Source organism: Centroberyx affinis, unplaced genomic scaffold, assembly GCF_046629955.1.
Source record: "Centroberyx affinis isolate AG114_WGS23_722 - 3 ecotype Tasmania unplaced genomic scaffold, CSIRO-AGI_Caff_v1 ptg003561l_1, whole genome shotgun sequence".
NCBI lineage: Eukaryota > Metazoa > Chordata > Actinopteri > Beryciformes > Berycidae > Centroberyx > Centroberyx affinis.
In genome coordinates this window covers 111,422-175,000 of record NW_027281493.1, presented here as the reverse complement: position 1 = coordinate 175,000, position 63,579 = coordinate 111,422, and the positions used below count along the sequence as shown (strand labels likewise).

The following is a 63,579-nucleotide window of genomic DNA, read 5'->3' as shown; positions in this document are numbered from 1 at the left end:
GACTGCTGCGTTTTCAGCCATCGTTGGTGAGTCCAGCTTTCTAGTTTGGATTTCACTCTGAAGTTTTGATGCGTCACTTGCTGTGTGGAGAAGATTTCCCGCCAGTGAGCAAACAGACAACAGAAATTAATTTGGGCAAATAGAGTGAATCTGCAGCTTCTCAGTTAGTGAGGATGGGACGCTCTTCTCTGCTGCAGCCCCACTTTGTGATTCAGGCTGATTAGACGGGTGTGCAGTATATTTACATAAAAATCATATCTATCCAGCGAATACTGACTGATAGTACTTCCAGATTTTCAATGGAAGCAACTTTTTCAACTTTTTTCCACGCTCTGATGATGCGGTGAAGCGTGAACCAATCAGAGTAGATGGAAGGAATGGTAAGGTACTTATAGTTATGTTATTATGATTAACTTGATGAATTATTTTATCAACCATTATTTGCCAAATAAAATAAAAACGAGACAACTGCATCAAATTGGGAGATTGATCAGAAATTACTTTTAAATGCAACGAATGGCACTTTTTATGTAATACAAGATGTAAACAGCCCGGGTGTAGACTGTAGTGTAGGCCCGGTATTTAGGCTGGTGCGTGTGTGTGTGTGTGTGTGTGTGTGTGTGTGTGTGTGGTGTAATTCTGAGAAAACATTTGTCTCTGTGGTCTTGAGTTCCACGCTGAGGCAGATTTACTGAGTTTGTGTCTGCAACAAGTCCATGCTAGTAAGCCAAGGCCAAGCGTTCAACTTGACCCCTGCACACACACACACACACACACACGCACACACACACGCACACACACACATGCACACGTGAAATTATACTCGGCGTGCAGATAATAGTAATTTTCACACAAACCTATCCTCTTCCTTCAGTCCCTTTCACACCTGCAGCAGTAATCATAGAAATGTACTCAGTGTGTCTTATTTCCATTATTTTAACTAGTGCTGGGCGATAGGTTGAAATCAATATCACGATTTTTTCGACACTGATATATATGATAATGCAGGTGTGACGTCAACCAAAACTGAAAATTTCAAATAAATCATGTCCTTAAAATGTTTCATCCCTCACTTGAGTTTTTAAATAAAATCTGAGTGTTAGACAGCAGAATTGTGTGTCATAATATCCCAAAATCACCATATGATTCCACTGAAAGACAATAAACGATAATATTGAATTATCGCCCAGCTCTCCTTTGAACCATGCTCTTATTACCCCGTTTCCCCCCTGTTTTGCAAATCCCTGTTTTGTAAAGCACTTTAGCACAAAATGTTTTTTGCGTTTCAAAGCCTTATACAAATAAAGTTTGACTTCAGTAACCGGGTAAATAAGGGAATTCTCCATGCATATAAATGAAACCTTTAAGAAAAAAAACGAATGCTTTCCTGAAAATATAATTGCTTTTTGCTTATATTAGTTGTTGTTTGCCTTATGGTGACAGCACTGGTTTTGTAGCTTTAGTTTTTCTTTTTCTTTTTCTAGGGTGAAACATTTTTTAAGCCCCTCAGTCTTTCTTGTCGTCTTTATTTTTTTCCCAGTGTTTTTATCGTCTGTTCAAATGACTCTAACTTATTGAGAGTGATGGATGTTTGAGGGTTTTTGAAGGGAGGGAAAAGGTTTTTTTTTTTGCAGCACATCACCTTTCCCCCACTTAGTGTCCGCACAGCGCTGTACTGTCAGAGCTCAGTGGAGCGAGTCAGAGCAAACACACTTTATCACCGCCGGGCTCGTATAGATCTGAATGACGCAACACTTCAGAGACTGAGAACTGCTTACTGTTCAAGTAATTACACTCGCTCATGTTACTGTAATTGAGTCGCTTTTTTTTTGTGTAGTTTTTTGAGTCATTTTACTTTTACTTAAGTGTGTTTTCACTGCAGTTTTGTCCTTCAGTCCGTTTTAAATCCCATCCATCACAGAACAGATTGTGTGTCTCTCCATCAGCAGCAGAAACTGGATCAACAGTAAACTGACAAACTGTGGATCCATTCACAGTGAGAAGAGGAATCTGACTTTACTTTGTTTCTGCACTTTATTTTGTCGTTTCTAATGTTTCCAGTGAAAAGAATCTAGTTTGTCCTCTCTCCTTTTAGAATCACATGGAAAAGATCACAGCTACAACGGTCTCTTTTCTACCGTATTTCCTCTAATAGTGGCCGGTAGTCAATTAAAAGCCGGGTCTCCGATAATGGCCGGGGCCGTGGTCGACACGAACAAATGAAGGCCGGCCCCAAATACAGGCCGGGGAAAAAAACAAAGGAAACAAGCGTGAATTCGCAATAGCTGCGACCACGTACACACACGGTGTGGCTATAGGCCGCCAAAGGGTGGAGCGAGCTATAGAGCTGTTGGTCGCAGCTAAAAACAACGGTGGATCCCGGTAAACTCCTGGTGCCTGGCGGAAGTCTCCGGAGCGTGCCGTCGTCGATTACCGTAATTATCGTTAATGCGTTGCAGTAACAAAAAAACGTCTATCTAACGAACCCCAACAGAAGCAGATCAGAAAACAAGGAGGCTTCGTACTAAAATATGAGCAAATATGCTCATCAAACAGAGGGAATTAGAAATAAAGGCCTGCCTCTAATATACGCCTGCTTCCAATAAAGGCCTGGTACCCTCTGCAGTTGAGGTAAATAAAGGCCCGGGCCAATATTAGAGGAAATACAGTATTTCTAAATTTCTATTTTAAATCAGACACTTTTTACTTTTACTGAAGGAGATTTTTACACTGGTACTTTTACCTCTAGTTAAGTAAAACATCAGCAATTTAACAGTACTTCTGCTTGAGTAGGACATTCGAGTGCTCTGTCCACCACTGGTTAAAACCCATTTAGGAAAGTGAGAAACAAAGTGATCAGGTATTGATCTACAATGCGCTACAAGGCACAGGCAACAGTGTGAGTCAGTGCAGATGAAAGCAGTGATACCTCAGATCTTTTGTGATATTCAGTCATGTGACCGTCAACTGTACCGAAATAGCAGATTGAAGTTTTAGTTCCAGAAACGTTTCTCAGACGCAGAGCTGCTCTGGAGGCAGAAATGATCTGATTGGTTGACTTAAACCTCAATGGGCGGAGCCAAATGCCTCCTTCATGTCATATCGGATTTACCGTAAATACGACCTGTCGACTGGGAAAAAACCTCCTCCGATGTCGGCAGTGGAAGATGATTAAAAACAAACTTATTGGTCATTTTCACATTAATACAATCAAGTCTACTTACAAAAAAGTGAGTAATGACTGCCTCACTTCATTTACGGTTGATTTTAAATTCACAAATATAAATAATTTTGAATGTGGACGTCACTCTCACGCTTCTTCCCATTTGACATGAAGCGAAAGAACCACAGTTTTTCTGGCTAAGTAACATCAGACTGAAGCTCAGTGAAAAAAAACAAGAGGTAAGAGAGGAGGAAGCTGATATTATGAAGCCTAGCTGCTCTGCTGCTGCTAACTGATGTCGGGACCCAGCAGAAGTCGTCCACTGACCCCATTTTGGTTGCTGACCCACAGCTTGAGAAGCCACGGGTCACGCCGCGTTTATATTCCCAGTGTGTTTTATTGGAGGGCTTTACTGTCCCGACACGCAGCAGCTGCCAGTCAGAGCAAACACTCCAGACCAGAGGGTTTATATCAGAGAGTCACAGGTAGAGCGGTCTGCCTGCAGCGGGTGATGTCATCTAAACCACCAGCAGTCCCCAACGTGAAATAAACCAAGATGCTGTGTGTAGCGTTTTTTAAAAATCAATATATCATTGTTAAATTAATTGTGATTCCTTGGTCTACTGACTGTAAACCAGTGAGTCCATGTTGGAGTCGATCGGTCTACTCTATCTCACTCCAGTAGCATTGTTAGTTCTAGTGTTTCTCCACATTAGGACTACATTTCCCACAAGCCCCGTTGCTTCCTTGAAATTAATGTGGAAATGATTTGTTGATGTTAAAATGCTTCATGTAGCACCTTTAAGAGTTTTGGCTAATATTGTTTGGCAACAAAACTTATTTCTGGGCCTCTCTCTCTCTCTCTCTCTCTCTCTCTGTCTCTCTCTCTCACTCTTTCTCTCTCTCTGTCTCTCTCTTTCTCTCTCTCTTTCTCTCTCTCTGTCTCACTCTCTTTCTCTGTCTCTCTCTCTCTGTCTCACTCTTTCTCTCTTTCTCTGTCTCTCTGTCTCTGTCTCTGTCTCTCTCTCTCTGTCTCCATCTCACTCTTTCTCTTTCTCTCTCTGTCTCTCTCTCTCTCTCTGTCTCTCACTCTTTCTCTCTCTCCCTCACTCTTCCTCTGTCTCTCTCTCTCTGTCTCACTCTTTCTCTGTCTGTTTCTCTGTCTCTGTCTCTGTCTCTGTCTCTGTCTCTGTCTCTGTCTCTGTCTCTGTCTCTCCGTCTCTCTCTCTCTCTCTCTCTCTCCCTCTCTCTCTCTCTCTCTCTCCAGTCGTTATCCGGATGCGAAGGTGATAAACTTCGGCACCTGGTTCATCTTCAGCTTCCCCATCGCCATCATCATGCTGGTGCTCACCTGGCTGTGGCTGCACTTCCTCTTCCTCGGCTGCAAGTGAGTGTGTGTGTGTGTGTGTGTGTGTGTGTGTGTATGTTGGTGTGTGTGTGTGTGACTAACAGATGTGGGCCAAAAAGTAACTGCATATATACCTTAATGGTTTGTTTATCCTACTTTGGTGCAGGATGGCTGGTGAGAGAGAAATATCACTGAATCTATTCTAAAAATCTAAAGAATAGAACTTGACTCAAATATAGTGTGTGTGTATGTGTGTGTGTGTGTGTGTGTGTGTGTGTGTGTGTTGCATCCTCCTGTATGTGTGTCAGCTCATGCTCATAACCAGGTGTTTGTGTGTTGGTGTGTGTACATGTGTGTGTGTGTGTGTGTGTTTTCTACTTTTAACCTGGCTTATTATCAACCACCCCTCACATCATAATCACAGGTTATCACAGTGACTCACAGGATAATTGCCTTGCCAGCCACAGGTTGGGAAACGGCGAATGAGTGTGGTTTTTGTTTTCTCTGTTTTTGTTGTTGATGTTGTTGTTGTTGTTGTTGTTGTTGTGCGTTCAGCTTCAGGGAAACGTGTTCGCTGAGCAAGAAACGCAAAACCAGGAGAGAGATGCTGTCAGAGAGGAGGATCCATGAGGAGTACGCCAAACTGGGACCCATCAGGTGTGTGTGTGTGTGTGTTTTCTGTGTGTGTGTGTGTGTGTGTGTGTGTGTGTGTGTGTGTTACTTTTCTCTTTCATAGCTTTCCTGACCATGGTTCCAACCGGACATGAAATTTCTGGAATATCATGGAATTTTGAGCGGTGTATTCCAGACAGGGAACGATCAAGGGCCACAAAATGCTAACTGGCTAACCAAGGCTAATGGTAGTTTCTGTGCTGTTAGCATTTTGTGACCCTCAATCAAATCAAATTTATAGTTTTGCAGTCGTCTGACAACAGAAACAGAAAGATATGTCAGTGCACACTATGTTGAAACACACTATGAATCCAAACACTCTTAATTTTATCCCTGAAATGTCTGAAATTTCTCCATTACATGAACATTAATTATCCATTAAAAATAACATAGTTTTAAAATAGTAAGGTTAGTATCATGGGTTTATAAGGGATTTATTCATGGGTTGATTCATGAAGACACTAGAAGTGAGTTATTAATGGAAAGTTCCTGTCTCCCTCAATTTTACATTAAATTAGATATTACATTACATTAAGGGGTGTTTAAGGTGGTTTTAATGGGGTCTCCTCCATTAATAACTCATTTTAAGGTGATTTTTGCCTGAATTAATTTTAAGGTGATTTTTGGGTGAATTAATGTAAATATAAGGTTATTTTAAGGGATTACTGGTTTGTAGAGGAATAAGTGACCAGACAGAGTCCAAGGAGACAGAAAGTTTTGTTCTAGTATCTAGAATTTTTTTTTTTTTTTTTCCTAGGAATTTCTTAAAACAAGTTGATTTGCATTGAAAACACACAAAATTATTTCACCTGATTATCCGATTTGTTCACTTAAGACATTTTAAGACCCAATACATAACTTAAGATGGATAGTTTTTGCAGTGTGTGTGTGTGTGTGTGTGTGTGTGTGTGTGTGTGTGTGTGTGTGTCTGGTTTTCTCTTTCTTACCCATCCAACGTGAAGCACAAACACGTTATCACTCATATAATTGTTGCTCATGGGATTCTGTGGTTGTCTGTGTGTGTGTGTGTGTGTGTGTGTGTGTGTGTGTGTGTGTGTGTGTGTGTGTGTCTCAGTTATCCGGAGGTGGTGACGGGGGTTTTCTTCGTCCTGATGACTCTGCTGTGGTTCACCAGAGAGCCCGGCTTCGTCCCCGGCTGGACGTCGCTCTTTGAGAAGTACGTACCCAGAGCGCTTGCGACACACCGCCGCAACGCAAGGCCTTCTGGGTAACCAGATAACGGCTGTTTGCGATCAAATGCTCAGGCGGCAACCGCAGCCAGCGATCAGCAGCTTTAGGCATAAACACTCAGTCACACAGACAGGCACACACACACACACACACACACACACACACCTTTGACTAAAACCTCTGTCTCTGTCTGTGATTTTCTTGGTCTGATAAAAAAAATAATAATATAATAATCAATAATCTTTATCTGTCAAAAACAAGATTACAAAGAGCTTTACATGCTGTGGATTTATATTAGATTTACATACTGTCGATTTACATACTATAGATTTACATTTAGATTAGATTTACATACAGTAGATTTACATTTAGATTAGCCTAGTTGTCTGTATTTTTCCCCTTTATTTCTGTTTTGTGATTTTAATGTTTGGCTTGACAGTATTTATTGTATTTCTGTTTCTGATGTCATTATCTTTTATGTTAGTATTTTTATTTTTTCCTGCTAAGTTTCTTTTATTGTTGCTGCTCCTTTTGTTCTGGGAAGCAGTTTGTAACAGTCCAATATAAATTAAGATTTACTTATTTTACTTACATACTGTAGATGTAACAGAGACAGTTGAAAGACACAAAAACAAGGAAAAAGCAAGAAGAAAATTCACATCTTGGTACTAAGCAGACCTGAAAGAACACTTAATGTTGAACTTTATGACAGTTAGATTAACATGAAGTGTGCAGCATCTTTTCGTCTCCTCCCATGTTCCCTCTCTTCCTCTGTATCTTTTATTCTTGTGTTTTCCTCTCTCAGGAAAGGCTACAGGACCGACGCGACGGTGTCTGTCCTGCTGGGCTTCCTGCTCTTCCTCATCCCTGCCAGACGACCCTTCTCCTCTTCCTCCTCTTCCTCCAGCTGTAGAAACAAAGGTCAGGACCCTGCACTCGCAACAACTAGCAGTATTTGATGCATAAATGTTTGTTTTATCCTCCGTGGAGCACCAGGTGAGCGGAGTTTACCACCTCAGGACAATGCAGACAACTCAGTGACGCAGTTAAGCAGAGAAACGGAACCTGAACTGACTTTAAGCTGTTTTTCTGTGATCATCTAAACTTTCTTTTACTTGTTATATTGCCCATCATGGCAAAACCGACCCAACTGGCACCCAAAGGAGCTTAATACAAACATTACTTGCAGATACTATTTGATGGGGGTCTGTTAATTTTAAAAAATAAATAAATAAGATGAAATTTTAATGATCTCTGTGGGGAAATTGGGTTGTCGCAGCAGCAAAAGTGAGAGGATCCAGGAAAGAAAGGAGGAAAAAATAGAATATAAGTATAAAAATTGAACATAAACACAAAATAAAATTGAAGGAGGCTGTTTCTGTCAAGAGGAAAAATGTTTCAGCTTCCTGATGCAGTGCAGAATCACCAACCTGCAAATCAAAGTTGCATGTCGGAGAAAATCTTTCATTATTCAAAACGAGAAAATCCTATAAGCATTAGCACCGCCTCGAAATGAATGAATGTGGAGAAAGCTGTGTGTTCATGAGCACCACAATTCATAACTCAGCCACATCAGCCATAATGATCTTAATCCCCAAACTTGTGACAAAGTTAGAAAATCATAAGACGGTGATTTCCCTGTGTTAATATTGTGTAGTCTGCTCAGCAGCCGGTGTTCACAGCAGAGTGGGAACGATGGGACCAGCCATATATATGTTTTATATTCATATATATTTAGTAACGCGGCTCCGCTCAGGCTGATTTCCTGCCTGTATGGTGCAGGTTCACTGGGTCACAGCAGTCACTGGTTCATGTGCAAAACAGCAACAGCAAAACAGCAAAACAGACGCTGGTGTTTTCCAGGCCAAACATTGTGCAACGTTTTGAAGAAACCTGGAAAACTGTGACATCTGACATCTGTAATCTAGTTTATAGAGCGGCACAAAACCTGAGAGTCTTCACACTGACACTGTGTGGTCGACCCTGCAGCGGAGTTCAGACAGGCTGCTTTCTATAATGTAATGCAACAACACAACACAACACAATACAACACAACACAACACAACACAACAACACAACACAACACAATGCTACGTTACAACATAACATAACAAAATAATGTTACATAAAGAAACGTAACAGCATAGCATTGAATAACACAACAAAACATTACATTACAACATAACAAAATAACATGACGTAACATGATGTAACATAACGTAATGTAACATAACATAAAATAACATAACAAAATAACATAACGTAACGTAACATAACAGCATAGCATAGCATAACACAACACAACAACATTACAATACAACATAACGTAACATAACATTACAACAAATAACAAAATAACATAACGTAACTTAATAGCATAGCATAGAATAACATAACACAACACAACATGACAAAATAACATAATGCAACATAACAAAATAACGTAACATAACGTAACATAACATTATAACGTAACAAAATAACATAACGTAACGTAACATAACAGCATAGCATAACACAACACAACACAACACAACACAACCCAACACAACACAACACAACAACACAACACAACACAACACAACACAACAACACAACACAACACAACACAACACAACACAACAACACAACACAACACAACACAACACAACACAACATTACAATACAACATAACGTAACATAACATTACAACAAATAACAAAATGACAGAACATAACGTAATGTAACGTAACAGCATGGCATAGAATAACATAACACAACACAACATGACAAAATAACATAATGCAACATAACACAATAACATAACATAACGTAACATAACATTATAACATAACAAAATAACGTAATATAACGTAACATAACGTAACATAACATTATAACATAACAAAATAACGTAATATAACGTAACATAACGTAACATAACATTATAACATAACAAAATAACATAACGTAACGTAACATAACAGCATAGCATAACACAACACAACACAACACAACCCAACACAACACAACACAACACAACACAACACAACACAACACAACACAACAACACAACACAACACAACACAACACAACATTACAATACAACATAACGTAACATAACATTACAACAAATAACAAAATGACAGAACATAACGTAATGTAACGTAACAGCATGGCATAGAATAACATAACACAACACAACACAACATGACAAAATAACATAACGTAACATAACAAAATAACGTAACATAACGTAACATAACATACAAATAACAACATATAACAAAACATAGCATAACAGAAATGACATAACATAACATAGAAATAACATAATAACATAACATAAGAACATAGAATAACATATAATAACATAACATAAAATAAAATAACATAACATGACATAGCATTGCATAGCATAGCATGACATAATATAACATAATGTTATGTAACATAGCACAACCTATTGTATTTATTATGCTATAATGCTTAAAAAAACAAAATATTTGATTTTCTAACTTTGTCACAAGTTTGGGGTCTTACTGTGGTGACGGTTATTCTTTGTGGGATCCATAACAAACATGAACACCATTACAACTCACAGAGTCCAAATAAAGATGAAGACTTCAACATAATACAGTACATAATTTACAGAATACAGTCGTCTTACATCTTACATGCCTGTTTATTCAACCTCACTAGTGTTTCAGTGCTGCCCCCTGCTGACTATGGGTGGTAACTGCAGCTCAATTCACTCACTGAAATGAACTGACTCGGGGATTATAAAAGTTGAACAGAGAAATGAAGAGGGATGAAGAGGCAAAATGTTATGTGATCGGAAAAACACAGAAAATGTGGGAACAAAGAAAAAGTCGCCTCCATTCGGTGATGAACATGAAACAAAAATCCATTCTACATTCAACAAAGCATCGATTTATGCTTTCCCCCTTACTTTTATACTATTACTACTATACTACTACTAGGATTTATACTGTGAATAAACACAGTAAAGATTTATGTCAGCTCTAAAAAGGTTATGATTACATATATCACTGATTTCACTCACTCCCTATAAACCTACACACACTCTCTGCTCACAGGATCCTTTTTATTCCCTACAGCTGAAAGAAATCTCTTTACCTTTGTGACAATCCTGTTTGCTAAAACCTCCCTATAAATAAACCTGACAGTTACTGTGGCTCCTGTTAGAGCTGAATACGAGTGGTTTGTTCTCAAAATAATGAAAATACCTGAAATACCTGCAGTACATTGTGTGGTTTAATTGGATGTGACAGCAGTGTTGATGTGTTTTCTGTGTTTTCTAACTCTCAGATGATGATTCGGAGTCCGACCCGCTGGCTCCCATGATCACCTGGAAGGACTTCCAGAGGCTGATGCCATGGGAGATCGTCATCCTGGTGGGAGGAGGCTACGCCCTGGCTGCCGGCTGCAAGGTATGTGGGTGTGTGTGTGTGTGTGTGTGTGTGTGTGTGTGTGTCTCATGATGCACCTATACACTTGTTTTTATCCTATTAAAACCACATTGCATTGAAAAGTCCTACATATTTAGTTTCCTTTATATATAAGATATTAAATTGATACTGGACTCTTGATTTGTTCTGACTACATTTAGACTTGGGACTTGACTTGAGATTTGTGCTTCAAGACTTGAGACTGATTTGGGACTGGAGCAAAGTTGACTTAGTCTCACCTCTGTCTGTCAAAACCTCCTCCACTGGAACGAATGACTTCCGATCTACCCCAAACCAGCGAAGCGTAACCAATGAAGATCCCCATGCGTATCGTAATACCAGCATGTGTGTGTGTGTGTGTGTGTGTGTGTGTGTGTGTGTGCAGGTGTCGGGTCTGTCGGTGTGGATCGGCAGGCAGCTGGAGCCTATGAGCGGTCTCCCTCCCTGGGCCGTCACCCTGCTGGCCTGCCTGCTGGTGTCGGCCGTCACCGAGTTCGCCTCCAACCCGGCGACTCTCACCGTCTTCCTGCCCATCCTGTCCGCTCTGGTACCACACACACGCACACACACACACACACACACACACTCCCTCACACTCTTATTCTCTCACTATTTACCCGCTTCTTATTATTAATGATCTTGAGAAATAGTTAATGAAAGGGAGAAGGAGAGGAGCGAGGGGGAGGAGAGATGGAAGAGAGACCAACTGGTGTATTAACATTGAATACAGTGAATTATGATCTACTGTGCGATGTTGAACCATTTGATTATTTAAGTACATAATAAGTAAGTAATTTGATTATTTAAAGTCCCCATGAAATTAACTCCCATTACTTTCACTACTTGGATCTTTAACGGCGACCTCATGCTGCACCAGGAGGCATAAATTAAAAACTCCAACCAATAAAACATCACCGTGTTTTGAACAGTCCCGCCCCTCCGCCCCTCCCATCCAATAAATCTGCCTCTCTCTCTCTCCCAGACTGATCTCCCATTGGTTTAGACTTTTGAATGATCCCTCACTGTGTTATGTCCCGGCCCAACATCCTTTTCCAACAGGAAATACATCAAATCAAGGAAGTAAAGATGCTGTTTCATGGGGTCTTTAAGTAATAATTTGCGACATTTTCACATAAATAAATGTGTTGCTCCTCTCTCTCTCTCTGCTCTAACACAACAGTGATCCAACCTATATCTAGTTGATGAAAGCTTTTCCATTGTCTGTTCTAAACAGCCGGTGTCTGGTAGCTCTTTCCTGGGAAAGAGTTTGGAAATAAGAGTTTGTTTGGAATCAACAGAAGAAGAAGAACTGGGTAGTTAGCATGAGCAGTGATAGCTACCATGGCTGAACAGACAAAGAAAAGAGAAACTCAAACTGCATCAACATTCCCTCTTTTCCTAACCTCGCTCTACCTCTGCTTCTCCCTCTCTCTCTCTCTCTCCCTCTCTCTCTCTCTCTCTCTCTCCCTCCCTCCTCCAGTCAGAGACGCTTCACATCAACCCCCTCCACACTCTCATTCCCTCCACCATGTGTGTGTCGTTTGGGGTCATGCTTCCAGTGGGGAACCCCCCCAACGCCATCGTCTTCAGTTACGGCCACGTGCAGATCAGCGACATGGTGCGACACACACGCACACACACACACACACACACACACACACACACACACAGACAAAGAGTCATCCTAACACAACACACACTTTCTCCCTGCACCTGCAGCATCAAAGGGCTTGTGGGTACAGTGTGTCAAAGATCTGTTGTGTAATAGCGAACGCAGAATAGACAGTTTTCATTTCTTAACTCTTGACATTCAGACTTAAAGCTGCAAGATTTTATGTGAAAATTGTTACCAGTGTAAATCACAAAGTGGAAGAAGTGGAAGAAGAGAGTCCCATCCTCTCCAATTGTGACGCCGTACATTCGCCATGTTTGCCCAAATTATTATTATTATTAGCCCATTGTTTGGGTGTCAGCTATGGTCAGGGTGGGAAGTGGAAGTGGCAAATTGAAAGTTGAAGGAACTTAAACTTAAACTTATAGGAACCTAAACTTAAAAGGAACGTAAATGTAAATTACCAAGTTTTGGAAGATTGTCCCGTTGGGTCAACCTTCCCATTAAGTGATGAGAGCATAGACGCCAAAATCATCCAAGTGTCCCCAGAAGATCATTTGCTCTGGTGCTCCATGCTAACAATTTGGCATACACTATGTTGAGTGATAGTAGGCTCCATGCTAACACGCTCCATGCTAGTTACCAAGTACCATGTGTGTTTGTGTGACTTGTGTGACTTTAACCCGAGGTCTCTACAGAACACCTGACCATATTTCCATTTGTCTATTCTGATGAATTTACATCAATCTATCCCGCTCTTACCCCTGCTCCTCTCCGGTGTTGTCGTCTCCAGGTGAAAGCCGGTTTCGGGGTGAACCTGATTGGCGTGGCGGTGGTGATGTTGGCCATCACCACGTGGGGTGTCCCGCTCTTCAACCTCACCGAATTCCCTGCCTGGGCGCTGGCCAGGAACGCCACCGGGAGCTTATAACCACCGAGAGGCCAGCAGCACGAAGAGAGGGGAATAATCACTGAGAGAGAGAGAGAGAGAGAGAGAGAGAGAGAGAGAGAGAGAGAGAGAGGAATAGATGGATGGGGGAGTTTGTGTGTGTGGAAAGACAGCAAAAAACAACAAACGGCATCTCAAGAGGGAGACTTTGCTCAGAAATCAGCCCTTATGTAGACCGATTACCTGTAGACTGGACCTGATGGAGGAAGAGGGATGGAGGGAAGGATGGGAGGAGGAGGAGGGAGAAGAGAGAGAGAGGGAGCAGGGGAGACCCACTACCTGCTGCATAAATATGAGTTAGAGTTGTATTTTCATCTGCCACAAGGAGGCGCTGCTGCGTATCCGATGTAGCCAGCCCAGCGCTGCCCCGGTGCTCAGACCGTTTGGTTCATTTTGCTTCCTTGGTAAAAGTTAATTCTCACTAGGAGGGATGCAAAATGCCTTCCTCAAAATGTCCACAGGGGGCGCTCTGACCTCAAACAAAAGCATATTTAAGCATATTTAAAAGCATATTTTCTTTGCATTCCTGTTTGTCTGTAAGATATCTGAAAGAGTCACAAACAGATTTGTCTGAAACTGACGGACAGATCGCTCTCAGCCCAAAGATCTGTTGATTAGATTTTGGTTATGATCTGGATCTGGATTTCTGCCGTTAGAGGACTATGATTTTGCCTTAACTATTATGCTGCGTTCATGTGCTCGTGGGAAAGTCCAACATCAAAGCATCCAAGTCAGCTGCTAAACAGCGCTGCTTTCACGTGCTATTTTGTCAGAAAATCAAACCCGGAAGAGAAATGATAAACAAAAATAAACTGTTACAGAGGCTGCAGCTTTGAATTTGGAGAATTGTTCGCTCTACTGAGTGACTTCTATGAAATGAGTCGTATCTATCCAATACTTTGAGAATCACCCAATCAAAGGTGCTGATATGACAGGATTTATGATAAATTATGAAGTTTTTATAAGCTGCTTGAAATCGGTGATATCGACCCAGTCGGTGCTTTCAGAGCGACATCATGCCTTCCTAAGCTAATGAGCGTATGTGGCTGCTGGCACATAACATGTTACTGCATGCTTGCTAAACTAAAGCTGCAGTTATGCTATGTAACTAGTTGGTTGAGAGACTTCAGAGATTTGTTTATTTAATATAGTACTACAGTTCCACTGTGCAATGTTCAGGAAATAATTGATTGCTGTATTAATGCAGGATAGATCCATGAATACAACGGCTGCTAATGTACTGTAGACATAAACGCTGCTACCTATCCAATGCTTTCTGACCTGCTGGTTTAGGAGTCTGTCTCTCGACAGAGTAAACACTAATCTCTTACTGAAAATACCAAACAGAAAGAGACTGAGGTCTTTCTTGTTGTCTTGTAGGCTATATATATGAATGTATATGTACTCTATATTGTTAAGTGTTGGTGGAGGGTTGAGCTCTACTGAGTGACTTCTAGTTTGATGGACTATCAGTGAAATGAGTTGTAGCTATCCAATACTTAGAGAATTGGCCTATCAAAGGTGCTGATATGACAGGATAGAGAAGACTGGATGTTATAGAAAGCAGTTCGAACCAGGGAGGGGCGATACACAGAAGGCAACAAATTATAAAATCACCTAATGGCCTAACGGCAAACGTTGACGATGATGTCAATACGACGGCTGCATCAACGTTGAAAATCTGTGTAAATGCAGCACCAAAATCAAAGCTGAGATGACGTCGAGCTGCGATCTGCATCGTAAATCAGGAGCTAAATATCTCTGTCAGTTCAGAACAGTTTCCAAAGCTGATTTAATATGAATTTTTACCAGTGATACTGTGCCATAATATACTGTGAGAACGTTGTGCTTGCTTAGGTTCGGTTGCCATCACTCAAATTCTTGCGGGCCATTTCTATCCAAAGCACCTTGCAGTACCATGAGTGCCTATTTTTTAGCATAGGAGGTCCTAGTGGGAATTGAACCCCCAACCCTGGCAGTGTTAGTGCCTTGCTGTACCTGTTGAGCAGTGCAGGATGTTTCACCACAAAACTCCCTGAGTGACTGGACTCTCAAAATCAACAGATTATATAATGGATTCAATGCTGTGTTGTAACTGGAAACGATGCCTCTGTGTTTTGTATTATATATCTATATTTTTTTTGCTGTTTCTCTTCCACGTCCTTGTACCCCAGACTCAATTAGCAAATCAAGAATGTAAACTGTACTGTAAGATGAAGTACTGTACAATGTGCAATGTATAGAAAGTCCCAGGTTTAAGCCTGATAACCACACACATAGTATGTTTTTTTTTACTCAAAGGATGCTCATATCCGCTGTATTTTGGCTGAAGCTAAACTTTCATGCTCATTTTTTTTCATCTGTTTTATGGTAACCGGAATTCTGAGGTCAAAAGCTGTTCTCACATCATCTAAAATGCTTTGTTTTCTTGTAGCCTTTTTTTTCATCAACTTTGACTTTGAAGACTTGTAGAATGAAGGAGTGAGACCCACTCCTGCTCTTTTGATAACTAATTTTCTGTGTAAGCAACCAGGTAAAATCAAATATGATCGTAAGACTTTTCTATAAATGAGGCCCCGGACTGTCCGCTCTTTATTTACTCACTTGACTTTGGCTTGGAGGTCCGACGCTGCATTCACGTGCTTTCAGATATATTGTAAAAATGAAATATGAAGTTCGGGAAATTAGCTGGTTAAGCTGCTGGACGTCCATGTTTGTGTATCATTTGTTTTCCAGGTTTGATTTTCTGACAAAATAGCATGTGAAAGCAACGCTGTTTAGCAGCCGTCTTGGAAGTCCTGGATGTCGGATTTTTCCACTAGCATGTGAACGCATCAAGAAAGCTCCATTTGGAAGGTTGCAGAGGTGCAGAAAACTTAAAACCCCTCTCTGTTCTGAGTTGTTTTGAACGCAGCACCCAAAGCATTTAGTAGAGACTACAGAGAGAGAGAGAGAGAGAGAGCAGGGTTTGTATGGTAGTTTGTTCAATCAGCTGTCAAATCACAATAGCTGTTGGCTGGCGGTACCTGGGCTCGCGCAAAACATTCACAGTACTGTGCGACTATGTAAAAGATATGCTTTATATTTTTACACAAATTCAAAATGTAATTTGTGCCTTTTTTTATATCACATCATTACAGGAGTGTAGGCCTTAATGTAGGACAGAATCTGAAGCCTGCATTTTCCGTTGTTTTGTTTTTGTAATTTATTCAGTTCTGCTCAAGTTTTCATATGTCTTGATGGTGCTCCAGCGGTGACCTTTGACCCCGGAGCCACACACCTTTGTAAATATATGCAGATTTGTAATATAAAAATAATGTACCTTCACATGTTTTCAAATGAACTGTAATATTCAGAAATGATGTGTGTTTACCTTGATGTTTCATTCATATCCAACTCAGCCACAGAATAGGGTTAAGATGATAAAACATAACAATACATGTATGATAATAAAACCACTAAAACATCAAAACTGGGTTTGGTTTATTTGCAAACAACACCACAAAACAGTCACATATTGAGATTTATGGAAGACTGAGAGTGCCACAATGATAAATAAATGAATAAAAGAATAAATGTGGAAGTATAAAGAGGAATAAAAAAAAAGGAAAATATATACAGAAAAAGATTGATAAAAATTAATATAGGAATATGAAGTGGTGTGAATCAGAATTTATTTAATGCTTTATTTTTTCCACAAAATGTTTTTAAATTCATTTTTTGTCACATTATTTGTTAATTTATTTCCATATATATAGATTTTCATATATATTTTAAAAATGTATTTCCATATACATTTATTTATATATTTTTATATATTTTTATTTATATTTGTTTTTATATGTATTTATTATTATTATTTACTCCCATATATATTTTTCTGTTTATTTCTGCTTTTTCTGATGAGCCCAAACTGTCAATCAACTTGTTTTGGTCCACCCACTAAGTCAGAGTAATCATGATGCGTTCAAGACAACAGGGAACTGGGAAACTTCCCACTCAGAATTCCCACTTTCCACCAAGTGGTGGTGCTCTGCTCTCATAGGAGAACAGTGGTGTAGTCTGTTGTTTAATGGACAGCTGAAAAGACAGGCACATTTTTCACTACTTCTGCTACAAATTTGATCCCATCTTAAAAATACGAAAATGCATTAGTTGATAATAATAACAATATGTAAAATATACAATGAATAAAACTGGGTTTGCTTGAAAAGAAGATCAAACAATGTACATTTATTTCTGGGAAACAAATGTAGAAAACAAAATGCATGTTTAGCTTAGAGTGGTGAGATTAATGAAATACCAAATGAAACAAAGGTCAATAATCAACAAAAGACTTTCAAATAAACAACAATAACTCGATTCTATCTAGTTAAATGTCTCATTCATTTCATTTTCCAAATAAAATGTCCACGTTCTTGTACATGAGTGATGATGAAAACCATGGTCGGTCTTTCCTACACATAGAATACACTATTTACAGTGAGATTAGTAAATCTATATGAGAATCCAAATCCAATTAATATGCTCACTTTAAGATGTGTGTGCATGTGTCTGTTCCTCTACACAGGAGGTGACTCTCCCTCCTATATCTGACACAGAGACACTGAGGAACCAAACAAACCAAACCCAGACCCAGACCCAAGCCCAAACCCAAACCCAGGGTAGAGGGGTTCAGTGAAGGTAGAGTGGACGGTGTGGAGGTGGATCAGTGTGTCAGAGGAGAGACTGTAGAAGGACAGAGTGCCAGCAGGCCAGTCCAGATACACTGCCACTCTGTTAGAGTCAGACGAGGGGAAGATTTGTGTGTCTATTTCTCTGTTATTGTGAACGTTGAGTAACGTTTACTAGAGCAGTACAGATTCCAGGCCTTGTCATTCCCTCCAAACCAGCAGTCAGCACCCCTTCCTCTCCGTCTGATTCCTCTGTAAGTCACTCCTATATCAACCTTTCCTTTCCCAGTAACAGCGCCTAGTCAGACCATCTTTACACAGTACCTGTTGATAGTTGCAAAATCTCTCGGAGTGATCGTGATATCGGCACTTCTCTCTCACCACTGTCGCCTTTTTGTTGCCCTCAGACAGAGATAGGTTCCTGTTTGCTGTGTTTGGGTCCAGTGTAAGTTCACACATATCTGATGGGGAGACACAGCCATAAAAACATATTTCACAGTTGGAATTGCAACTACACCATCAAAATAGTTGAAAGTCTGTTGGTTTGGTTTTAAGAATAAAAATAAATACAAACGTACACTTCCTCAGACCAGATTTCAACCACTGTGCTCCACCATGGTCCACACTGGGCATTAGGAGATAAACAAAGTCAGACCAGCATATTATCTTTGATAATGGAAACATGGCCAGCAGTATTACACAGCTTCACAGTATTACTGAGAAAATGGCTGCCGACATTGCCACTGCCTGGCAGCAAGCCTCTCCTGACCTGAGAGTGTCCAGTCTCCAGAGTGGATCCTCCAGTCCAGCAGAGAGCAGCTTCACTCCTGAGTCTCCTGGATGACTGTAGCTCAGATCCAGCTCTCTCAGATGGGAGGGGTTGGAGCTCAGAGCTGAGGCCAGAGAAGCACAGCCTTCCTCTGTGAGCAGACAGCCTGATAACCTACACACACACAGACACACACACACAGAGCAGCAACAAATAGCAGCAAATAGTTGTTTTTTCTTCCACCAATGTATAGTTTGTTACATATAGTATATTGCTTTTGTCTGCCTTTGTCCACATGAGTTTTCTATAAAAGAGTCCCTAGCCCTTATTGTAACGCAGTCAAATGCTAGCAAAACTGTAATTTTCTTGAATATCAACAGTTGACCCAGTGATTTGCTTTGTGTTTTCATTTGGTCCAGTTTAAGAGTTCCCAACTCAATTTGTGAAAGAATCTTAGAAGTCATTTCTGGTATTTTAGGTCTCAACAACAGAGGCAGTAACGAGAGGGAATAATGAAAATATCCTCATGGAAAGTAATTCACAGACCAATGATGTGCCAAACCAGGAGAAGTTCCCTGTGACGTCTGCACTGGGACCAAACTGAAGGCCCTGAAGTCCTGCCTGGTGTGTCTGGCCTCCTACTGTCAGACTCACCTGGAGCCTCATCAGAGAATGACGGGCCTGAAAAGACACAAGCTGATCGATCCTGTGGAGAACCTGGAAGGAAGGATGTGTAAGAAGCATGACAGACCGCTGGAGCTGTTCTGCAAGACGGATCAGATGTGTGTATGTCAGTTCTGTACTGAGTTAGACCACAAGTCACATTGCATTGTCTCTTTGAAGAAAGGATATGAAAGAAAGAAGGCTGAGCTGGGGAAGATGGAGGCTGAAATTCAGCAGAAGATCCAGGAGAGACAACTGAAGATTCAGAAGATCAAACACTCAGTAGAGCTCAGCAAGGAAGATGCAGACAGAGAGATAGCAGACAGTGTGCGGGTCTTCACCGCTCTGATGCAGTCTGTGGAGAGAGGCCAGGCTGAGCTCATTGAGACGATCCAAGAGAAGCAGAAAACAACAGAGAAACAGGCTGAAGGCTTCATCAAAGAGCTGGAACAGGAAATCTCTGAGCTGATGAAGAGAACCGCTGAGGTGGAGCAGCTCTCACGCACTGAAGACCACCTCCACCTCCTCCAAAGCTTCCCATCCCTGAACACTCCTCCGCACACCAAGGACTGGACAGAGGTCAGTGTCCATCACTCATCATGTGGGGGGACTGTGAGGAGAGCTGTGGCTCAGCTGGAGGAGACTCTCAGGAAAGAGATGGAGAAGCTGCGTGCTGATGTTGAGCTGAAGAGGGTCCAGCAGTATGCAGTGGATGTGACTCTGGATCCTGATACAGCACATCCCATTCTCATCCTGTCTGATGACAGGAATCAAGTGAATCATGGTGATGTAGAGAAGAATCTCCCAGACAACCCAGAGAGATTTTCTCCTTGGATCTCTGTCTTAGGAAAGCAGAGCTTCTCTTCAGGAAGATTTTACTATGAGGTTCAGGTTAAAGGGAAGACTTGGTGGGATTTAGGAGTGGCCAGAGTGTCGATCAACAGGAAGGGAGGAATCACAGCAAGTCCCAAGAATGGCTACTGGATTGCATGCTTGAACAATGGAAATGAGTACAAAGCTTCTGCTGACCCTCCTGTCCGTCTCTCTGTGAAATCGAAGCCTCAGAAGGTGGGGGTGTTTGTGGATTATGAGGAGGGTCTGGTCTCCTTTTATGACGTAGATGCTGCAGCTCTTATCTACTCCTTTACTGGCTGCACCTTCACTGAGAAACTCTACCCAATCTTTGGTCCCAGTCTTAATTATGGTGGTAAAAACTCTGCCCCTCTGATCATCTCTCCTATCAATCACACAGATTAGACTAATCATTAGTTTTTCTCAGACAGGATTCGTTGATATTAAAGATAACACGTTTACATATTCAAGGGAAGTATATATGTTTTCCTATTTTTTTCAGGTAACCTAAGTCATTTTAATGTTGGAGAATTGTAATAAAACAACAAAAACGTTCTATTTCTTTGCAAAATGAATGTCTTGTCATAAAGAAACAATGTTAAAGTTAAATACAGTAAACTTTTGACTACAGATTCTGGTTAAAATGGTTGTTGCTCTTTTTCCTTTTTTTTCCTTTTTATCCAAATATTTGTATGTATCCTATTACAACACAGTAATATCATATCGGAAATCAGAAGCAATTGCTAAAATCACTTAAACATGTCTAGGTGATCAATTAAAAATGTGTTATTATTGTCAGATCATTGTACATATTCTGAGCTTTGTATGTTGACACAATTACTGAAGAGCAGTTTATGAAGAAGTAATTCTGCAGTTTGTTTCTCACATTTAAAGATTTTTTTTGAATGAATAAAAACAAATGGAACACACTTGTATGGTCACATGACTGCTATTTATATATACATATATACATACATACATACACAACTTATTCAAATTGTTGGAACTTTTATCTCACACAATGCTATTCTGCACTATTTTTACAGTACAAAAGTGATGTTTAAACACAGTTGAGTTGGAAATGTTTTAAACAAAACATTTACATGATGCTTGTATGTCTTTGGTCATTATGTGGTTTTAATTGACATTATTCATGAAAAGTACTTGGTATCATAATGGATACTGATGGATGCTCTCTCTAATCACTAGACAACCCTGCTCTCTCAAATGTGACATTTTGGGTGTGAATTCATTTTGTAATGTAATTAAAAGAAAAGATATTCATTAAATGTATCAAAAGTATGTTACGGATGAGGTTCAAGCCAACAAAGTCCAGGTCCCTGGTTGTGAAGAGGGAAAAGGTGCCTGACAAGTTCAGCTTTTCCCTCGGAGGTATCCAGATCCCGTCAGTCACCAAAAAGCCCGTCAAGAGCCTGGGCAAGATTTTCGATTGCACTCTGAAGGACACTGCAGCACTCAGGCGACCAGCAGTGAGCTGGAGGCATGGCTGACAGCGGTGGACAACTCAGGGCTGCCAGGGAAGTTCAAGGCCTGGATTTACCAGCATGGCCTCCTACCTCCACTCCTCTGGCCCTTGCCCGTCTACGCGGTCCTGATGACCACTGTCGAGGGCTTCGAGAGGAAGACCAGCCATTTTCTGTACAGGTGGTTGGGCCTGCCATGAAGTCTGAGCAGCATCGTCTTATACGGAGACATGAACAACCTACGGCTCCCCTTCAGCAGCCTGACAGAGGAGTTCATGGTAACCGGTGCAAGAGGTCCTGCTGGACAGAGACTCCACTGACACCAAAGTCTCCTCGGCTGGCATTGTGGTGAGGACTGGGAGGAAGTGGAGGGCCCAGGCGGCAGTGGATCAGGCCGGGTAACGGCTGCACCACAGCGTGCTGGTGGGATCTGTGGTGTCTGGACGGGCAGGGCAAAAGATGCAATCCGTGGACCACACAAGCTACTTGGACACAAGCAGGGGCCTGATCACCTGGGTCGCCTGGGTGAGGGTGTATGATTGTTGAAAGACCCGAAACACCCGATGACCCCAGGTTACATCACTGATGATGTGTCCAAGTTGCATCGCAAGATGTGTGATAGAACTAATTACATAATAATAATGATAATAATAATAATAATAATACATTTTATTTATAAGCGCTTTATATGATACTCAAAGACACTTTACAACAGCTAAGGGAAAAAGAAAATAAATATATAAAATGCATAAAACAATTGATACAAAGTGATGATAATAAATGAAGACAATAAAATATTTACATGAATGCGCATATTACAGTAAAACAGTAGAATTTAAAAAATAGTGATTGGTTTCCTGTTGCCAGTTTGTTCATTTCTGGAGAGGCAGTGGGAGTCAGATATTGAAGACAGTTTTGAAGAGGTGGGTTTTGAATTTATTTTTGAATGTAGGGAGTGAGTCTGAGTTTCTGATGTGTGAAGGGAGGGAGTTCAGAGGGTTGAGGCAGCGATGGCAAAGACTCTGTAGTTACGGTGACCCTGAGGTGCAAACACAACATTTCACAAAACAAAACAACAATTGACAAAACATAGCATTTCACAAAAAAATTTACATTTCACAAAACAAATTAACATTTCACAGAAAATGGAGGTCCTTTCTTTGTCATGTATTTGTTGTCACTTAAGGTAACAGGAAGTGGCACTAGCTTTGACACCTTCAAAATAAAAGTTTGTGTTTAAACCGGCAATAAGCGAGACAACCAGGGGTGTTGTTAGGATTTCAGAACATCAGCCCAGAGGAAGTCACAGAACCATAGTAGGGGGGTCCGGGGGCATCCTCCCCCAGGAGAATTGTTTTTAAATTTCAACAGCAAAATGCATCAATCTGGTGTAATTTGACATGAACATACATGGGTGTAAATGAAGCAGCATAGGAAACAGTTTGAGCAGCAGTCTGTACAGGCCAATATTGTAGTCTGTCTGTCTCTCTCCTCAGGCCGGCCTCCTGCATTCTTCTCTTGACACTTACTTGTCTCCTCTCATCTCACTTTGTCTCTGTCTCTGTTTCCTCCTCTCTCGTTCATTTCAGGTTTTGCAAAAAATGAACCGACACAGTTATCAATTAATATATAAAACTTTAAAAATATATGATATACAGTATGTGCTCCTCACTCCTCATCTGTTTCTTTACTGTAAAGGAAAGATCCAATCCAATCGTAATCCAATGAGTTATATTTAATCAAAAGTTATATTTCCATATATTTCACTACCTATATCACTATATTACTACAACCTAATAGTGAGCTACTTTGGTTTGTTTGTTACGTATGGAAACTTAACTTTAAGCATAACTCATTTTAAGAAGTAAATTATTTAACCTGTGATATCCTTCTGTTAGGAAGCTGATATTTTCAATGCCACATCAAAGATCACCATGAAAAGCCTAATCCATTCTGAATAGCCGGAGGAGTCTACCTGCATAGTAAAATATACAGAGGCACAAATTAAAAATGACATTTTTAAACATTTTCTCACGTTTAGGGAAACAATGTCTTAAGTTGAAAATAATATAGATGTTTCATGTGAAGAGAATTAGTTTTTGCATTTAATGTTCAGCAGCCCACATAAGTAGACCTGAATGGGAGGATTCAGTAACTAACTGACTAACCAGCTGACTGCAGAGAAATAGTAACATTTTGTTTAGAGTGATCCAATATTATATTGAAGATGTTGAGCTAAAAAAATAATGAAACACTGTAGCTTGTAGGCATCTAACCATGAAGCTATCAACCAAGTGTCAGTCCAAGCTAACACTCCAGTGTCCATCTGGCCGCCTGTTAGTCAACTCGCCACCACACAGCTGCCTGATTTTTGCTGTCTTTCCAGATATGGATAATCAATCACTTGATTAAACTAACCTATAACATATCCTGATATGGGATATCTGGATCCCACTCTGCCTGGCTCTCCCCTGCACTTTCCCTGTCCTGCCTTGGCCCAGCTTCGCACCTCACCTCAGCTTCAGGTTTACTACTTCCAGCCACGTAAATAAACTATCATTGAATTTACCCTCTGCCTCCTGTCTCTGTGTTCTGCACTTGGGTTCACTTGCCTCCCCGTGACAATTGTAATGTTTGGAGGACGGTGGAAGGGATGCCATATAGGATGCTGTTACAGTAGTCTAGTCTGGAGAATAATCTGGATAATCATGTTCAAACATGATTCAGGCAACAAGGCATTACCACTCTATCTGTAGTAAGAGGCGGAGAAACACTGGAAACACAGGAATGCTTCAGCGTCACATTGCTGAAGTGAAACTTGAAAGTAACTCATAGCAACAGCACTGCTGCAGTCGAGAAAACTGTCTCTCTTTCTCTGGCTTTCACAGGTGAGTACAGCAGATAATATTTACTGTGTTTAAACAGAGAGCAGTGACACATAATTGAGCTACTATATCCACATAGGATGTTTCCCTGACAGTTGTCAAATGACGTTTTCTATGTAGTGCAATTGAAATATATCTCAAAACGACTTTTGCTAATATTCCAATAATCTAACTTGAATATTTTTTATACAAATATTTAACACTTCTGTATAACAATGTTGACATTTCACACTTTCACTTTAGGTCTCAGTGTCTAGATATGTCCGCTGCCAGCAGTCTCCTATCTGAAGAGCAGTTTCTGTGCTCCATCTGTCTGGATGTGTTCACTGATCCAGTCGCCATACCATGTGGACACAACTTCTGCAAAAACTGCATCACACAGCACTGGGATATTAGTGTCCAGTGCCAGTGTCCCATGTGTAAAGAGGTTTTCAACACAAGACCTTTGCTGCGGGTCAATACTTTAATATCCGAGATGGCTGCTCAGTTCAGAAAGTTAGCTCAGGTGAAAGCCAGCAGCTGCCCAGACCAACGATGTGCCAAACCAGGAGAAGTTCCTTGTGACGTCTGCACTGGGACCAAACTGAAGGCCCTGAAGTCCTGCCTGGTGTGTCTGGCCTCCTACTGTGAGACTCACCTGGAGCCTCATCAGAGAATGACGGGCCTGAAAAGACACAAGCTGATCGATCCTGTGGAGGACCTGGAAGGCAGGATGTGTAAGAAGCATGACAGACCGCTGGAGCTGTTCTGCAAGACGGACCAGATGTGTGTTTGTCAGTTCTGCACTGAGTTAGACCACAAGTCACATCAAATTGTGCCTCTGAAGGAAGAATGTGAAGGAAAGAAGGCTGAGTTGGGGAAGACGGAGGCTGAAATTCAGCAGAAGATCCAGGAGAGACGACTGAAGATTCAGGAGATCAAACACTCAGTAGAGCTCAGCAAGGAAGATGCAGACAGAGAGATAGCAGACAGTGTGCAGGTCTTCACCGCTCTGATGCAGTCTGTGGAGAGAGGCCAGGCTGAGCTCATTGAGACGATCCAAGAGAAGCAGAAAACAACAGAGAAACAGGCTGAAGGCTTCATCAAAGAGCTGGAACAGGAAATCTCTGAGCTGATGAAGAGAACCGCTGAGGTGGAGCAGCTCTCACGCACTGAAGACCACCTCCACCTCCTCCAAAGCTTCCCATCCCTGAACACTCCTCCACACACCAAGGACTGGACAGAGGTCAGTGTCCATCGCTCATCATATGAGGGGACTGTGAGGAGAGCTGTGGCTCAGCTGGAGGAGACTCTCAGGAAAGAGATGGAGACGCTGAGTGTTGATGTTGAGCTGAAGGGGGTCCAGCAGTATGCAGTGGATGTGACTCTGGATCCTGATACAGCGCATCCTAAACTCACCCTGTCTGATGATGGGAAACAAGTACATCATGGTGATGTAGAGAAGAATCTCCCAGACAACCCAGAGAGATTTTCTATTTATGCCCGTGTCTTAGGAAAGCAGAGCTTCTCTTCAGGAAGATTTTACTATGAGGTTCAGGTTAAAGGGAAGACTTGGTGGGGTTTAGGAGTGGCCAGAGGGTCGATCAACAGGAAGGGACTAATCACACTGAGTCCCAAGAATGGCTACTGGACTGTATGGTTGAGTAATGAAAATGGGTACAAAGCTTTTGCTGACCCTCCTGTCCTCCTCTCTCTGAAATCAAAACCTCAGAAGGTGGGGGTGTTTGTGGATTATGAGGAGGGTCTGGTCTCCTTTTATGATGTAGATGCTGCAGTTCTTATCTACTCCTTTACTGGCTGCAGCTTCACTGAGAAACTCTACCCATTCTTTGGTCCCAGTTTTTATAATGGTGGTAAAAACTCCGCCCCTCTGATCATCTCTCCTGTCAATCACACAGATTAGACTAATCATTAGTTTTTCTCAGACAGGATTCATTGATATTTAAGATAACACATTTACATATTCAAGGGAAGTATATATGTTTTCCTATTTTTGTAAGTCATTTTAATGTTGGAGAATTGTAATAAAACGACAAAAATCATTTTATAGCTTTCTACTTTTTGGCAAAAGGAATGTCTTGTATGAAAGAAATAATGTTTCTTAAAGTTAAATACAGTAAAGGTTTGACTACAGATTCTGGTTAAAATGGTTAATGCTCTTTTCTCATTTGTATCCTTTTTTTTTTTCCATGTATCCTATTACAGTTTAATACTGCAAAAGATTAATTTCCCCACAGGGATCATTAAAGTTTAATCTAATCTGTTCTAATATAATAACTCTGCACAGTAATGTCATCAGAAATCAGAAGCATTTGGTAAAATCACTTAAACACGTCTGGGTGATCAATCAAAAATGTGTTATTATTATCAGATCATTGTACATATTCTGAGCTTTGTATGTTGACACAATTACTGAAGAACAGTTTATGAATAAGAAGTAATTCTGCAATTTGTTCCTCACATTTAAAGATTTTATTTTTTTAATGAATAAAAACAAATGGAACACACTTGTATGGTTACATGACTGCTATTTACTACAATGCTTAAATTATTTAACATTTGACTGATATCAAAGCTTGAAAGATGTTATTGTTCTAAAGGTAATTGGCAGTTAGAGCACAGAAATGAATCTGGTCTATTCCACACTGATGAGACGCCAAATCAGAAGATTAGAAATACAATCAGCTGTTGTCAGCCATTGTTGCCATGAGCTGTGGACCTCCAATATGGCCGCCAGAGGGCAGCATCCACCAGCTGAAAGCCCTCTATAGAATATGATAAGTGATGGTGACAGAAATGTCCTCTGTCAGCAGTCTGCTGTTGAGAGAGCAGTTCCTCTGTTCTTTCTGTCTGGATGGGCTCAACAATTCACACAACTTGTGTAAAACCTGAATCACACACACTGGGAGAGGAGGATCACACTCTGAATGAACGACAAATCAAAGAAGCAACAACACACACTCACACTGTAATGATGAAGATGTGATGAAGACAGAGTTCAGGTGTGTGCTGCTGTATGAACAGCTGCACAGGAAGACTGACGACAATACAGCAGACTGATGCTGTGATGGGACAACTGGGAAATGAAAGATGTGAATTAAATTGATCTTGTGCCAAAGGAATGTCACTACAATCATGTCTAAAACTGAATTAGATCAGATTGGGTTTAGTTGAGCTGCAGAAAGTCTGAGGCAAATTCCTTTAATGGTATTTATTTAGCCATGCTTGCTGCCGAAAAAAAGTGTAAAAACATACAAACGTTTCCACACTACATCATCATCAGTGTCTTCTTTAAAACTGAATTAGGCAACAAGAAAGAAAGCCACCTGCTGCTCCTAATGGGACATTTAGTGTCAAACTGGGTGACAATTTGGGCGGCAGTGAGTTTTAAACTATGATTCAAACGAGAGATATTAATTAAATGTATCTTCTGTCAAATGTATGTTACTGTAATCATGATCAAAACTGAATTTGGCAACAAAACATTACTAATGTAACTGCAGTAAAAGGCGGAGCGACACTGGAAACAGAGGAGAGTTTCAGCGTCACATTGCGGAATAGAAAGTGAAAGTAACTCAAAACGACAACATTGCTGCAGTCGAGAAAAGTCTGTTTCTCTCCAAAGAAAATAGAACTAGAGGTGAGTACAGCAGATAATATTTACTGTGTTTAAACAGAGAGCGATAACACAAACTTGAAAACTTCCCGTGTTCAGTTTGTACCGGCAAGATTTCAATGAAGCGCAATTTAACTTCGTCAAACAGATTTTCGCTTAGTAGAAAAAAATAAGTCCAAAAAGAGACTCCACTGGTGTTTCGGGCAGTCTTGAAGTGAAAAAGAGGAGAGCTAAGGAGTGTCCAGTAATTTAAAAAGCCTTTATCAGCATGGCTAAACCAACAGGAAGATTAAAAAAGCCAACATGTTTGGAGCAGCATGGTCTTCATCAGGCCGTCAGCTGAACACAGGTGAGGCCTTACCTATATAGCCATCGAGACCCAGAGGGAAATACAGGCTGGATCATCTGGTAGAGAGAAACACAGAAAATGTTTGTCGAAAAACTAAAAGCACAGGAAAGCAAGATAGCAAACAATAAACATAATGGCACAGAGAAATATAGAGAAAGACATGAAATATAAAGAAATACAATAGACAGTGTTGATGCAACATGTTTCATTCCTTGTGTTCTTGTGCTGTCTTTCCTTGTGAATTAATGTATAATGTGTGTGTCTGTTTTGCAATAAAAATAAGAAACACTACAGACAAACTGTGGCCACATCCAGATAGTCACAAAATACTGTAGTTAGACCCATAATCTTCATTATTATCATTACTATCAGCATTAACATCATTATCATTGTAACTATAATAGATAATATCAGCTCCTTCATTATTACTAATACTTAAAGGCAGACTGAGCAGGATTTTCCCCCTTGAAATAGGATAAACTCATCCAAAAATGATCCGACTCAATCATGACTTCTGGCCCATTGGTAGTGTGAGACAGTGTGTGTGTCTGCAGAGAGCCTGCTGCCTTCTGCCTGGATTTTATTATTTCTGAATGTTTGGGACGTTTCTGGGCGTCAACCTTTTGTCAGTGGGTGTGTCCGCCTGCAACCAAAACCACTGCTGAATCCTTTTATATCTAAAATGTATATCTAAAAAATTTGGTATGCAGGCTTATTGGACTTGCCTTTACTTTGTTTGAAAGTAGATGCAGAATCAGTCAAAAAATGGCCATGATGCCGCTATATTTTTAAGTTTTTATTTCATGTAATCCAACTTAAATATTTGTTTATGATATTATTATTCAATAATTCTGTATAACAATGTTGTTATTTCACACTTTCACTTTAGATCTCAGTGTCTAGATATGTCCGCTGCCAGCAGTCTCCTATCTGAAGAGCAGTTTCTGTGCTCCATCTGTCTGGATGTGTTTACTGATCCAGTCGCCATACCATGTGGACACAACTTCTGTAAAAACTGCATCACACAGCACTGGGATATTAGTGTCCAGTGCCAGTGTCCCATGTGTAAAAAGCTTTTCAACACAAGACCTGAGCTACATGTCAATACTTTAATATCTGAGATGGCTGCTCAGTCCAGAAAGTCAGCTCAGATGAAAGCCAGCAGCTGCCCAGACCAAAGATGTGCCAAACCAGTAGAAGTTCCCTGTGACGTCTGCACTGGGACCAAACTGAAGGCCCTGAAGTCCTGCCTGGTGTGTCTGGCCTCCTACTGTCAGACTCACCTGGAGCCTCATCAGAGAATGACGGGCCTGAAAAGACACAAGCTGATTGATCCTGTGGAGAACCTGGAAGGCAGGATGTGTAAAGAGCATGATAAACCACTGGAGCTGTTCTGCAAGACGGACCAGATGTGTGTTTGTCTGCTCTGCACTGTGTTAGACCACATGTCACATCAATTTGTCCCTCTGAAGGAAGGATATGAAGGAAAGAAGGCTGAGCTGGGGAAGACGGAGGCTGAAATTCAGCAGAAGATCCAGGAGAGACGACTGAAGATTCAGGAGATTAAACAGTCAGTAGAGCTCAGCAAGGAAGATGCAGACAGAGAGATAGCAGACAGTGTGCGGGTCTTCACCGCTCTGATGCAGTCTGTGGAGAGAGGCCAGGCTGAGCTCATTGAGACGATCCAAGAGAAGCAGAAAACAACAGAGAAACATGCTGAAGGCTTCATCAAAGAGCTGGAACAGGAAATCTCTGAGCTGATGAAGAGAACCGCTGAGGTGGAGCAGCTCTCACGCACTGAAGACCACCTCCACCTCCTCCAAAGCTTCCCATCCCTGAACACTCCTCCACACACCAAGGACTGGACAGAGGTCAGTGTCCATCGCTCATCATATGAGGGGACTGTGAGGAGAGCTGTGGCTCAGCTGGAGGAGACTCTCAGGAAAGAGAAGGAGAAACTGAGTGTTGATGTTGAGCTGAAGAGGGTCCAGCAGTATGCAGTGGATGTGACTCTGGATCCTGATACAGCACATCCTAATCTCATCCTGTCTGATGATGGGAATCAAGTGAATCATGGTGATGTAAGGAAGAATCTCCCAGACAACCCAGAGAGATTTTCTATTTGTGTCCGTGTCTTAGGAAAGCAGAGCTTCTCTTCAGGAAGATTTTATTATGAGGTTCAGGTTAAAGGGAAGACTGAGTGGGGTTTAGGAGTGGCCAGAGGGTCGATCAGCAGGAAGGGAAAAATCACGACGACTCCTGAGAATGGCTACTGGACTGTGTGGTTGAGTAATGGAAATGAGTACGAAGCTTCTGCTGACCCTCCTGTCCTCCTCTCTCTGAAATCAAAGCCTCAGAAGGTGGGGGTGTTTGTGGATTATGAGGAGGGTCTGGTCTCCTTTTATGACGTAGAAGCTGCAGCTCTTATCTACTCCTTTACTGGCTGCACCTTCACTGAGAAACTCTACCCAATCTTCTGTCCCTGTGTTAATGATGGTGGTAAAAACTCCGCCCCTCTGATCATCTCTCCTGTCAATCACACAGATTAGACTAATCATTAGTTTTTCTCAGATAGGATTCATTGATATTTGAAATAACACATTTATCTATTCAAGGGAAGTATATATGTTTTCCTGTTTTTTAAGGTAACTGTTAAGTCATTTTAATGTTGGAGAATTGTAATAAAACGACAAAAAGTATTTTATAGCTTTCTACTTCTTGGCAAAAGGAATGTCTTGTATGAAAGAAATAATGTTTCTTAAAGTTAAATACAGTAAAGGTTTGACTACAGATTCTGGTTAAAATGGTTAATCCTCTTTTCTCATTGATATTCTTTTTTTTCATGTATCCTATTACAATTTACTGCTGCAAAAGATTAATTTACCCACAGGGATCAATGAAGTTTAATCTAATCTATTCTGATCTAATAACTCTGCACAGTAATGTCATATTGGAAATTTGCTAAAATCACTTACACATGTCTAGGTGATAAATTAAAAATGTGTTATTATTGTCAGATCATTGTACATATTCTGAGCTTTGTATGTTGACACAATTACTGAAGAGCAGTTTACGAATAAGTAATTCTGCAAGTTGCTCCTCACATTTAAAAATTGGTTTTTTTTTAATGAATAAAAACAAATGGAACACACTTGTATGGTCACATGACTGCTATTTACCAGAATGCTTAAATTATTTAACATTTGACTGATATCAAAGCTTGAAAAATGTTATTGTTCTAAAGATAATTGGCAGTTAGAGCACAGAAATGAATCTGGTCTATTCCACACTGATGAGACGCCAAATCAGAAGATTAGAAATACAATCAGCTGTTGTCAGCCATTGTCGCCATGAGCTGTGGACCTCCAATATGGCCGCCAGAGGGCAGCATCCACCAGCTGAAAGCCCTCTATAGAATACGATAAGTGATGGTGACAGAAATGTCCTGAGAGAGCAGTTCCTCTGTTCTTTCTGTCTGGATGGGCTCAACAATTCACACAACTTGTGTAAAACCTGAATCACACACACTGGGAGAGGAGGATCACACTCGGAATGAACGACAAATCAAAGAAGCAACAACACACACACACTCACACTGTAATGATGAAGATGTGATGAAGACAGAGTTCAGGTGTGTGCTGCTGTATGAACAGCTGCACAGGAAGACTGACGACAATACAGCAGACTGATGCTGTGATGACAACTGGGAAATGAAAGATGTGAATTAAATTGATCTTGTGCCAAAGGAATGTCACTACAATCATGTCTAAAACTGAATCAGATCAGATTGGGTTTAGTTGAGCTGCAGAAAGTCTGAGGCAAATTCCTTTAATGGTATTTATTTAGCCATGCTTGGTGCCGCGAAAAAGTGCAAAAACATAGAGACAAACGTTTCCATACTACATCATCATCAGTGTCTTCCTTAAAACTGAATTTGGCAACAAAACATTACTAATGTAACGGCAGTAAAAGGCGGAGCGACACTGGAAACAGAGGAGAGTTTCAGCGGCACATTCCGGAATAGAAAGTGAAAGTAACTCAAAACGACAACATTGCTGCAGTCGAGAAAAGTCTCTCTGTTTCTTTTCAAAGAAAATAGAACTAGAGGTGAGTACAGCAGATAATATTTACTGTGTTTAAACAGAGAGCGATAACACAAACTTGAAAACTTCCCGTTTTTCAGTTTGTACCGGCAAGATTTCAATCAAGCGCAATATAACTTTGTCAAAATGATTTCCGCTATAGAGAAAAATAAGTCCAAAAAGAGACTCCACTGGCGTTTCAGGCAGCCCTAAAGAGAAAAAGAGGAGAGCTAAGGAGTGTCCAGTAATTTAAAAAGCCTTTATCAGCATGGCTAAACCAACAGGAAGATTAAAAAAGCCAACATGTTTGGAGCAGCATGGTCTTCATCAGGCCGTCAGCTGAACACAGGTGAGGCCTTACCTATATAGCCATCGAGACCCAGAGGAAAATACAGGCTGGATCATCTGGTAGAGAGAAACACAGAAAATGTTTGTCAAAAAACTAAAAGCACAGCAAAGCAAGATAAGAATAAACATAATGGCACAGAGAAATATAGAGAAACACGAAATATAAAGAAATACAATAGACAGTTCATGCAAGATGTTTCATTCCTTGTATTCTTGTGCTGGCTTTACTTGTGAATTAATGTAAAATGTGTGTGTGTCTGTTTTGCAATAAAAAAAGAAACACAATAGACAAACTGTGGCCACATAGCAACAACCAGAAAGGCACAAAATACTATAGTTAGACCCATAATCTTCATAATTGTTATTACTGTCAGCATTATTCTAATAAAGGCATACTGAGCAGGATTTTCCCCCTTGAAATAGCATAAACTCATCCAAAAATGATCTTACTCAATCATGACTTCTGGCCCATTGGTAGTGTGAGACAGTGTGTGTGTCTGCAGAGAGCCTGCTGCCTTCTGCCTGGATTTTATTATTTCTGAATGTTTGGGACGTTTCTGGGCGTCAACCTTTTGGCAGTGGGTGTGTCCGCCTGCAACCAAAACCACTGCTGAATCCTTTTATATCTAAAATTTATATCTAAAAAAAAATTTGGTATGCAGGCTTATCGGACTTGCCTTTACTTTGTTGTAAAAAATCTGGTAAAAATGTTAAGCTATTATCATTGAAAGGTTCTGTATAACAATGTTGTTATTTCACACTTTCACTTTAGGTCTCGGTGTCTAGATATGTCCGCTGCCAGCAGTCTCCTATCTGAAGAGCAGTTTCTGTGCTCCATCTGTCTGGATGTGTTCACTGATCCAGTCGCCATACCATGTGGACACAACTTCTGCAAAAAATGTATCACACAGCACTGGGATATTAGTGTCAAGTGCCAGTGTCCCATGTGTAAAAAGCTTTTCAACACAAGACCTGAGCTACATGTCAATACTTTAATATCTGAGATGGCTGCTCAGTCCAGAAAGTCAGCTCAGATGAAAGCCAGCAGCTGCCCAGACCAACGATGTGCCAAACCAGGAGAAGTTCCCTGTGACGTCTGCACTGGGACCAAACTGAAGGCCCTGAAGTCCTGCCTGGTGTGTCTGGTCTCTTACTGTGAGACTCACCTGGAGCTTCATCAGAGAATGACGGGCCTGAAAAGACACAAGCTGATCGATCCTGTGGAGGACCTGGAAGGCAGGATGTGTAAGAAGCATGACAGACCGCTGGAGCTGTTCTGCAAGACGGACCAGATGTGTGTTTGTCAGTTCTGCACTGAGTCAGACCACAAGCTACATCAATTTGTCCCTCTGAAGGAAGGATATGAAGGAAAGAAGGCTGAGCTGGGGAAGACGGAGGCTGAAATTCAGCAGAAGATCCAGGAGAGACGACTGAAGATTCAGGAGATCAAACACTCAGTAGAGCTCAGCAAGGAAGATGCAGACAGAGAGATAGCAGACAGTGTGCGGGTCTTCACCGCTCTGATGCAGTCTGTGGAGAGAGGCCAGGCTGAGCTCATTGAGACGATCCAAGAGAAGCAGAAAACAACAGAGAAACAGGCTGAAGGCTTCATCAAAGAGCTGGAACAGGAAATCTCTGAGCTGATGAAGAGAACCGCTGAGGTGGAGCAGCTCTCACGCACTGAAGACCACCTCCACCTCCTCCAAAGCTTCCCATCCCTGAACACTCCTCCACACACCAAGGACTGGACAGAGGTCAGTGTCCATCACTCATCATATGAGGGGACTGTGAGGAGAGCTGTGGCTCAGCTGGAGGAGACTCTCAGGAAAGAGATGGAGAAGCTGCTTGAGGTTGAGCTGAAGAGGGTCCAGCAGTATGCAGTGGATGTGACTCTGGATCCTGATACAGCATATCCCACTCTCATCCTGTCTGATGATGGGAGACAATTGAATCATGGTGATGTAAAGAAGAATCTCCCAGACAACCTAGAGAGATTTTCTCCTTGTGTCAATGTTTTAGGAAAGCAGAGCTTCTCTTCAGGAAGATTTTACTACGAGGTTCAGGTTAAAGGGAAGACTGACTGGGATTTAGGAGTGGCCAGAGGGTCAATCAACAGGAAGGGAATAATCACACTGAGTCCTAAGGATGGCTACTGGATTGTAGTGTTGAGGAATGGAAATGAGTACAAAGCTAATCCTGACCCTCCTGTCCTCCTCTCTGTGAAAACAAAGCCTCAGAAGGTGGGGGTGTTTGTGGATTATGAGGAGGGTCTGGTCTCCTTTTATGATGTAGATGCTGCAGCTCTGATCTACTCCTTTACTGGCTGCACCTTCACTGAGAAACTCTACCCATTCTTTGGTCCCGGTCTTAATGATGGTGGTAAAAACTCCGCCCCTCTGATCATCTCTCCTGTCAATCACACAGATTAGACTAATCATTAGTTTTTCTCAGATAGGATTCACCGATATTTGAAATAACACATTTATATATTCAAGGGAAGTATATATGTTTTCCTGTTTTTTAAGGTAACTGTTAAGTCATTTTAATGTTGGAGAATTGTAATAAAACGACAAAAAACATTTTATAGCTTTCTACTTCTTGGCAAAAGGAATGTCTTGTGTGAAAGAAATAATGTTTCTTAAAGTTAAATACAGTAAAGGTTTGACTACAGATTCTGGTTAAAATGGTTAATGCTCTTTTCTCATTTATATCCTTTTTTTTTTCATGTATTCTATTACAATTTAATACTGCAAAAGATTAATTTCTCCACAGGGATCATTAAACTTTGATCTAATCAATTCTAATCTAATAACTCTGCACAGTAATGTCATATTTGAAATCAGAAGCATCTGCTAAAATCACTTAAACATGTCTAGGTGATAAATTAAAAATGTGTTATTGTCAGATCATTGTACATATTTTGAGCTTTGTATATTGACACAATTACTGAAGAGCAGTTTATGAATAAGAAGTAATTCTGCAATTTGTTCCTCACATTTAAAGATTGGGTTTTTTTTAATGAATAAAAACAAATGGAACACACTTGTATGGTCACATGGCTGCTATTTACCAGAATGCTTAAATTATTTAACATTTGACTGATATCAAAACTTGAAAAATGTTATTGTTCTGAAGGTAATTGGCAGTTAGAGCACAGAAATGAATCTGGTCTATTCCACACTGATGAGACCAAATCAGAAGATTAGAAATACAATCAGCTGTTGTCAGCCATTGTTGCCATGAGCTGTGGACCTCCAATATGGCCGCCAGAGGGCAGCATCTACCAGCTGAAAGCCCTCTATAGAATATGATAAGTGATGGTGACAGAAATGTCCTCTGTCAGCAGTCTGCTGTTGAGAGAGCAGTTCCTCTGTTCTTTCTGTCTGGATGGGCTCAACAATTCACACAACTTGTGTAAAACCTGAATCACACACACTGGGAGAGGAGGATCACACTCTGAATGAACGACAAATCAAAGAAGCAACAACACACACACTCACACTGTGATGATGAAGATGTGATGAAGACAGAGTTCAGGTGTGTGCTGCTGTATGAACAGCTGCACAGGAAGACTGACGACAATACAGCAGACTGATTCTGTGATGACAACTGGGAAATGAAAGATGTGAATTAAATTGATCTTCTGCCAAAGGAATGTCACTACAATCATGTCTAAAACTGAATTAGATCAGATTGGGTTTAGTTGAGCTGCAGAAAGTCTGAGGCAAATTCCTTTAATGGTATTTATTTAGCCATGCTTGGTGCCGCAAAAAAGTGTAAAAACAGAGACAAACGTTTCCATACTACATCATCATCAGTGTCTTCTTTAAAACTGAATTAGGCAACAAGAAAGAAAGCCACCCGCCGCCCCTAATGGGACATTTAGTGTCAAACTGGGTGACAATTTGGGCGACAGTGAGTTTTAAACTATAATTCAAACGAATGATATGAATTTAATTTATCTTCTGTCAAAAGTATGTTACTGTAATCATGATCAAAATTGATTGTGCACCAAAACATCCTACTAATCTAACTGCAGTAAAAAGCGGAGTGACGGAAACAGAGGGCTTGTGTGCCGCCAGCGAGACGCGTTACGCAAGTTCTATGTGAAAACACTCCTGCAGACCTGTAGGCTACTTTCACTACACACTAACATTTGGACCCAAGTGGTTTGAGAAAAGTCATGGCAGGCCCTCAAAGTCAGCCACACTCTAACACTGTGACATTTGTAGAATAAAGTGGACACTGTACAGTTTACCTTTCATTGTAACTGCACACGTTCTATGTCAAAACACCTGGACTTTCACTCTCTGCACCCTGGGTCATAGCAGGTCAGAATCAGACAGATTAAGCCACTGTCACCACTCATGTTTGTAAATGAATGCATGAACTGAATTGTAAATGAAGCAGTTGGGCTGTGTGGCCAAGCTCTTAGCAGCTACTTGAGCTAGAGGGGTGTGTCTGCATGTGTTTAGGTGGAGTCATTGATTTGGTAATTGGACATGTAAATGTTCATGAATGTATAAATACCTGCCTTTGCCTAGCTGTGATTAAATAGAATACTCTGCTAAAATCACCCAACTTCTACTTTGTGATTCTAGAATTTACCCACATTTTCAAGTTAATGAGGAATGAAATAAAAACAAGCATGATATAGCCTACAGCCCTACATCATATTAAGTGGAGTAGCACAGTATGTAGCAGTAGAGCCATACTGTATGATGACTGCAACAAGTTGCTCTTCTACCTCATCTTATAAATTAAAACTATATTTTGAGGCAATGTGAACCAACCACAAACCTGAAAGACACTTCTTTGTATTGCATACTATGCCTTGAAATTAATTCAGTCCCCTTCACTTCTTTCATATTGTATTGTCTATAGACAGATAAGAATTGTTGTAATAATTTAGTTGAAAGTTACCTTTCATTGTAACAGCACAAGTTCTACACACTAACATCCTGATGGAGCAAGACACATCTACCCTTTTTTCGCACTTTGCAACTTTGCTACTAAGTATTAGTATAAGAAACCAGTAAAATAAAAATTTTACAGTGTGAAAAAGACTTGACTTGAGACTAATGTGTGTGTTTTGAATATGTGTCATAGATACTTTATTCTACAAATGTCACAGTGTTCGAGTATGGCTGACTTTGAGGGTCTGCTATGATTTTTCTTAAACAGCTTGGACCTAAATGTTATTGTAGTGAAAGTACAGTCTGCAGGAGTGTTTTGACATAGAACGTGTGCAGTTACAATGAAAGGTCAACTGTACAGTGTCAGTGAATTTGACGATTAAATGCAAAGTTGGTTTAAAACAGTATTTATAAATGTTTAAAATATCGCGCTTTTATTTTGAAGGCAAAACGCCCAAACTGGAAGTCTTATTTGCTGTAGTGTAACGCATTTCCGCCAGCCGAAACAAGACTAAAACTTCCGGACAGGTTTTTCAGAATAAAAGCGTAGTTTCTACAAATCTACAATACTCAAATTTTGACTAAAAAATACTTTTGTACAAAAAACAAATGCTCAAGTAGCAAAATGCAACTATACAATCTGTACAATGTTTTTCCATGATAATAACCGTCCCCTCAACACTTGGACAGAGATTTGGCATTTCTGGACTACATAGAAAAAAAAAGTTAATATTTGAGTTTAGCGGATTTGTAGAAATTGCGCTTTTATTCTGAAAAAAATGACCGGAAGTGTTATTCTTATTTAAACTGACGGCACACAAGCCTCGAAACGACAACGTTGCTGCAGTCGAGAGAAGTCTCTCTGCGTTTTTCTCCAAAGAAAATAGAACTAGGGGTGAGTACAGCGGATAATATTTACTGTGTTTAAACAAACAGCGATAACACAAACTTGAAAACCTCCTGTGTTCATTTTTTACCGGCAAGATTTCAATGAAGCGCAATATAGCCGGCCTGTGTACGTTTTGATCGTTTGTTTTTTCGTTTGAACCAAATACGAAATAACGAAAAAACGGGCCAATATTCCGTTTTTCCGTTTAAACCAAAAACAAAAAAACAAGAAAACGGGCCCGTGTTCCGTTTTTCCAATGTCCATGAACATTGAAAATCAAGTGGAAGAAAGTGGAAAAACGGCTCGTTTTTGGTTTGGTGTAATTTCCATTTTCCAATTTTCCCTTCCGAATTGAAGACCACAGGTGGCTGAAATCAATGGAGAGGGTGAACCGGAAGTAAAATTAAACCGTCAAAATAAAAGTGAAATGTGTGACAACTTTACTTTGAGGAGAACGAGGCACATTGCCAATGAATTGTTTGCCTGTAGCTTCAGATTAAGCTAAAGTTAGCTAGTTAGTGTGATATATAGTGATATTATTTTAGTTAAGTGGCATTAATTAATAGTTATTGTGGAAAATGTTTCCCCTATTCCATATTCCCTACCCAAGTAAGAGTAACATAGAGTAGGCATACTAACCTAAAAAACCTATCGGTCTTTGTCAGTTACGTGTGTGCGTTATCTGTGACGTCACCGAGGCGCCATTTTGAAGGTATAGCTACCGATAGCTACCTGAGCGGTACAGTCCATGGATGTAAACAAAACGAGATTGTAAGTTATCCAACCCATTAAATCGTCAAACTGGAGAAGCAGAAGCAAATTTGAGAGAATACCATACCGAGACAAACTCAGCAAGTATGCCAGGGACCGTTATTTGGCTAAATTGTCATCTATTAACAACATTGATCCATACGACCTGACAGCAAAAAGTTGGAGTGCTGACCCTGCATTGCTGCCTCCAACCTCGTACTTGGATATTACCAACTATCTTGTTTACGGTATAAGTGCGTATACCTGTGAACAGTTCAGAAAATACAAATCCTTGAAGCCCACAGACATTTCACCAATGGCTGGGTGCAGGATTTGTTTACATTTCGACCGAAGGACTGCGACAACACAGTCCTAACTGCAAAGGTAAGCAAAGTTGGCTGTAATCAAGGAAATTTGTGCTTAGCATAGCAGCCTTCACTTGCATTCTATTTCCCCCCCATTAAAGCAAGATATTACAAATATATTACAAATGTGGGCTGTAATGATGATGATGAAGTCATGTTAAACTGTATATCGTCAGGGCTATGCTTCGGCCCATAGCATCGAGCCCATACCATGATTATGGTTTGTTTGTTTTGTTTATGATAAAGAAATCACTACATGTTCAAAAAGGAGTAGGAAGAAGTAAAAATGATCTAATCCCACCCTTTTTTTCATACAACACATAATTACTTAAGCATCCTGAAGATATTTACCGCTATATGCTTTAACATGTCCAGTCTGCATGTTTAACCAAAAAATAAACAAGAGCATGTCATCATCATGAAACAAACCAATGTCTAACATAGTACTAAAGTAAACCAGAAACTGTCATTTTGTATAATATACCTCTCAAAAAAAACCACTCTTAAATTGGTTTAAATTTGTACGTAATTTGATTTCCAAATGTTCACCCCACAAACTGCATCCGTTGTATTAACTGATGGACTTTGCTGTTTTGCTGGTGTCATGTTTTACTGTTGATCTGTTAATGTCAAGCTCTAGCATTTCATATTATGTAGGGATAGTTTCCAGTAGGTTTGTAACTATGTTGACAGCCATATGGATGAAGCAAAATTTGGCAAAGGATTCAACACTGTTGTAAAGTTTTGTCCTCTGTCTACCTCTGTCTTGTCTACAGGTCTTGCACTCGCAACGCCTGAGTGACACGCCACTCAAGCCCTGGGCCGTCATCAACTCATCAGGGGCTATATCCTCAGGTCACTGCACATGTATGGCTGGCATAGCGGAGACATGCACACATGTTGCAGCTATGCTGTTCAAGTTGGAGGCAGTAGTCAGATGCAGGGAGACAATAACAGTGACTGGCCAACCTGCATACTGGATGATACCAAGCAACATCACAAAGGTCGGAGCAGAGGCAGGACACAGAATAGACCTCACCTCTGCGAAAGCAAAAAGAAAGTCTCTTAACTTGATGGATAGCCACCCTATTTCTGAAGACAAGGCTGAAAATGACATACCCAAAATAAAATGGTTACTGTTCTTGAACCCCTATGACTACAGGCAAAAGCTTGATCATTCCTGAAAGCTAAGCCTTGGAAGTTTCTTCTCCAAGTGTCAGAATTACTCTAAGTGTTACTGACACTGAGAAACACCAGCTCAAACACAGTGGAAATTGCAATTTCATTTCCGCCTAAAAGAAAAACACTTTTTGAATGTAGACAGTTACCTGTGGCTGTGGTACTTCAGCCTAGAAACTCAATGGAGCCACAGCCACAGGCCTGACCAAATCCAGGTTCTAAGTAGATGGAAAAACAACAAAATATGAGTATTTAGCAATGTTTTTTGTAGGGTAATATCTTGGCAGATTTCCAAATGGCCATTTGGAGACTCCAAATGGGCACCTGGTAACCAAATGACATTATGGGTCTTTAGAGGTATATAATACTATTTTTTTTTGTTTATTTCAACAATACCACACAAATTACTCATAAAAAAACCTTTGTTCTATTTTAGAAATCTTTTTTTTTTTTTTTTGGTCATCTCTTAGTCACCCAAAACCTCTCCAAAAGTGGCCAAATGGGCTTACCATTATCCAAATGATTTTTATGTGACTGAAAAACATACCAAACATAACACTTTAGGTAGAAGAACAGAGTCAAACCAAATAACTTCAGTGCAAATAGTTTTCTTTATTTTTGAAGGGCTGTATCTGATAAAGAAGAGCACAATTGTACAAATAAGAAATATAAATTTACCAACTTGTACACTATATTGTACACACGTGTACAATATAATAAAAGTATTGCACCAAGCAAAAATACTGTATACAAGTACAAAGCGTAAGAAAAGTACAAAAAAAGTACAAAAAATATTGTGCAATAATTGACCAAAAAAACAAATAAAAAATACTGTTGTAAAATATAATACAAAAGTATTGCACCAAGTAAAAATATATATCTAAAAGTACTTTGAGAAAATATTTTTTGCACATTCACACATCCAGAACTGTTTACATCAAACTATTTACAATGGTTGCACAGAAGTGCTTTGAAGCAAGCAGGGTCATTGCCTCACAGGTTGTTCAGATCGTGCCAGGCATTGAAGCAATGCCGCTTCGGCAACAGGCACAATGGTGTATCACAGGACACACACTTCAAAGGGGTTTTCTGGTGGCAGTGCCTGCACTTCCGCCTACCAGCCGTGCTGTCACCTGCAATGTACGCTAGTTTGTGAGAAGCACCAGGAGGAGCAGGGGGAGGTGGTGGAGGTGTAGCTGTGGATGGTGAGCCGATCCTGAAGAGCTCCAAGACAAGTGTCTCCCGGAATGCTTTCTGGGTAAGAGATTTTTCTTTTTTTGCCTTGGCCAACTCCTTGTGGATGATGTAGGCATTCACGACTGCAATGTCGACAAAGTGGTAGAAAAAAGTCCTGTACCAGTTCTTTGTCTTGTGGATCACGTTGTAATACCCAATCAGGGCATCAGAGAGATCCACTCCCCCCATGTTCTTGTTGTAGTCCTTCACTGCTGCTGGAACAGGGATATCCTTGCGTGACCACTGTCCATCATTTCCCTTCACTTTCCTTTGGACAGTGTCTCCTCCAAAGGCTTTGTGGATGGTAGAGCACATGGACACTTCCCGTGTGTCCTTCCATTGCACAAACAGCAGGTCACCATCTCTGATCCAGCGCAGACTTCCTCTGGGAGCGTTTTTGGGCAAGGCGTTCACTGTGGTTCTTGGGAAGCCAATCCTGTTAGTCCGGATAGTGCCACAAGCCTTTACCTTCTTTTGGAGGATGTCCCTAAAACGTGTGGGGCTTGTGTAGAAGTTATCCACATATAACTTGTAGCCTGTGCCCAACAGCTTTTCTTCGAGAAGCATCACAACAGAGTCATAGCTAAGACCCTTGCCCTGCTGGACAGGGGACTTTCCTTCATACACAAAAAAGTTCCAGGTGTAACCACACAGGGAGTCTGCCAGGACAAACAGTTTGTATCCCCATTTTGTAGGTTTGTCCTTCATATATTGCTTGAGTGCAATTCTGGCCTTTGATGCCACCATTCTCTCATCTATGGAGATGTTCTGTGATGGCTGGAAATTGCTCATGCAGGCTTCCCTAATGCTGTTGTACAGTGGCTTGATTTTGCACAACCGGTCAAAGGCTGCTGTTCCTCTCTTCTTCTCATTCTCAGCATCCACCTTTGGATCGCTGAGATGGAGAGCGAATGTGATGGCCAGAAATCTCCTGCATGACATGATCCTGCTGGGCAGCTGCAGGCCGTACAGCTCGGACCTCCTCCAGTAGTCTGTGAGTGAGCAGAATCTGGCAAAACCCATGTAAATCACAAGTGCCAGGAAGGAGTACATGTCTTGCAGTGTGATCAAATGCCATGGCCTGGCTTTCCCCTCTTGTTTCTTGGTACCATAGGCATTTGAGTGGTTTGCAATTGTTTGCAGCGTTGAGGACGACATGAACAGCTGAAACAACTGCAGTGGACTGTAGGATGCAGTGGACGACACCTGTGGTCCAGGTGCTCTGGCAGGCCTGAAGACTGGCTGTGGTGGATCAACATCTGCCTCATCTACATTGCGCCATCTGTCCTCAGAGCTGCTGGTGGAAGCAGTGTGTTGAGATCTGCTCCCTCGTCCTCTTCCCCTGCCCCCCCTTCCTCTCTTTGCTCTCCCCTTGCCACCTCTGGCAGCAGCGGGGGAGGTCTTGGAGACAGTAACAGCAGGGGGGGTTGGCTGTGATGTTGCAGCTGTTGAGGTGGAGGGCTCTTCAGCGGGGGAGGTGGTGGCCAGTGAAGAACGGCTACGCTTCCTCTGTGGTGTGGTGGTCTCTGGCTCCCAGTCCTCATCAGATTGCTCCTCATCTGATGAAGGGTTAATGTAAAAAATCATAGTAACAAACATTAGCCATCTTATTTACTGATCCACTTATTGAGGTGCAGTGACTGCAATTTGAATCAAATTCCCCCATCCCCATTGTCAGGTCTCCACTCTGCTGCAAATAAACATCTACTGTCTGCCCCCCACCCCCAGTTTCAGGTGACCACTCTAATGCAAATAAACATCTACTGTCTGCCCCCCACCCCCAGTCTCAGGTGAGCTCCCTAATGCAAATAAACATCTACTGTCTGCCCCCCACCCCCAGTCTCAGGTGACCTCCCTAATGCAAATAAACACCTACTGTCTGCCCCCCACCCCCAGTTTCAGGTGACCACTCTAATGCAAATGAACACCCATTGTCTACCACCACCCCTAGTTTCAGGTCTCTACTCTGTTCCAAGTAAACACCTTTGTATAGACTTCTCATTGTTTATTACACTGTAACATAGCATTCATAAATAGAAAGGAATACATTGGCTGGCTGGGAAATCAATAGGTTATAGTACTATATAAATCATATTATTGAATTTTATAAATCGGCGTCATGAAAGTAAGTACCAAGCTATGATATCTGCATTACATCACCTTTGTATGCATCAAACATATCCCACAAATCCACATGCCATTTTTATTATGGAAAATCAAGCCTACTCCTTATTCATAAACGCATTGAATAAATAACATTTTGAAAATGTATTTAGATACTCACCAATCTAGCACAGCATCAAGTCCTTGGAGAAACATATCCTCCGCTGTGGAGTCAATGCTGCTGCTAGTACCGGATTCATCGTCAGATATGTCTTCATCCACATCACTTTGACGGGTAATAGACTCCTGGATGGTGAGGTAGCGAGCATGCCTACTCTAAGGACTTCATCAAACACCTGTAAGTTCGGCATTGCTACGCAGGAGCAGTGGGCTTCATATCTTGCACAACTGCAGAAAGTATCGCCAAAAGCTGCAATTCTGTCAAATTTGCCAGGTTATTGTGATGCATTTGCAGACCCAGTGCAGCCGTTCTTAGCACCAGATTTGCTGCGCTGTCTACGTGATGAAAAAATGGATGGCAGTGAACTGTCTGTCTTGCGCCTGCACTGCAAAACCTTGGCAAGTAAGGTAGACGTTTCACCTGAACAGGCACACTTCATTGAAAGACAGACCAGAAAGCAGCACAAATCCCCGTCTTGGCATCACTTTCGCACTGGAAGGATAACTGCGTCGAATATGCATGCAGTCTTTGTGTCTGACTTGGACAAGTGTGCACTGTCTACAGTGAAAGCAGTTTGTTACCCCAACAGCAGTGCTACAAACCAATGTACTGCTACTGCATGGGGAAGACAAAATGAGGAGAATGGGAGAACACAGTATAGAGTGCAGACTGAGAAACATCACTGTGACATAGAGATTAGTCAGTGTGGCTTCATCATAAACCCAAAGTTTCCTCAGGTTGGGGCATCGCCAGACGGGATAGTGCAGTGCACCTGCTGTGGAAGAGGCTGCATCGAGATTAAGTGCCCATACAAGTACCGTGGGAGCACTGTCGAGGAGGCATGCGGCAGCTGTGACAGAAACTTCTGTTTGGAAGTCACGGATGGAGAGCTGCAGCTAAAGAAGGGTAATTCGTACTAGAAGCAAGTCCAGACACAAATTTTTGTGGCTGATGCAGAGTACTGCGATTTTGTTTTGTGGACTTTGAAAGACTGCGCTGTGTTGCGTGTTGCGCCTCACCCACTGCTCTGGAGTGCTGTCTTGAAAAAGGAGTGTGGAGGAGTTTTTTGAGTGTGTGTGTCTCCCTGAACTTGTAAGTGGTCACTCAGAGTGCGAGACAGATGCCACTTCAAGAGATTTCTGTCCCAGCAGGGAATCAGAAAAAAACACGCCAAACCTCTAACACAGTACCAAAGAAGTGCTGGAAGAGGACAACAGCTGAGAAGTTGTGGTGCCTTTGTCATGAACCAGAGAGCAAGGATGACATGGTAGCCTGTGACAACCAAAACTGCACAATTGTGTGGTTCCATCTAAGTTGTGTGGGGCTACAGCATGCACCTGCCAAAGAAGACAGTTGGATCTGTTCTCGTTGTTCCACCCACTCCCAAGCAACTGCCTGATCAGTTCAGCCCCAGTATGGCAATACTATAAGAGCAGCAGATTCTGCATGCAGTTTAAGTTTATATTGTTACATAAAAAATAAAGATTTCTGTCTAGTTTTTGCTTGAAACAGTATGTTAGAGCTTTATCCCATCCAAATTCATCAGATATGACATTTGCAATCCCTTCAGCTCTGGATGACAGAGTGTGATCTTTATGGAAAACCATTTCTGTAAAATGCATTTTAAAATTGCCTTTAATTTTGCTTCGCTCATCTAAAGTAAGGGCTGTATTTGAACAGGCTCCTCATCCATTACTGAAATGCTTCAACTTTTATTGCAGCTCATTCTGCCACTCCAGTTGATGTCATCATTGTCAGATTTTAGTGTATCTGCTCACTGAAAATGAATGTGATTCACTCTAATATTTTGCAACTTTTGAAATTGAAATTGTCAATTTAAAGGCCAATTAGTTAGACACACCATGGTAAAACCTGAGTGTTCTGTCACTGTCCAGGAATTGTGGTGTGATGCATTAAACACAGTGAGGCCTACACCCACACACACACACACACACACACACACACACACCACACACAAAGCCAGCTTCAAAAAATAATCACATATTACTCAATCACACATATCAAAGTAACTTTTCTCAATAACACAATTTTATAAGTGTACTTTTGTTCTTATCTCATAAGCGACTCGCCTACATTACCAGATAAGATGTGCATCTGTGTATGCAGCCAGTGCACTGTATGTAGTACTTTATGCATGTGTGTATCAGTGGATGTTGTTGCAGATCAGGCTGAATTGCACATTACTGTTCTACTTTTGTCCAAGTTGCACTTTTTGAAAACATGTTTGTTCTAAAACATGGGATGTTATAAAGTTGAATGACCTGAAAGGTTTTATTGTTTGTACTTGGTTCTTTGTCAGTATTTACTTGCATGTGCAGATAAAGTACAGATACTTGAAAATTGTACTTAATTACAGTACTTGATTACATGCACTTTGTTACTGTCCACCACTGATTTGCACACATAGTTTGCACTATTGTAAGTAGTTGTCAACATCTGACTTACACCACTACCATTAAACCTTACCTTTGTGCATGACATTTTGTTTCCATACTTCATTTGGCTATCAAAGTGTTGATGACAAGGAAACAGTCAAGAACAACACATTTATGATAAATGTCATTGTACATACTTTATTGTTCATGGCAAGACTCTGAAAAAGAAAAAATATACATTTTACTGGCAGTAGGGAGAGTTTAAGCTGTTTAAAACCATGTTTGTGTTCTGTGAAGTGAGATTTGCAATATACAGCAGCCACTGTTAATAAAAAAATATATAGCCTACAATTTCATGTAGAAACAAGACTGGGTCAAATGCAGTTCTAAAATGCATAACAGAAGGAGAAGTGGCAAGCAGGATAAAGCATCAGCACACAATGTATTCTTAAACTGTAGCTGGACATTGGTTTGTTGCCACACAACAGACAGTGACAATCGTATCCAAAAAAAATTGGCTTCCTCATCTTTACATAGAAGAATCAAATCGACTGTTATGGTTCTTTAAGATTTTATACTTCTGAGAAACATTTCCAGTCAAATGCAGTTCTAAAATGCATGACAGAAAAAGCGGCAAGCAGGATAAAGCATCAGCACACAATGTATTCTTAAACTATAGCTGGACATTGGTTTGTCAGCGCACAACAGTGACAATCTTATCCAAAAAAGTGGCTTCCTCACCTTCACATGGAAGTATCATGTTGATGGGTATGGTTCCTGTTAAGATTGTATACTTCTGACAAACATTTCCGATGACCCTTTCAACGTGGATTCTTAGATGTGCTATTTTTCTAGTGTCCTCTACATCTCTTGCAGCTAGCTGACAGCGCCCTTTTGTAAAGGCTGGGAGTTTGACCTCTGCACACAACATGCCAACACTTTCCTGTATGTCAAAACCTCTATCAACCAAGACAATGTCCCCTGGCAACAAATTGTCAAGAAAACCACTGTTCTGTGTGATATGTTTGTCACTTGTACGGCCATCCCACCCTTTTGATAGGAAACAAATAGATCCCTTGGGTGTAATACCTATCAAATACTTCATAGTGTGATTGTGCTTGTAGCTGGAAAACATTTGGGCACGCGCTTTCAGATTGGATGGTTTCTCTGTGAAAATCTCAAAACAGTCAATAATCACTGCTACTCTGTGTCCAAAGGCCTCCACAAACTGGTGAGGCATAATTTTGTGCAAAGTGTCTCTATCTGGCCATACAATCGAACGCCTCAGGTTTGCATATAAAAATGACACAATTTCATTGAATGTTCTGTACACTGTCTTTGGGGAAACACGAAAGGGCTAAGTGTTGTGCAGGCAGATCCAATCTGAGGCGCATAAAGGTTAACAGGAGCATTTGAAATGGAGTGAGAATTTTCCTTTGGTCTGACATGAGAGGCAGCAAAAAATGGAATAAGGCCATAAAGGTTCCCAGGTTTGGCAGACCCGTATAGTACTTTACTTTATCATCATCGTCTCCAAAGAAACCGTCAGACATCCTGTACTCATCGAGTTCACGCCGCAGCTCTCTGTTTTCTTCCAACAGGCAGTTTACTTCTGCACGCCTGAGCATGCACAAGTTACATTCAGTCTGTGCCACCTCCTGACTGGTGTCCTGTGTCCCCTCTTCAGTCTGTAGCTCACCACTTTCTCCATCCTCGTGTGTCCCCTCCTCAGTCTGTAGCTCACCACTTTCTCCATCCTCGTGTGTCCCCCCCTCAGTCTGTAGCTGATCACTTTCTCCAGCCTCGTGTGCTCCCTCCTCAGTCTGTAGCTCACCACTTTCTCCAGCCTGGTGGGTCCTCGTCTCAGCGGCTTGCAGTGTGTCTTTCCTTAGCTGCTCCCGCTTACTTCGTCTTGCAGAGCGTGCGGTGTCTGTTTGTGTAATGTCTGTGTGTGGCCCAGATGTAGGGATGGTGCCCAGTCTGGGTCAGTCTCCATCATCTCGTATGCAGGTTAACCTGCAATGACATGAAAAGTTTTTTTGTAGCTAGCTACATAACATCGGACGATTCCATGACATTTTACAGTCTTAACAAGACCAGATTAACCCGTTTCTGCTGCCCTCTCTGGGTGTCTGTCGTTTACTAGCGTGGCTAAAACAACACATGGATATAACGTTAATGCTAGCTACTTTAGAAGACAGAAAACCAGAACATTTAGTAACGTTACTTAAAAAACAAAAACTCTCTTACTTACCTTTATGAAAATGCCGAGAGCAAACAAACATGAACGGAGATATCTTGGCAAAAGTGGCGTTTTTGCGTCTCACCGCTGCAACCCAGGCCAGCCGACGAACGCAAAGAACCATTTAAAACCATGTCAATGTTCTAACATTCACGGTGGGTGATGGGGACCTCTGCTGGTGACTTTATAGATGCTCTTATTTGGGTAGGGAATATGGAATAGGGGAAACATTTTCCACAATAACTATTAATTAATGCCACTTAACTAAAATAATATCACTATATATCACACTAACTAGCTAACTTTAGCTTAATCTGAAGCTACAGGCAAACAATTCATTGGCAAAGTGCCTCGTTCTCCTGACAGTAAAGTTGTCACACATTTCACTTTTATTTTGACGGTTTAATTTTACTTCCGGTTCACCCTCTCCATTGATTTCAGCCACCTGTGGTCTTCAATTCGGAAGGGAAAATTGGAAAATGGAAATTACACCAAACCAAAAACAAGCCGTTTTTTCCACTTTGTTCCAATTGATTTTCAATGTTCATGGACATTGGAAAAACGGAGAACGGGCCCGTTTTCTTGTTTTTTCGTTTTTGGTTTAAACGGAAAAAATTGAATATTGGCCCGTTTTTTCGTATTTGGTTCAAACGAAAAAACAAACGATCAAAACGTACATGGTCCATAGCCTAACTGTCAAAATGATTTTCGCTATTAGTAGAGAAAAAGAAGTCCAAAAAGAGACTCCACTGGCGTTTCAGGCAGTCTTAATGTGAAAAAAAAGGAGAGGTAAGGAGTGTCCAGTAATTTAAAAAGCCTTTATCAGCATGGCTAAACCAACAGGAAGATTAAAAAAGCCAACATGTTTGGTGGATCATCTGGTAGAGAGAAAGACTTAAAGTGTTTGGCAAAAAACTATAAGCACTGCAAAGCAAGATAGCAAACAAAAAATATAATGGCACAGAGAGAGAAACACATGAATATAAAGAAATACAATAGACAATGTTGATGCAACATGTTTCATTCCTTGTATTCTTGTGCTGTCTTTCCTTGTGAATTAATGTATCATGCGTGTGTGTCTGTTTTGCAAAAAAAAAGAAACGCAATAGAAATACCATGGCCGCATGCCAGTAACCAGAAAGGCACAAAATACTTAGACCCATAATCTTCATAATTATCATTACTATCAACATTAAACCTGCAATAAGCGATTTCAGACCCTGTAACCAATCCAGTCCATTTCACCTCTTTTCGGTACGACTTTATATTACAGTGCTGAAAGAACTGGGCAGATTTCAGATATTGCAAGAGAATGCGAGTAGAACCTAGTAGTTACCTGGTGGTTAGTGCGCATTAGTCAGAGTTAGACAGTAGTTACAGTTACATCTCCCAGGAGGTATCACTCAGTTTATTTTAGTATTATCAGTACCGACCTTATAATTATCAACTGCTACCCGGTCCTTACAGGACATTTGGATAATTTCCCAGTGAAGAACCCCAGAGGTAATCAGAGTTATAGCTATGCCTAACAGAAGGTATCATGTAGTTATCAGTACCTACCCGGTCCTTACAGGACGTTAATGAGGTTTATGGGAAGAATCCATGTGGCTCTTTTTCAAAATGTCAAATAATTTTCTGTTATTTCACTGCAGCTACCATGTAAGTTCACCAGGTGAGCACCTAAAGCAAACCTTCCCCAGTAGTTTCACAGTAACTTCATGCCTATAACCGATAACTTACCATGTCCTGTGGAAAAAGCCCCAGCATGTCCATGTTGATCCATGTTGTGGTGATGGACTTTTGCAAGCAGTTTACCAGACACTGTCCAGTAATTTCGGCCTTTGAGCACCATATACAGAAGTGAAGTCGTTTGGCATATTTCCAAGGTAACACGACATAACCCCCACACATTTTCAATGCTTAAGTTTAAATGTATAAACATAATGGTCAAGTTTGCACACAGTGTTAGGTTCAGTTATTTTACTTTTGACTTAAAACATGAAAAAATAGTGAGGACACAGCGTTCATATTCTAACAAAATAGCTGAAAGTAAAATGATAAAATATCAATACAAAATCAGATCAACCATAAAATGAGAAATTCAGCACCATATATTAAAGTTGTACCCTCTTTTCTAATTTTTTTTTAGCTTGTTTTTTGCGGCGCTCTCCCCCTCCTATCCCTGAAAAAAATTAATTAGATGAAGCAAGCGAGTAAACTTGTTCAACTAGTAAACTTGCTACCTACCTCTTGTGGGACATGTAACCTTCAGCAGGAGAAAGCTACGGTGGCCGAGACGTGTCGAACGAACTGCATATCCAAAACGCTTTGCAAATTCGAAAACACAAGCGCATTAACGGAAAACACAAATGCAAAAATCACAACACAAATACAAAATGAGTAGTTTCTTTACCCTCTAACACCCAGATGTACACAGTCTTGTACCTTAGCCTTTTTTTCCCAACTATGCTAGTTTTCCAGACGCAGCTGCTACTCGTTTGAGCTGGCTCACTCCATAGCTCCATAACTCTCTAAATGGTGCGTCACGTGACCATGTGTATGCAAAAAATGAATGGGTATTTTGCTTCTGACAGACATCTCTATGTTGTCTAGATTAGGGATGGGCATTTCAAGCAAAAATACTATTCAATATTCACTGGGAACTATTCAACCATTCCTCCCCGCACGAACAGTTGGAACTATAGGCTCAGTCTTGGACTAGCCATATTGACATTAGTTAGCCAGGCTAACTAGCAAGCTAGGCAGATGTTAGCATAAAGCTAGCTAGCTAAGCCAGCTACCTAGTCCGGCTACATAGCTATGGCTTGATTGACCGGTTCGGGGCTAATCAATAGTAAGTAATAATCCTTTTCTTGTTTTAACGTTAAAACGAGAGAAGGACCGGTTCGGGGCTAATCAAGCCATAGCTATTTACTACTAGCAAGCTATGAAAATATACTTTTTAAGACAAGATGATAGTCGCATAAACTATTCGATTTTTTATAATTTAATGACTATTCGAAAATTCGAAAATCATGACCCATCCCTGGTTTAGATAAATTACGCATATTCTCAGAATTTTATCTTGAAAATGGAATATTTTACACTAGTTTTGAAATCTGCGTTAATATGGATGGACAGATCTTATCATGCACCCTGCTGGTTGCCTCAGTCATAACGTGACGCCTCCTCTCTTCAAACCACCAACAGATAGCTCAACAAGATCATGACTTGCCCTTGGTGTCAAAGGTTTTGAGTTGTAGTCCTGGGTGATGCTGAGTAAATGCGCTTTGTTTGCTGTAACTCTCTTTTTACTCTTAACGCTACATCTGGCCGGCCCTGTCCATGACTGCTTGCAGTCCTGGTTTTATGTGTGCTATTGTTCCAATAATGTACTTTTTTTTTTTTTTTTTTTTTTTTTTTAAATCTATTATCATTGAAGAGTTGTATAACAATGTTGTTATTTCACACTTTCACTTTAGGTCTCAGTGTCTAGATATGTCCGCTGCCAGCAGTCTCCTATCTGAAGAGCAGTTTCTGTGCTCCATCTGTCTGGATGTGTTCACTGATCCAGTCACTATACCATGTGGACACAACTTCTGCAAAAACTGTATCACACAGCACTGGGATATTAGGGTCCAGTGCCAGTGTCCCATGTGTAAAAAGCTTTTCAACGCAAGACCTGAGCTACATGTCAATATTTTCATATCTGAGATGGCTGCTCAGTTCAGAAAGTCAGCTCAGATGAAAGCCAGCAGCTGCCCAGACCAACGATGTGCCAAACCAGGAGAAGTTCCCTGTGACGTCTGCACTGGGACCAAACTGAAGGCCCTGAAGTCCTGCCTGGTGTGTCTGGCCTCCTACTGTAAGACTCACCTGGAGCCTCATCAGAGAATGACAAGCCTGAAAAGACACAAGCTGATCGATCCTGTGGAGAACCTGGAAGGCAGGATGTGTAAGAAGCATGACAGACTGCTGGAGCTGTTCTGCAAGACGGACCAGATGTGTGTTTGTCAGTTCTGCACTGAGTCAGACCACAAGTCACATCACTTTGTTCCTCTGAAGGAAGGATGTGAAGGAAAGAAGGCTGAGCTGGGGAAGACGGAGGCTGAAATTCAGCAGAAGATCCAGGAGAGACGACTGAAGATTCAGGAGATCAAACACTCAGTAGAGCTCAGCAAGGAAGATGCAGACAGAGAGATAGCAGACAGTGTGCAGGTCTTCACCGCTCTGATGCAGTCTGTGGAGAGAGGCCAGGCTGAGCTCATTGAGACGATCCAAGAGAAGCAGAAAACAACAGAGAAACAGGCTGAAGGCTTCATCAAAGAGCTGGAACAGGAAATCTCTAAGCTGATGAAGAGAACCGCTGAGGTGGAGCAGCTCTCACGCACTGAAGACCACCTCCACCTCCTCCAAAGCTTCCCATCCCTGAACACTCCTCCACACACTAGTGTCCATCGCTCATCATATGAGGGGACTGTGAGGAGAGCTGTGGCTCAGCTGGAGGAGACTCTCAGGAAAGAGATGGAGAAGCTGTGTGCTGATGTTGAGCTGAAGAGGGTCCAGCAGTATGCAGTGGATGTGACTCTGGATCCTGATACAGCAAATCCTGATCTCATCCTGTCTGGTGATGGGAAACAAGTACATCATGGTGATGTAAGGAAGAATCTCCCAGACAACCCAGAGAGATTTTCTATTTATGCCCATGTCTTAGGAAAGCAGAGCTTCTCTTCAGGAAGATTTTACTATGAGGTTCAGGTTAAAGGGAAAACTGGGTGGGATTTAGGAGTGGCCAGAGGGTCGATCAACAGGAAGGGACTAATCACAGTGAGTCCCAAGAATGGCTACTGGACTGTACGTTTGAGAAATGAAAATGAGTACAAAGCTTTTGCTGGCCCTGCTGTCCTCCTCTCTGTGAAATCAAAGCCTCAGAAGGTGGGGGTGTTTGTGGATTATGAGGAGGGTCTGGTCTCCTTTTATGACGTAGATGCTGCAGCTCTTATCTACTCCTTTACAGGCTCCACCTTCACTGAGAAACTCTACCCATTCTTCAGTCCCTTTGTTAATAATGGTGGTAAAAACTCTGGCCCTCTGATCATCTCTCCTATCAATCACACAGATTAGACTAATCATTAGTTTTTCTCAGGTAGGATTCATTGATATTTAAGATAAGACGTTTATATTTTCAAGGGAAGTATATATGTTTTCCTAGTTTTCTCAGGTAACCTAAGTCATTTTAATGTTGGAGAATGTTGGAGAAACAACAAAAAAATTTCTTGGAAAAATGAATGTTTTGTCATAAAGAAACAATGTTAAAGGTCAATACGGTAAACTTTTGACTACAGATTCTGGTTAAAATGGTTAATGCTCTTTTCTCATTTAGATCCTTTTTTATGTATCCTATTACAATTTACTGCTGCAAAAGATTAATTTCTCCACAGGGATCTTTTAAATTTAATCTAATTTATTCTAATATAGTAACTCTACACAATACTGTCATATTGGAAATCAGAAGCATTTGCTAAAATCATTTAAACATGTCTTTGTGATCAATTAAAAATGTGTTATTATTGTCAGATCATTGTACATATTCTGAACATTGTATGTTGACACAATTACTGAAAAGAAGTGACTGAGTAATTCTGCAGTTTTTTTCTCACATTTAAAGATTTTTTTTGAATGAATAAATACAAATGGAACACACTTGTATGGTTACATGACTGCCATTTACCAGAATGCTTAAATTATTTAACATTTGACTGATATCAAAGCTTGAAAGATGTTATTGTTCTAAAGGTAATTGGTAGATAGAGCACAGAAATTAATCTGGTCTATTCCACACTGATGAGATGGCAAATGAGAAGATTAGAAATACAATCAGCTGTTGTCAGCCATTGTTGCCAAGAGCTGTGGACCTCCAATATGGCCGCCAGAGGGCAGCATCCACCAGCTGAAAGCCCTCTATAGAATATGATAAGTGATGGTGACAGAAATGTCCTCTGTCAGCAGTCTGCTGTTGAGAGAGCAGTTCCTCTGTTCTTTCTGTCTGGATGGGTTCAACATTTCCAAAACTTATGTAAAACCTGAATCACTCACACGTGCACACAGACAGGTTACGCCCCAGCCTAGGGGGTGTGGCTCCCCTCTTTTCCTGCTCCCAAGAACAACCAGCAAACAAGGAAGTACAGCCCCAAACTTTTTAATATTTACAAGGAGAAAGACTTCAGAGTGGGTACACAGACAAAATAATGAATAAAATTAAACTAAGCCCGATCAACCTTTATTTACCCATAAAAAAAATAAATAACAAAAACTACTTTTTACCTAAACTCTTAAACAAGAAAAAAAACAGGAGAAAACAGGCTTTCAACAAATGGCCACCCACCCCTACAACTCCCATGGCTGCAAAAAGCTACAATCCATTAGCTTACTCAGACAAAACAAAGTTACAGAATCAACTACAAGGTGCTGGTGTTGGGAACTGGAAAAGAAGAGCGGCCCCTCTGGATTGGTGGCAGCATCTTTATATCCTAGGAGCAGTCATGGACACACCTACACTTACACAAATCACACTCACCAGCCAATCATAGCACAGTACCTGTTTCTCATCAAACACACCCACACTACAGAGACAGAGAGGAGAGAGGGAGAGAGGAACATGACTCAAAGCAAAGGACCAGCCCAGAAAGACCATGGGTCATAACACACACACACACATACATACATATATATACACACACACACACACACACACACACATACATACATACATACATACATACATACATACATACATACATACATACATACATACATAAACAACTTATTCAAATTGTTGGAACTTTTATCTCACACAATGCTATTTTGCACTATTTTTACAGTACAAAAGTGATGTTTAAACACAGCTGAGTTGGAAATGTTTTAAACAAAGCATTTACATGATGTTTGTATGTCTTTGGTCATTATGTCGTTTTAAGTGACATTATTCATGAAATGTACTTGGTATCATAATGGATACCACCGGATCCAACTACAGTAGTCAATCCAAAAGTACTTGGTTTCATATGGAATAAAAATAGTAGTATCTCCCATCCCTAGGGTGGATGCTTGTTGTCATGTGGGATTGAACCAGAATCCTCTGGTGGAAGGATGCTCTCTCTAACCACTAGACAACCCTGCTGTCTCAAATGTGACGTTTTGGGTGAAACTAGGTGACAGTTTGGGTGAAAATTTGTTTTGTAATGTAATTAAAAGAAAAGATATTCATTAAATGTATCAAAAGTATGTTACGGATGAGGTTCAAGCCAGCGAAGTCCAGGTCCCTGGTTGTGAAGAGGGAAAAGGTGCCTGACAAGTTGAGCTTTTCCCTCGGAGGTATCCAGATCCCGTCAAGAGCCTGGGCAAGATTTTCAATTTCACTCTGAAGGACACTGCAGCACTCAGGCGACCAGCAGTGAGCTGGAGGCATGGCTGACAGTGGTGGACAACTCAGGGCGGCCAGGTAAGTTCAAGGCCCTTCAAGAAAATAATTACATAAAATGCATAAAACAATTGATACAAAGTGATGATAATCAATGAAGACAATAAAATAATTACATGAATGAGCATATTGTAGTAAAACAGTAGAATTTAAAAAATAGTGTTTGGTTTCCTGTTGCCAGTTTGTTAATTTCTGGAGAGGCAGAGGGAGTCAGATATTGTAGGCAGTTTTGAAGAGGTGGGTTTTGAGTTTATTTTTGAATGTAGGGAGTGAGTCTGAGTTTCTGATGTGTGAAGGGAGGGAGTTCAGAGGGTTGAGGCAGCGATGGCAAAGACTCTGTAGTTACGGTGACCCTGAGGTGCAAAACACAACATTTCACAAAACACAACAACATTTCACAAAACATTTCACAAAACAAATTAACATTTCACAAAACAACATTTCACAAAACAAATTAACATTTCACAAAACACAACATTTCACAAAAAACAATTGACAAAGCACAACATTTCACAATACAAATTAACATTTCACAAAACACAACATTTCAAAAAACAAATTAACATTTCACAAAACACAGCATTTCACAAAACAAATTAACATTTCACAAAACACAGCGGCAAAAGAGAAAACAATTCAACATTTCACAGAAAATGGAAAAGGTAGGTCTTTGTCGTTACTGATTGGATGTATTTGTTGTCAGTCAAGGTAACAGGAAGTGGCTAGCTGTGACACCATCAAAATAAAAGTTTGTGTTTAAACCAGAAATAAGTGACACAACAATTGACAAAAGACAAAAACATTTCACAATACAAATCAACATTTCACAAAACAACATTTCACAAAACAAATTAACATTTCACAAAACACAACATTTCATAAAAAACATTTCACAAAATAAATTATCATTACACAAAACAAATTAACATTTCACAAAACACAACATTTCACAAAACAAATTAACATAACAAATTAAAGGACCAATATGTAATATATTTACTGTACTAAATCATAAAATGACCATGATATGTCATCAGATAACATGCTAAGTTGAATATTGGCTTCTCCGACAACAATGCTACGGCCAGTATGTTCTCCTTTGAAATTTCCGTTCCGGAGCAGAACGTCTGTTTTTGTTTTGGTCTGCCCATTTCCACACCCCGGGTTGCCAGATATGAAACAAATTGGCACGCAAACACAGCGTACTGCAGCCATGGAAGCAAGCAAACGAACTGGATCAAGTGAGATGGATTCTACCCGACCGAAAAAGCCTCGTCCTCTTTCGAAAAAGCTCCATGACCAGAGCCGTGGTAAAATACGGGTAAATATTGGAGATGCATTTGAAAGCTAGAGACTGTGAACATATCTTATCCAACATTTACTATTCTGATGCTACGAGCTGCAGCTAATGGAAAATGCTACCGCTAACAAACCTGACTAAACACAAATCAAGTAACATAATCGGAGTATGGAGTTGTATTAAATGTGGCGATTACGGCCAATCAAGCTGGCAGAAGGCAGGACACATGAACCGGACACAGGACGTCGGAACCAGACGCCAAATGCGGACTAAACGACGCGATTACAACCTGCACACACACAGGAAATGAGGAACACCATGGTCTGCTGACAAATGTAAGTCACTATGATACCGTAGTTTCATTCCCTTCTGTACCACCTGTCTGTCGGCGGCTGGCTATGTACCGACAAAGTGAAGCAAATTTGCTAGGCTAGGTTACATACCATAGCTTAGTAAACTGTACCGGAGCCTGACCGGAGTCTCCGGTCTGCCGTGCTGCAGGGGGCCGGGGAACGGGAAGTTCCAGCAGTCAGAGTCCTGTCTTCATGTTACCACTATCTACCATACTGATTAGCTTCACGCTCTTCAATCTATGAAAATGGAAACTGTATCTGTTTTCTTTCTGTTTTCACCTGGCAACCCGCGTGAGCTTCGAGTCTGGGGAGGAGGGGGTGGGGGGGGACAACGCCCTCCAATGTTTTGATTTTGGACTGCAGTACCCATTTTAAACGCTGGGTGTCATTGTTACATATAGGGCCTTTAACATTTCACAAAACACAGCAGCAAAAGAGAAAACATTTCAACATTTCACAGAAAACGGAAAAGGTAGGTCCTTTCTTTGTCGTTACTGATCGGATGTATTTGTTGTCACTCAAGGTAACAGGAAGTGGCGCTAGCTGTGACACCTTCAAAATAAAGGTTTGTGTTGAAACTGGCAATAAGTGACACAACAACAATTGACAATAGACAGCAACATTTCACAAAACATGACAACATTTCACAATATTTCACAAAACAAATTAACATTTCACAAAACACAACAACATTTCTGACAACTCTGACAACAGAAACAGAATAATATGTCAATGACAACACCTGTATTGTGTTATACATTATGTTGAAAACAAAATTTGTGATCACAGACAGTTACATATGAGCGACAGAAAGTTGGCTTTTTAACATTGCTGGCAAAGGTGAGAACCAAGCTATACCCTGCGGAAGTATGGCAGCCATGTTTGTGAAAAAGGTCTATTGTGTACAAACTAGCTCACAGTAGATATTTCACAAAACAATACTACTAATATAATAAGTAGTCTAGTCTGGAGGATAATCTGGATAATCATGTCCAAAAATGATTCAGGCAACAAGGCATTACCAGTTTACCTGTAGTAAGAGGCGGAGCAACACTGGAATGACAGGAATGTTTCAGCGTCACATTGCTGAAGTGAAACCTGAAAGTAACTCAGAGCGACAGCACTGCTGCAGTCAAGAAAAGTGTCTCTCTTTCTCTCCAAAGAAAAGTAAAACTGGGTTCATCAGGCCTTTCTCAACAATACAGCCGAGTCTTAGACGTGAACAGGTGAGTACAGCAGATAATATTTACTGTTTAAACAGAGAGCAGTGACACATAACTGAGCTGTATCCACATAGGATGTTTCCCTGTGTTCATTATACACTGACAGTTGTCAAATGAAGTTTTCAATGAAGTGCAATTTCACTATATAACTCAAAATGACTTTTGCTAATATTCCAATAATCTAACTTTGATATTTTGTATACAAATATTTAAGAATTATGTAATGCAATGTTGACATTTCACACTTTCACTTTAGGTCTCAGTGTCTAGATATGTCCGCTGCCAGCAGTCTCCTGTCTGAAGAGCAGTTTCTGTGTGCCATCTGTCTGGATGTGTTTACTGATCCAGTCACCATACCATGTGGACACAACTTCTGCAAAAACTGTATCACACAGCACTGGGATATTAATGTCCCGTGCCAGTGTCCTATGTGTAAAAACCTTTTCTACAGAAGACCTGAGCTGCATGTCAATACTTTCATATCTGAGATGGCTGCTCAGTTCAGAAAGTCAGCTCAGATGAAAGCCAGCAGCTGCCCAGACCAAAGATGTGCCAAACCAGGAGAAGTTCCCTGTGACGTCTGCACTGGGACCAAACTGAAGGCCCTGAAGTCCTGCCTGGTGTGTCTGGCCTCCTACTGTGAGACTCACCTGGAGTCTCATCAGAGAATCTCAGGCCTGAAAAGACACAAGCTGATCGATCCTGTGGAGAACCTGGAAGGCAGGATGTGTAAGAAGCATGACAGACCGCTGGAGCTGTTCTGCAAGACAGACCAGATGTGTGTTTGTCAGTTCTGCACTGAGTCAGACCACAAGTTACATTGCATTGTCCCTCTGAAGGAAGGATATGAAGGAAAGATGGCTGAGCTGGGGAAGACGGAGGCTGAAATTCAGCAGAAGATCCAGGAGAGACGACTGAAGATTCAGGAGATCAAACACTCAGTAGAGCTCAGCAAGGAAGATGCAGACAGAGAGATAGCAGACAGTGTGCAGGTCTTCACCGCTCTGATGCAGTCTGTGGAGAGAGGCCAGGCTGAGCTCATTGAGACGATCCAAGAGAAGCAGAAAACAACAGAGAAACAGGCTGAAGGCTTCATCAAAGAGCTGGAACAGGAAATCTCTGAGCTGATGAAGAGAACCACTGAGGTGGAGCAGCTCTCACGCACTGAAGACCACCTCCACCTCCTCCAAAGCTTCCCATCCCTGAACACTCCTCCACACACCAAGGACTGGACAGAGGTCAGTGTCCATCGCTCATCATATGAGGGGACTGTGAGGAGAGCTGTGGCTCAGCTGGAGGAGACTCTCAGGAAAGAGATGGAGAAGCTGTGTGCTGATGTTGAACTGAAGAGGGTCCAGCAGTATGCAGTGGATGTGACTCTGGATCTTGATACAGCAAATCCCATTCTAATCCTGTCTGATGATGGGAAACAAGTGAATCATGGTGATGTAAAGAAGAATCTCCCAGACAACCCAGAGAGATTTTCTCCTTGTCCCTGTGTCTTAGGAAAGCAGAGCTTCTCTTCAGGAAGATTTTACTACGAGGTTCAGGTTAAAGGGAAGACCTGGTGGGGTTTAGGAGTGGCCAGAGGGTCGATCAACAGGAAAGGACTAATCACAGCGAGTTCTGTGGATGGCTACTGGACTATATGGCTGAGGAATGGAAATGAGTACAAAGCTAATCCTGGCCCTCCTGTCTGTCTCTCTGTGAAGTCAAAGCCTCAGAAGGTGGGGGTGTTTGTGGATTATGAGGAGGGTCTAGTTTCGTTTCATGACGTAGATGCTGCAGCTCTTATCTACTCCTATACTGGCTACACCTTCACTGAGAAACTCTACCCATTCTTTGGTCTTTATCCTAATGATGGTGGCAAAAACTCCGCCCCTCTGATCATCTCTCCTGTCAATCACACAGATTAGACTAATCATTAGTTTTTCTCAGATAGGATTCATTGATATTTAAGATAACACACTTACATATTCAAGGGAAGTGAAACAAAATACAATTTTGGCGCTAGTTCACAGAAGAACGTCTGGACTGGGGTGCACATTGAAGCCCAGGGATCAAGGAGCTTATTGAAATGGAATCATGATGAATATATAATTGTATTTGAAGTATTTCATCCATAACCTTGGTAGACTCTTCAATGCTGAATATTGATAGGGATCAAAACACAATAACACAAATTAAACATTCAATAATGAAATATTAACTGGATATCATACGGTGGCACTAATGAAAAGTTCCAGTCAAGCCTCCACTTACATTTGGGAAATACACAACACAGTTCGGAGTGAAGCCTGGAGGGAAAGGCATCTCAGGCTACCAGGTGGGAGTTATATAACTTCTTGGGAGTGGCTTCACCTCCCAGGACACCAAGAGAGGTGAAACATGGGGGTGGGAGTGGTGATTGGGTACGATAAGGAGGGTGATGACTTGTGATTTTTAACAGAAGTTTAATGATTTTAAACTCAGAATAATGGAAGTGGTCACTGTAAGCTGCAGTTGCTTCACCTAACAAACCCTTGATTAATTATTGCTGCCTTGTTTTTGTTTATGCACTTTATTATGTAATGTATTCTTGTCATACCTATTGTTGCTGTTGTGATTGGTTGTTGTTGTCCTGTTTTGTGTTTGTTGCTGCTGTTTGACCCTGTCTTGGCTAGGTCTCACTTGTAAAAGAGGTTTTAAATCTCAGTGTGACTTCCTAGTTAAATAAAGGTTAAATAAAAAAAATATATATATGTTTTCCTGTTTTTTCAGGTAACCTGAGTCATTTTAGTGTTGAAGAATTGTGATAAAACGACAAAAAAAAACACTTTATAACTTTCTACTTCTTGATAAAATAAATGTCTTGTCATTCCAAAAACAATGTCTGTAAAAATTAAACACAGTAAATGTTTGACTACAGATTCTGGTTAAAATAATTAATGCTCTTTTGTTGTGTTTTTTTATGTATCATATTACAATTTACAGCTGCAAAAGATTTATTTCCCCAAAGGGATCATTAAATTTTGATCTAATCAATTCTAATGTAATAACTCTAATAAAACGACAAAAAACATTTTATAGCTTTCTAATTCTGGGCAAAAGGAATGTCTTGTATGAAAGAAATAATGTTAAATACAGTAAATGTTTGACTACATATTCTGATTAAAATGGTTAATGCTCTTTTCTCATTTATATCTGTTTTTCATGTATCCTATTAGAATTTACTGCTGCAAAAGATTAATTTTCCCACTGGGATCATTAAAGTCTAATCTAATCTGTTCTAATCTAATAACTCTGCACAGTAATGTAATATCGGAAATCAGAAATCAGAATTGCTAAAATCACTTACACATGTCTTGGTGATAAATTAAAATGTGTTATTATTGTCAGATCATGTACGTATTCTGAGTTTTTTATGTTGACACAATTACCAAAGAGCAGTTTATGAATAAGAAGTAATTCTGCAATTTGTTCCTCAGATATAAAGATTTTATTTGTATGAATGAATAAAAACAAATGGAACACACTTGTATGGTCACATGACTGCTATTTACCAGAATGCTTAAATTATTTAACATTTGACTGATATCAAAGCTTGAAAAATTTTATTGTTCTAAAGGTAATTGGCAGTTAGAGCACAGAAATGAATCTGGTCTATTCCACACTGATGAGACGCCAAATCATAAGATTAGAAATACAATCAGCTGTTGTCAGCCATTGTTGCCATGAGCTGTGGACCTCCAATATGGCCGCCAGAGGGCAGCATCCACCAGCTGAAAGCCCTCTATAGAATATGATAAGTGATGGTGACAGAAATGTCCTCTGTCAGCAGTCTGCTGTTGAGAGAGCAGTTCCTCTGTTCTTTCTGTCT

General features: G+C 40.8%; 8 protein-coding genes and 1 pseudogene across 12 annotated transcripts in view; 7 read left to right on the top strand and 2 right to left on the bottom strand.

Annotated features, from left to right (window-relative positions):
• Positions 1 to 13,368, top strand: part of slc13a4 (solute carrier family 13 member 4) — a 40,818-nt gene extending 27,450 nt beyond the window's left edge. The window contains exons 9-16 of the mRNA XM_071540064.1: positions 4,431 to 4,550; positions 5,067 to 5,168; positions 6,259 to 6,360; positions 7,180 to 7,295; positions 10,686 to 10,807; positions 11,211 to 11,372; positions 12,306 to 12,443; positions 13,231 to 13,368. Of these exons, the coding sequence (XP_071396165.1) occupies positions 4,431 to 4,550; positions 5,067 to 5,168; positions 6,259 to 6,360; positions 7,180 to 7,295; positions 10,686 to 10,807; positions 11,211 to 11,372; positions 12,306 to 12,443; positions 13,231 to 13,368 (1,000 nt within the window). The remainder of the gene's footprint in view (positions 1 to 4,430; positions 4,551 to 5,066; positions 5,169 to 6,258; positions 6,361 to 7,179; positions 7,296 to 10,685; positions 10,808 to 11,210; positions 11,373 to 12,305; positions 12,444 to 13,230) is intronic.
• Positions 13,369 to 19,500: 6,132 nt separating this feature from the next.
• On the top strand, positions 19,501 to 21,066 carry LOC139661581 (E3 ubiquitin-protein ligase TRIM39-like). Its single transcript, XM_071540060.1, has one exon. It carries the CDS (start codon positions 19,501 to 19,503, stop codon positions 20,746 to 20,748), a length of 1,248 nt encoding a protein of 415 aa, XP_071396161.1. The 3' UTR covers positions 20,749 to 21,066.
• A 3,905-nt stretch (positions 21,067 to 24,971) lies between these two features.
• LOC139661592 (E3 ubiquitin-protein ligase TRIM21-like) lies at positions 24,972 to 27,165 on the top strand. 2 transcript variants are annotated; one of them, XM_071540078.1, is made up of 2 exons: positions 24,972 to 25,198; positions 25,232 to 27,165. In XM_071540078.1, the coding sequence occupies exons 1-2, from the start codon at positions 24,972 to 24,974 to the stop codon at positions 26,613 to 26,615; spliced, it is 1,611 nt and encodes a 536-aa protein (XP_071396179.1). In that variant the 3' UTR covers positions 26,616 to 27,165. The 2 variants fall into 2 exon arrangements, with proteins under 2 accessions (XP_071396179.1, XP_071396178.1); XM_071540077.1 differs by having other exon boundaries at positions 24,972 to 27,165.
• A 2,417-nt stretch (positions 27,166 to 29,582) lies between these two features.
• LOC139661588 (E3 ubiquitin-protein ligase TRIM39-like) lies at positions 29,583 to 31,462 on the top strand. 2 transcript variants are annotated; one of them, XM_071540073.1, is made up of 2 exons: positions 29,583 to 29,809; positions 29,843 to 31,462. In XM_071540073.1, exons 1-2 carry the CDS (start codon positions 29,583 to 29,585, stop codon positions 31,224 to 31,226), a joined length of 1,611 nt encoding a protein of 536 aa, XP_071396174.1. In that variant the 3' UTR covers positions 31,227 to 31,462. The 2 variants fall into 2 exon arrangements, with proteins under 2 accessions (XP_071396174.1, XP_071396172.1); XM_071540071.1 differs by having other exon boundaries at positions 29,583 to 31,462.
• Positions 31,463 to 33,895: 2,433 nt separating this feature from the next.
• Positions 33,896 to 35,658, top strand: LOC139661586 (E3 ubiquitin-protein ligase TRIM21-like). Of its 3 annotated transcripts, none has more exons than XM_071540066.1 (2): positions 33,896 to 34,122; positions 34,156 to 35,658. In XM_071540066.1, the coding sequence occupies exons 1-2, from the start codon at positions 33,896 to 33,898 to the stop codon at positions 35,534 to 35,536; spliced, it is 1,608 nt and encodes a 535-aa protein (XP_071396167.1). In that variant the 3' UTR covers positions 35,537 to 35,658. The 3 variants fall into 3 exon arrangements, with proteins under 3 accessions (XP_071396167.1, XP_071396169.1, XP_071396166.1); XM_071540068.1 differs by having other exon boundaries at positions 33,896 to 34,585; positions 34,700 to 35,658; XM_071540065.1 differs by having other exon boundaries at positions 33,896 to 35,658.
• Positions 35,659 to 42,199: 6,541 nt separating this feature from the next.
• LOC139661580 (piggyBac transposable element-derived protein 4-like) lies at positions 42,200 to 44,029 on the bottom strand. Its single transcript, XM_071540058.1, has one exon. It carries the CDS (start codon positions 44,027 to 44,029, stop codon positions 42,200 to 42,202), a length of 1,830 nt encoding a protein of 609 aa, XP_071396159.1.
• A 3,761-nt stretch (positions 44,030 to 47,790) lies between these two features.
• Positions 47,791 to 51,147, bottom strand: LOC139661579 (uncharacterized; annotated as a pseudogene).
• Positions 51,148 to 52,862: 1,715 nt separating this feature from the next.
• Positions 52,863 to 54,488, top strand: LOC139661578 (E3 ubiquitin-protein ligase TRIM21-like). The gene has a single exon (XM_071540057.1). The coding sequence runs from the start codon at positions 52,863 to 52,865 to the stop codon at positions 54,486 to 54,488; it is 1,626 nt and encodes a 541-aa protein (XP_071396158.1).
• Positions 54,489 to 59,992: 5,504 nt separating this feature from the next.
• Positions 59,993 to 62,512, top strand: LOC139661600 (E3 ubiquitin-protein ligase TRIM21-like). Its single transcript, XM_071540092.1, has one exon. The coding sequence runs from the start codon at positions 59,993 to 59,995 to the stop codon at positions 61,634 to 61,636; it is 1,644 nt and encodes a 547-aa protein (XP_071396193.1). The 3' UTR covers positions 61,637 to 62,512.
• The last annotated feature ends 1,067 nt before the right edge of the window (positions 62,513 to 63,579 follow it).

Coding starts and splice junctions, on each gene's coding strand:
- LOC139661580 (XM_071540058.1), bottom strand. CDS start 44,029: ATGATTTTTTACATTAACCCTTCATCAGATGAGGAGCAATCTGATGAG.
- LOC139661578 (XM_071540057.1), top strand. CDS start 52,863: ATGTCCGCTGCCAGCAGTCTCCTATCTGAAGAGCAGTTTCTGTGCTCC.
- LOC139661588 (XM_071540071.1), top strand. CDS start 29,583: ATGTCCGCTGCCAGCAGTCTCCTATCTGAAGAGCAGTTTCTGTGCTCC.
- LOC139661592 (XM_071540077.1), top strand. CDS start 24,972: ATGTCCGCTGCCAGCAGTCTCCTATCTGAAGAGCAGTTTCTGTGCTCC.
- LOC139661600 (XM_071540092.1), top strand. CDS start 59,993: ATGTCCGCTGCCAGCAGTCTCCTGTCTGAAGAGCAGTTTCTGTGTGCC.
- LOC139661586 (XM_071540065.1), top strand. CDS start 33,896: ATGTCCGCTGCCAGCAGTCTCCTATCTGAAGAGCAGTTTCTGTGCTCC.
- LOC139661581 (XM_071540060.1), top strand. CDS start 19,501: ATGACGGGCCTGAAAAGACACAAGCTGATCGATCCTGTGGAGAACCTG.